Raw genomic sequence first — 72,089 nt, 5'->3', positions numbered from 1 at the left:
GACTGGAGTTTACTATTGAGATCTCAGATTTTTTTTTTGCCCAAGAGGACCAAGATTAAAGAGTCCTTAGAGCATACTCAACCTTCTAATAGGGAGCTTTAGATGAAGTATAACCCTCTAATAGGGAGCTTTAGATCATGTTCATCTAATAATGGCCACTAAATAAATATAGGTTTGGCCAAAGGTACTTCACCTAATTATGATCTGTGTTAGCAAATCGTGAAACTTTCATTATCTCTCCTATATACCATCCTTCATGCTTATACCCATGTCGTTGATGATTAGCTTCAAGAGGACTTAGAGACTGAAAATCATGACTGCTGAATAATACTAATGCTTGGACCCCGGTTAGAGCCTACCATGGTGTAACTGAAGATGTGAATATGTAAAGTAGCCCTAGCTTTCCTGCTCAATTTAGGCTTGAAAACCCCCTTATCCTAAAATAGGTTTGTCACTTTAAGCAGATTCTACGTCTTCTTTAATATTCTACTCTTAAACATCATTACTTTAAATCACCAATTTATGTCCACTATATATCAAATGTATATTCTGTATATAAGTGTCTGCTATCTGTCTTATAAGACTGGCAGTTCCTGAGATCATCTCTGGCACCCAGGTCTAAAACTCCACTTCTAGTCAAAAAGGTCCTCAGTAGCTAACCTATTTGACAAAGAATGATTCTGAACCATTCTACTTTTGGTGAAAGATGGCACAAAATTTACACTTAACTGTGTCTCATATTCAAAACTTCCTCTAGGAAGGACATCAGAATGACACCTTTTGCTCCAGTTGTTCTCAAATTCACATCTTCTGTCCAAGGGGTCTGTAAATGTCATCATTTCAAAGAAGAGATTCAGTGTCTCTCCTTTTCCCTATGGGAGTATCAACACTCCACAACTACTCAAAGTATTTCAAGTTTTTTCTCTGTATAGTGGGCAAGAACACTTTCACCAAAGGACAACATTGGCCTGAAATATCTTCTTTTGCCCAAGGGGTACTCATGCCTGCACTCTCTATTGGCCATCTTCAGCACTTCTTCTCTTGATTTTGTGAGCCTGCTACATCCCAACTGTCTAGGACTACATACAAACTTCTTCCTGCTAAAGGTATTCTGAGACATTCCTCCATGGAAGAAAGGGGTTTTGATCTTTTCTTGTCTGACAAAAGTCTTCAAAGCCCAAAGACAACTGCTGGAATGAAATGCAACCTATAGGACTGATGCAAGAATTACTACCTGGACTTTCAAATGGCATGAAAATATATGGACATTCTAAATACTGAAAAAGCATAGGAAGCTGATCAAGCAATACTGGATCTTCCTCTGCTCCACGAGGTACTTACATTTTCTCCAGCATGAAATGGTCTTTCTTATTATTTTAAAAGTAGCCAGAGATTTTACAGTTCTAACAAACAGGTATAGAATATCTCCTTTGCACATTTTCTCAGAAATCCCGGTGATGTCCACGGTGCAATAACAAATTTTTCCCATGAAGTCTTGCATATTACCTTTTTGAGGACTGACACAACAGTCCTACTTCTGTTCAAGTTCCCTACCTCCACCATCTTACCCAGTAAGATTTAGACTTATACAATTAAGAGGACTCCAGGAGGCCAAGGAATTACCACAGATTCCCCATATGCCAAATGTATTTCCTCTCTTAAATTTCTAAGTTTATTGTCCTGGGAAACACTGTTTTGACCGAAGAGATCTCAGAGAAATCTGGACTGAGTTCTCAAACAAGAGTCTAAAAGCAAGCATAAATCCGACTACTGTCTTCATTGTGTTCCCTTACACAGAGGTGTCCTTTCACATGCAGAGGAATGTGTAGATGGACATATATTTGAATAAGACACTGAACCCAACACTACTGCATTAGAGCCTTGTACAAGACTTCTAAGACTGTTGACTGCCTACCATGGACATTCAAATGTGTATTCTTTACTGTGATTTCCAGTTTGGAGTTGCTGAAGTAGTGTTTGGCTGGAATGTTCTATAATTTTCAAGGTATCAATCAACCTTCAACTTCTGCTCAGTAGTGCTCCAGACATAAGAGGAAGAGAAGCTATGCACATTCCATACAGTCTAGGGGAGATCCTTTTTCACCCTTCTACTTTAGAACATCAAAAATCTATTACATTTTCCTAGAGGGACAGCAACAATTCCTCTCCTGCACACAAGGAAATTAGATATGCTTCCACCTATTCAAAGGAATCTGAGTATCCTCTTTTCATTTATTTGATTTTTTAATTTAAATTTCAAATATACCCTTTCTTGGTTTCCTACTCATAAGACATCTATCTGCTCTCCCTCCCCTTCTTCGATAATGGAGTTCCCATCCACATCATCCACCTGTCTAGTCTTTCTGACCTTCCTTACACTGGGAGTCCAAATTTGGAAGGACTAAGAGTTTTTCCTCCCCTTTGTGCCCAAAAAGGCCATCCTGTGCTACATATACATCTACAGCCATGAGTCAATCCTTGTATATACTTTGGGTGATGCTTTACTCCCTGGGACCTATCGTTGTTGGGCATTGCTGTCCTATGAGGCTGCAAGCCCCTTCAGGTCTTTCAATCGCTTCTGTAATTCCTCCAACAGGTGTTCAAATGTCAGATTAGTATTTTGCTGCTAGCATTCAAATATGAATTTGACCTGTTCTGGCTGTGTCTCTCAGGAGACAGCTATATCCAGTTCCAGTCAGCATGCACTTCTTAACTTCAACAATCTTATATAATTTGGTGACTGTATAAATGTATATGGGCCACAGGTGGGGCATGAATTCCTTCAGTCTCTGCTTCTCCCTGTGCCTCCACATACCCTCCTGTGAATGTTTTTTGTTCCCCCTTTTAAGAAGGAGTGAAGCTTCCATACTTTGATTATTCTTCTTGAACATCATGTGGTCTGTGGATTATATCTTGCGGAATTCGAACTTTTGGGCTAAAATCCACTTATCAGAGATTGCATACTATGTGTCCTTTTCTGTGATTGGGTTACCTCACTCAGGGTGACGCTTTCTAGGTCAATCCATTTGCCTATGAGTTTCATGAATTCATTGTTTTTAATGCGGAGTAGTAGAACATTGTACAGATGTATCACATTTTATGTATCCATTCGTCAGTTGAAGACCATCTGGATTCTTTCCAGTTCCTGGCTACTACAAATAATACTGCTATGAGCATAGTGGAGCATGAGTCTTTGTTGAATGTTGCACCACCTTTTGGGTCTATGCAGAGTACAGGTAGAGCTGGGTCCTCAGTTAGGGCATTATCCAATTTTCCCAGGAAACTTCAGAATGATTTCCAGAGTTATCGTACAGGTTTGCAATCCCTCCAATAATGGAACAGTGTTTTTCTTTCTCCATAACCTCACCAACATCTGTTGTCACCTGAGTTTTTGATCTTAGCCATTCTGACTGGTGTGAGGTGGAACCTCAGGAGTGTTTTTATTTTTATTTCCTTGATGACTAAGGATGTTGAGCATTTCTTGACATACTTCTCAGCTATTTGTTATTCCTTAGTTGAGAATTCTCTGTTTAGCTCTGTACCCCATTTTTCATAGGATTGTATGGCTCTCTGGTGTCTAACTTCTTGAGTTCTTTGTATATTTTCGATATTAGCTCTGTATCAGGTGTAGGATTGAAAAAGATCTTTTCCCAATCATTTGGTTGCTGTTTTGTCCTAATAACAGTGTCCTTTGACTTACAGAAGCTTTATAGTTTTATGAAGTCTCGTTTCTGATTCTTGATCTTACAGTACAAACCAGTGGTATTTGGTTCAGGAAAATTTTCCCAGTGCCCATGTGATCAAGACTCTTCTCTACTTTTTCTTCTATAAGTTTCAGTTTATTGGGTTTGATGTAGAGGTCTTTGATCCACTCATACTTAAGCTTTGTATAGGGCAATAAAAATGAATCGATTTGCATACTTCTACATGCTGCCCTCCACTTGTTGAAAATCCTATCGTTTTTCATTGGATGGTTTTAGCCTCTTTATTAAATATCATGTGACCATTTATGTGTGTGTTTGTGTTGGTGTCTTCAATTCTATTCCACTTATCAACATTCCCAGGAATCTGTACAAATACAACTTTTTTGTCATTGTTCTTTGCTTTTTAATCACTATTGCCCTGTAATACTGCTTGAGGTAAGGAATGGTGATTCCCCCAGAAGTTCTTTTATTGTTGAGTACAGCATATGTATGTTGTGCCATCACTTGTATTAAATTCTTAAAAGTCTTTAATCTTTCTTTATTTCTTGCTTGACAAGTTATCTTTGAGTAGAGCACTGTTCAAGTTACAGTTATGTGTGGGCTCACTGATGTTTTTGTGGATATTTAAGACCAGCCTTAGTTTGTCACGGTTTGATAGGATGCATGGACTTATTTCAGTCTTCTTCGATCTGTTGAGTCCTGTTTTGTGAGTTGATATATGATCAATTTTGGAGAAAATACTATGAGATGCTGGGAAGAATATATTATTTTGTTTTAGGATTAAATATTCTATAAATATCTGTAATGTCCATTTTGTTCACAACTTCTGTTAGTTTGTCTAGATCTTGGTTTAATTTTTGTTTCCATGATCAGTCCATTGATGAGATTGTGGTGTTGAAATCTCCCACTATTATTATGTGAGGAGCAAATGGGTGCTTTGAGCTTTAGTAAGGTATCTTTTAGGAATGGAGGTGCCCATGTATATGGAGCATACATATTTAGGATTGACAGTTACTATTGGTGGGATAATCTTTTGATAAATATGAAATTTCCTTCCTCACCTGTTTCGAAAACTTTTGGTTGATAGTCGATTATATTCCATAGTAGAATGGCAAATCCAGCTTCCTTCTATCAGACCATTTGCTTCAAAATTTGTTTTCTAGCCTAATACTCTCAGGTAGTGTCTGTCTTTGTCTCTGAGTTGTGTTTTCTACATTCAACAAAATACTGGGTCCTCTTTATGTATCCATTCATTTAGTCTATGTCTTTCTATTGGGGAATTCACTCCATTTTGTTAAAAGATATTAAGGAATAGTGATTGTTGCTTCTGTCATTTTTGTTGTTAGAGGAAGAGTCATGTTTGTGTGTCTCTTTTCTTTTGGTTTCATTGCAAGATTAGTTTGTTGCTTTTTCTAGGATGTAGTTTCCCTCCTTGTGTTAGAGTTTTCTACCTATTATTTTTCGTTGGGCTGGATTTGTAGAAAGATACTGTATAAATTTCGTTCTGTCATGGAATATCTTCGTAATTCCATATGTGTTAATTGAGAATTTTCCTGGCTATAGTAGACTGGAATGGCTTTTGTGTTCTTTTATGGTCTAGAGTATTCCAGGATCTTCTGACTTTCATAGTATCTGGTGAGAAACCTTGTGTAATTCTCATAGGTCTGACTTTATATGTTACTTGACTTTGTCCCTTATTGCCTTTAAACTTCTTTCTTTATTTTGTGCATTTGGTGTTTTGACTATCATGTGATGTGAGGAATTTCTTTTCTGGTAAAATCTATTTACAGCTCTGTTGGCTTCTGGCATGTTTTTCGGCATCTCTGTCTTTAGGTTGGGGAAGATTTCTTCAATAATTTTTTGAAGATATTTACTGGCCCTTTAAGTTGGGAGTTTTCACTCTCTTTTATACTTCTAATTGTAACATTTGATCTTCTCATTGTGTCTTTGAGTCCAAATGACAGGTAACTTGGAGCATAAAAGTTGGTTTTATCTCTGCTTTCAAGTGTGTAGGCACCCTTACCAACTGGTTTTCAGCTCTCAGCACAGCCAGAAAACAAAAAAGTCCTTCAGCTGAATTCTCCTAGGTCCCTGTGTAAATATTGTGTACCTACTTCAAATGATAATCTCTGAAAGCCTATTTTATCCAAAATAGTTTTGTTGCATGTGTGTGTGTGTGTGTGTGTGTGTGTGTGTGTGTGTGTGTGACACATGTCCAGCAGACTCTGAATGGCCATTCCTTCAGTCTCCTATGAACAATCTCTCCCTACCCCTCTTATGGATATTTTATTTACCCTTTTAAGGGAGGAGTGAATAATCTGCATTTTGGTCCTCCTTCTTGAGTATCATGTGGTCTGTGCATTGGATCATAGGTAACTTGAGCATTTGCACTGATATCCAATTAAAAATGAGTGCATACTTTGTTTTTCTGTTATTGGGTAACCACCCTCAGGATGATATTTTTTTAGGTTCATCCATTTGCCTATGAATTTCATGAACTCATTATTTTTGATAAATGAGTACTAATCCATTGTGTAAATATAGGCCATTTTCTGTATCCATTCTTCTGATGAAGGACATCTGGGTTAATTCCAGCTTCTGGATATTATGAATAAGGCTGCTATGAACATAGTGTAACATGTGTCTTTGTTCTATGTTGGAGCATCTTTTGGGTATAAGCTCAGGGGAGGTATAGCTGGGTCTTCAGCAACTGCAATGACCAATTTTTGAGGAAACTCAGGACTGATTTTCAGGGAGGTTGTACCAGTTTGCAATCCCAACAACAATGGAGGAGTGTTTCTCTTTCACCATATCCTTGCCAGCATCTGCTGTCACCTGAGTTTTTGATCTTAGCAATTCTGACTGATGTGAGGTGGAAACTCAGGGTTGTTTTGATTTGCATTTCCTTTATGACTAAGTAGGTTATACATAACACAAATCGTTCTAAGAAATGATGTTACCCTAACTGTTGGTCTGTATATAGCTCTGTGCCAATTGAACAACTTCTATCTCCTTCTTCAAAGTTCAAGTCCAAGGATATCCTATACCCAGTATTGCTTCTGGAAGTGAGTAATTAGCTCACAATTTCTGTAGGAAATTTAGACCAGGGTATCACAGGGGCCTCAACCGCTGAGTTGAGTTTCTTTGTTTGGATCCCAGTTGAATGACTCAGGTGACACTCTTGGAAGAAATCTCCACACATCAGGGTCACAGTCCATGATGAAATGTATAAGTTGCTCAAACTGGTTAGGATTTCAAATAGATGATGCTGTGGCTTAACAATATTATAGGGTAAAAATTGAAAGACCATTCAATATGATCAAGGCTTGGAGAGAAACATTTTCAATAGACTAACTCTAATTGCAAATTACCAGATTTCATTGTAAAGACAATGTATACAAGAAAAAAAAAACACATCCTGTTTGACTGATGCAAGGGAAAACAAGAATGCAGTTTAATAAGAGTAAAGAATATGCAGTCAGCTAGGTCATTTTGACTCTCATTTTCTAGAAGAGAGTTGTGTGCTCTCCCACAAAACTTTTCAGGACAAGAGGTAGAAACCAGAGACAGATGCATGTGGGAAAAGATGGAGAAATATTTGCCCACATACTCAATGTACAAAGAAAATAGCTAAACCCATGCGGAATGACAAAGGGTGCAAATCTTTCAGGAATGTAGATTGTTATCTAATGAGGTGCTTCTTATGGGTGAAGCAAATAAGACAGGGTAGTGAAGAAGGTATTTACACATGGTTGTCTTTATAACCATAACCAGTTGTAGAAAAATGATTAATAATTGAAATCAATAATTCCTTTGTATTTTGTTAACAAAGTTTTTCTATAGATTTTTGTGTTTTCTTTCATCAATTTCTTCATCATGCAATATAATACCAATTAAGACGATACCAATGGTTTTCATATTCGTTTCAAATTTGAGATACTGAAAGAATGTGCCGTAGAACACATTTCCATCGATTCTAAATATGTATCGTGTTTTAGATTGTAGAATTGATGATTATATCACATCAGTATATCTATGATATTGTAAAATATATATTGCATTTCTATTTGGATGTAGGATCATTCTATTTTATCAAGGCACCATTATAATCTGGTTATTATTTTCATTTACAAATTATTCACAACATAAGGATATATGATGTAATTTTAAGTTGACAAGAAATAGACTTTTGATGGCTATTTTTGGTTGCCTACTTGACTAAAGCTGGAATTATCTAAAACCATAAAATAATGGCCCTACCTCTGAGGTAATCCACTTTCATTCAAAGTGGGAAGATCTACTTCTATTCTGAATACTTGAAATACAAAAACACTCCTTGAATCCAGGTATTTAATCCAGCTACAATGTTGGCAATTCCTCCTAAAGGAAGCCTATATAATGACATGGAAGTTGCTCTTATCCTGGTTGCTCTGTCTTGCTAGCAAGTCTATTTCATTACTGGCATTAAATCTTTTTTTTAAATCCTTATTAACTTGAGTATTTCTTATTTACATTTCGATTATTATTCCCGTTCTCAGTTTCAGAGCCAACATCCCCCTAACGCCTCACCCTCCCCTTCTATATGGTCTTCCCTTACCAAACCTTCCCCCATTATCACCTTCACCCCCAACAGTCATCTTCACTGGGGGTTCAGTCTTAGCAGGACCAAAGGCTTCCCCTTCCACTGGTGCTCTTACTAGGATAGTAATTGCTACCTATGAGGATGGAGCCCAGGGTCAGTCCATGTATAGTCTTTGGGTAGTGGCTTAGTCCCTGGAAGCTCTGGTTGCTTGTCATTGTTGTTCATATGACGTCTCGAACCCTTCATTCTCTTCTACATCTTTCTCCAATCCCTTCAAAAAGGGTCCCATTCTCAGTTCAGTGGTTTATTGCTGACATTTGCATATGAATTTTGTGAATTGTGGCTGTGTCTCTCAGGACAGATCAGCATCCGGATCCTGTTTGGATGCACTTCTTTGCTTCATCTATCTTGTCTATTTGGGTGGCTGTATACATATGGGCCACATGTGGGTCAGGCTCTGAATGGGTGTTCCTTCTCACTTTGATATAAATTTTGCCTCCCTATTCCCTGCCAAGGGCATTCTTGTTCTCCTTTTAAAGAAGGAGTGAAGCATTCACATTTTGATCATCTCTCTTGAGTTTCATGTGTTCTGTCCATCTAGGGTAATTCAAGCATTTGGGCTAATAGCCACTTATCAATGAGTGCATACCATGTGTGTTTTTCTGTGATTGGGTTAGCTCACTCAGGATGATATTTTCCAGTTCCAACCATTTGCCTACGAATTTCATAAAGTCATTGTTTTTGATAGCTGAGTAGTATTCAATTGTGTAGATGTACCATATTTTCTGTATCCATTCCTCTGTTGAAGGGCATCTGGGTTCTTTCCTGCTTCTGCCTATTATAAAGAAGGCTGCTATGAACATAGTGGAGAACATGTCTTTTTTATATGTTGTGGCATCTTTTTTGTATATGCCGAAAAGAGGTATAGCTGGAACCTCAGGTAGTTCAATGTCTGATTTTCTGAGGAACCTCCAGACTGATTTCCAGAATGGTTGTACCAGTCTGCACTCCCACCAACAATGGAGGAGTGTTCCTCTTTTACCACATCCTCACCAACATCTTATATCACCCGAGTTTTCATCTTAGTCATTATGACAGGTGTTAGGTGGAATCTCAGGGTTGTTTTGATTTGCATTTCCCTTATGACTAAAGATGTTGGACATTTCTTATGTGTTTCTCAGCCATTCGGCATTCCTCAGCTGTGAATTCTTTGTTTTGCTCTGAACCCCATTTTTCAATAGGGTTATTTGTCTCATGCAGTCTAACTTCATGAGTTCTTTGTATATCTTGGATAAAAGCTCTCTATCTGTTGTAGGATTGGTAAAGATCTTTTCCCAATCTGTTGGTTGCCATTTTTCCGAAACAAGTGTTCTTTGCTTTATAGAAGCTTTGCAGTTTCATGAGATCCTTTTTGTCGATTCTTGATCTTAGCACATAAGTCAATGGTTTTTTCTTCAGGAAAAATTCTTCAGTGCTCATGTGTTCGAAATGCTTCCCCATTTTCTTCTCTTAGTTTAGTGTATCTGGTTTGATGTTGAGGTCCATGGTACAGTTGGACTAAAGGTTTCTACAAGGCAGTAAGAATGGATCAATTTGCCTTTTTATACATGCTGACTTCCAGTTGAACCAGCACCATATGCTGAAAACGCAATCTTATTTTCAATTGGATGGTTTTGGCTTCTTTCTCAAAAATTAAGTGACCATGGTGTATGGGTTCATTTCTGGGTCTTCAGTTCTATTCCACCAGTTTATTTGGCTGCCTCTGTCTCAATGCCATACAGTTTTTATCACTGTTGCTCTGGAATACTGCTTGAGTTCAGTGATAGTGATTCCCAAGGAAGTCCTTTTATTGTTGATGGTAGTTTTAATTGTTCTGTGTTTTTTTGTTATTCCAGATGAATTTATAAATTGTTCTGTCTAACTCCATGAAGAAATGATTGAAATTTTGATGTGGATTGGAATAAATCTGTAGATCTCTTTTGGTATAAAGGCCATTCTTACTATATTAATCCTGCCAGTCCATGAGCATGGGAGATCTTTCCATCTTCTGAAATCTCCTACAGATTCTTCAGAGACTTGATGTTCTGGTCATATGCTTATATTTTTTACTTGCTTGGATAAAGTCACCCTGAGATATTTTATATTATTTGTTGCTATTGTGAAGGGTTTCATATCCCTAGTTTCTTTCTCCGCTTGTTTAACTTATGTGCAGACTTATTATTATATCCGACAACTTTGCTGAAATTATTTATCAGGCTTTGCAATTCTTTGCTGGTACTTTTGAGGTCACTAAGTATACTATCTTATCATCTACAAACAGTGCTATTTTGACTTCTTCCTTTCCAATCTATATCCCTTTGACCTCCTTCAGTGTCTGCTTGCTCTGACTAAGATGTCTAGAACTATAATGAATAATTTCTGAGAGACTGGGTAGCCTTGTCTAGGACCTGATGTCAGTGTGATTGCTTTAAGTTTCTGTCCACTTAGTTTAATGTTAGCTATGTATTTGTTTTATAGGTTTAGGTATGGGCCTTAAGTTCATGTACTTTCCAGTACTTTTATTATGAAGGGGTATTGAATTTTGCCAAATGTTTTATCAGCATATAATGAAAGGATCATTGGGTTTTTATATTTGAGTGTGATTATATAATGGATTACATTGATTGTTTCCATATACAACACCATCCCTGCATGCCCGGGATAAAACCTACTTGATCATGATGGATGATTGTTTTGATATGTTCTTGGACTCGGTATTTTTGCAAGGATATTCATAAGGGAAATTGGTCTGAAATTCTCTTTTTTGTTGGGTCTTTGTGTGTTTTAGGTATGAGAGAAATTGTGGCTTCATAAAAGCAATTAGGTTGTGCTCCATCTGTTTCAATATTGTGGAATAGTTTGCAGAGTACTAGTATGAAATTTTCTTTGAATTTTGGATAGATTTCTGCACTAAACCCATCTTATCCTGGACTCTTTTTGGTTCAGAGGCTTGTAATAACTGCTTGTATTTTTTTTAGCAGTTATTGGTTGTTTAAACGGTTTTTCTGTTTTTTTTTTTTTTTCTGTTTTTCTGTTAAATCGCTTTGGTACCTGGCATTTGTCTAGAAAATTGTCATTTTTCTCCAAATTTACAAGTTTTGTTGAATATAGTGTTTTGTAAGACGATCTGATGACTTTTTTAATTTGCTCTGATTCTGCTGTCATGTCTCCCTTTTCATTTCTTATTTTGTTAATTTGGACACACACTGTGGGCCTTCAGGTTTGTCTGGCTATGGGTTAATGTATCCTGTTGATTTTTTAAAAGAACCAGCTTTTGGTTCTGTTCATTCTTTGTATGGTCCCCTTTTATCTACTTGGTTGATTTCAGCTCTGAGTTTGATTATCTCCTGACTTCTACTACTCCTGTACATATTTACTTCTTTTTCATTTAGAGTTTTATGTGTGCTGTCAAGTTCCTGATGTATGCTCTCTCCTGTCTTTATGCAGGCACTCAGAGATATTTTTCCTTTTAGCACAGCTTTCATTTGTCCAAAAAGTTTGGGTATATTGAACGTTAATTTTCATGAAATTCTAAGAAGTCTTTAATTTCTTTCTTCATTTCTTCCTTGACCAAGTTATCATTGAGTAGAGCATTGTTCAACTTCCATGTATATGTGGGTGTTCTTTCCTAATTGTTATTGAAGAACAACCTTAGCTCATTGTGGTCTGATAGGATGAATTGGAATATTTCTATCTATCTGTATACTTTGAGACCTGGTTTTTGATTGATTATATGATCAATTTTGGAGAAAGTGCCAAGAAGTGGTGAGAAGAAGTTATATCCTTTTGTTTTATGATATTCTATTTATGATAGTATGTTCTAAAATATCTGTTAAGTCCATTTTGTTTATAACTTCTGTTAGTCTGTCTATGTCTCTGTTTAATTTCTGTTTCTGTGATCTGTCCAGTGATGAGAATGGGATATTGAAATTTCCTAATATTATTGTTTGCAATGCAATACTTTCTTAGAGCTTTAATAAGGTTTCTCTTATGTATGTAGGGGTCCTTGTATTTGCGGCATAGATTTTTAGGATTTCGAGTTCATTTTGGTGTATTTTTCCTTTGATGAATATGTAGTGTACTTCCTTATGGATTTTTATGACTTTTGGTTGAAAGTCGATTTTATATGATATTAGATCTTCAGACCATTTGCTTGGAAAGTTGTTTTCCAGTCTTTTACTCTGAGTTAGTGTCTGTCATTATCTCTGGTGTGTTTCCTGTATTGCAAAACGATGGGTCCTCATTACGTATTCAGTTTGTCAATCTGTGTCTTTTTAGTGGGGAATTGAGTCCATTGAAGTTGATGGATATTAAGGAATAGTGATGATCACTTTCTCTTATTTTCATAATTGGACGTGAGTTTATGTTTGTGTGCTTCTGTTTATTTTGTTGTGAAAAGAATAATTTCTTGCTTTATCTATGATTTTACTTGCCTCCTTGTATTGGGGTTTGCCACTTAGAGTTCTTTGTATTACTGGATATGTAGAAAGATATTGTGTAACTTTGGTTTTGTCATGGAATATCTTGGTTTCTCCATCTATGTTAATTGACAGTTTTGCTGGATACAGTAGCCTTGGGTGGCGTTTTTGTTCTCTTAGTGTCTGTATGCCATCTGTCCAGGATCTTCTGGCGTTCAAAGTCTATGGTGAGAATTATGGTGTAATTCTGATAGGTTTGACATTATATGTCATTTAACCTTTCCCTTACTGCTTTTAATTTTTATTTGTTTTGTGCATTTGGTGATTTGACTATTATGTGATGAGAGGATTTCCTTTTCTGGTCCAATCTATTTGGAGTTATGTAGGCTTTGTGTATGTTTATGGACATCTCTTTCTTCAGATTAGGGAAGTTTTATTCTATAAATTTGTTGAAGCTATTACTGTCCCTTGATGTTGGCAGTCTTCACTCTCTTCTATACCTGTTATTATTATGTTTGATTTTCTTATTGTGTCCTTGATTTCCTGTATGTTTTGGGCTAGGAGATTTTTCTGTTTTACATTATCTTTGACAGTTGTGTCAATGTTTTCTGAGGAATCTTCTGCTCCTTAGATTATATCTTCCATATCTTTTATCCTGTTGGTGACGCTCACATCTATGACTCCTGGTCTCTTTCCTAGGTTTTCCATCTCCAGGGTTGTCTTCCTTTGTGCTTACTTTATTGTTTCTATTTCCATTTTTAAATACTGGATGGTTTTGTTCATTTCCTTTTCCTCTTTTGTTGTTTTTTCAGTAGTTCTTTAAGGTACCTTTTTGTTCCCTCTCTATGGGATTCTACGTGTTTACTTCTGTATTTTCTATTGCCCTGTATTTTCTTAAGGGAGTTATTTATGACCTTATTAACATCCTCCATCGTCATGATAAAATGTGAACTTAAATCTAGATCTTTCTTTTCTGGTGTCTTTAGATATCCAGTTTTTGCTTTGGTGGGAGATTTGGGCTCTGATGAACCCAAGTAGTCTTGATTTATGTAGTTTGATTTCCTGTGCTTCCCTCTAGCCATCATCAGGTTGCTCCTGAATTTAGCTTGTCTTGCTCTTTCTGACAGTGGCTTGACTTCCTGCTTTATTGTTTTTTTTCTTTTTATTTTTACCCTGTTATGGGAACAGAGTGTTCTGCTCTCATGTGTGCAGTTACTCCTCTCCACTGGCTTTAAGCTGTCCTTGTGGGCAGGAAGCAGAAGGAACTTCCCATATTTCTCCTAGGACCTTCTGTTTGGTGAGGTGGCATGGAAGGAACAAGGTGTTTTCCTCTTGAGTCAGGAACTTGGCAGAGTGTAGACTCCTCTCTTTTCCCAGGAGTGTCTGCTTTACTGAAGGTCTAGTTCCCTACTCTCAGGATTTGGGGGCAGGGAGTTGTTTGACCAGTTCCTTTCAGATCCAGGCACAGTCTGGCACATGATACTCCTGCAGTTTTACTCCTCTTATATTCCTGTGTCCAGAGGCACTGCTCTTTTGTCTTGGGCCAGAGATGTGGGAAATGGAGGGCAGAAGTGGCAGTCTCTGTGCCTTGTAGGCTCATTATTGCCCCCACCCCTGGGTGATCAGCTCTCTCTCCCACAGCATCTGGGAGCAGGGAGCTCTGGGTCAGGAGTAGTAAAGCTCAGGAGCCAGCTAGAAACTGGAAATGCCTTCTCCCAGAGGAGTTCTGTTTTTTCGTGTCCTGAGTCCACCAATCAGGTCACTTAGAGTAGAAAATTTTGATTCACCTCTGGTCTCAGGCCTGAAGACGCTCCTCGGGCTGACTTTCAGCTCTCTATGAGAGCTGCAACCAGAAATGTTCTGCCCCTACTGCTCCTAGGTCCCTATGCACAGGAGGCCGAGATGGAGCTAGGTGTTTGTTTTTTTTTTTTCTTAAGTCAAAAATGTGAACAGAGTTCTCAGGGGTTTCTGCCCCTCTGATGGTCTATGTATTCCCCACCCCACACGAAATTTGGGTGTAGGATGCGGTTTGGACAAGTTCAGATCCAGGTGCAGTTTGGACTGCAGGGCTCCTGCAGCTTGACTACTCCTATATTCATGTGTCCAGAGGCACTCTGCAGTTTCCTCTTGGGCTAGGGATGTGTGCACCGGTGGTCAGAAGTGGCAATCTTTCCTTCCCTATGGTCTCAGTATTGCCCACTCTTCTGGGTGATCAGCTCTCTGTCCCACAGAGTTTCCAAAGCTGTTTCAAATGTTAATTCCCTATCCTACAGTTCTCCAGTCTTTCCAATTCTACTCCAAAGTGTGTTGGAGAAGACCCCTCTGGTCAAGGGGATGTAAAACAGGCCCCATCAGACAAAGAGGGCTGCAAAAGTTCTTGTCTTAAAGGTAATCTCAGTGATTTCTCATGTTCTACAAAAGGATTAAGTCCTGCCCCCTCTCCATATGAGACTTTACTACCTTTGATAGCTGTCAAAGCAGGGCAGAGAGTTATGTCCACTCACAAAGATAGTCAAAGATATCCTCCATCTGCACCAAAGTCCCTTCTGCAATCTGCTTCGGGTATAATGAGTTTGAAACCTGATTCTGCTGACTAAGGGGAATTCAGAGCTTCCCTATTAAACCAAGAGGAGCTTCAGAGTCCTCCAATATTAAAAATGGGCTTAATTCATCACTTATGGTCCAAGGGGTACAAAATACAGTCACAAATCCCCACGTGAACCTCATAAGACACGTACAAGACCAAGCAGAGACAAAACTTTCTGCATGTACACCATTAGATCAAGGACCATTTCCAGTTTCAGAAGGGGCTCTTGAGAGTTCCACACCCACTCAAGATGTGGAACAAAATTCTGAGTTCACTCAAGAGACTCTTCTTCCTTCTGCACATAAAAATGTGATTTAGCACCCTCAACATCTCACCCAGTACTTCTAATGTCCCTATAAAACAGGGATTTATTCACATATCCTCTACCACCGAAAAGGATCCTCCCGACTTGTCATAAGGGCCAAAATAGTCAAGTTTATCACAAAACACAGTCAATGAACCATGCAGACTCCATATTTATACAATGTAGAGAGAAGATAAACCATTCCCTACCTCCTCAGTGGACTGGAGTCATTCTTTCCTAAAAGGAGAGGCTCCAAAATGTTCCACATATACATCAGAGATGCTAGAATTTCCCAAAGTTGACCAGTATTCCCTGAGTAATACGCTATCTTATAAAGAGACTGTGGGACAAGAAACATCTACAAAAGGAATTCTACCCACAGTCACATCTTTAGAAATGGCTTGTGGTTGTGACACATGTACAAAAGATGTTCTAGGACATATTCCATCTGAAGAGAAGGTTACGGATCCAACCATATGTGAACGAGAGTCGGGAAACATGGTAAGCAAACACCAGTGTCTGTAGGATCCTCGACATCTGAAGAAATGGAATCCTTGGATTCCATTTGTGCAAAAGAATGCATAAAACCACCGCAAATTTCACAGTAGGCTATAGGAACTTCCTTATCTCCTCAAGATCTTCCCCAACTAAAGAAGATGTTTCACACTCTTCCAAATGTGCACAACGGGTTGTCAGTCCTCCTTTATACCCACAAGCAGACTCAGAACATCTGCCAAATACCCAAAAGGTTCTGGATTTTACCTAATCTTCTGAAGGTTCCTTGGAACCTGTTTTGTCTATCAAGAAGCCTAGGGATCCTGACACTTCTATACAAAAGTCTGTTTCCTCTTCTCCAGTAGAAGAAAATTTTCATGGAACTTCCTCAATTACACAACAATATCTAGAATCATCCTTATCTGCTGCATGAAGCTCTCAGACATCTCACATATGTCCATGATGCTTTAGGAGAAGTCACATCTTCAGAAGTAGCTCTAATACCTAACCCCCATTCTGACATCACAGTCAGGATTTCTACACATATACACAGCACATTAAGACCTTCCTCATCTGAGAAGGATGTCTTAGGATCTACTGCATCTAAACACCATGCTTTACAACTATGCCCATCTACCCAAGTAGATTTATTTCACATGTCCACTCTGGGAAGAAATAGTCGACTATCTCCCTCTACCAAAGTGGACCACAGGCCTCCAGTTTCTAGAAACAAAGGGTTAAGATTTGATCCTACTGAAGGAGTCTTGAGAAATTTCTCCTCTAAGGAAGACAGTTTCAACTTTCTCCCTTCTGCTAAAAGGGAACTTGTGCCATCTTCTGTTCTCAAAGATACACCAAAAGCTACAACTACTCCTCAGTTTTGTCCCACACCTTCTCAACCTATCCAAAGGGCCTTGAAATTTTCCAAAAATGATGAAGTAATTTTGGAAAGTTTCCAATCCTTACAAGAGTATGCTGGACATTCCATATTTTCCCAAGATGCTCTCGTAATTCCTCCTCCAACCAAAAAGGTATGTTCACTGTCTGCCCTAGAGTTTCAGGGAATTTCTTCACCACTCTCGAGGGCTCCAGAAAGTGTTCTACATCCTCAAAGTAATTTGTCAATGTGGAAATTAGATTTCAAAAATACAAAAACTTTTTTATATATCCAATGGTCTGAGGGAAAGCCCACACTGAAAAAAAATCAATTAGACATTGTGCCATTAACCAAAGTATATCAGAAAAATTCCATGTCTTCTAAAGCATCTAAAAAACAATCTGGTTCTAGCATTTTTCCTGGGAAACATTTACCATCAGCCAAAAAATCCCCAGGAACATCAAAATCTAAAAAGGGGTATCTAGAAACTTTTCCATCTGCCCAAAGGTCTTTAGGATGTTCAGCAACTACTCCAAGAGCTCGGTTAACCTAGAGAACAAAAGAACTAAAGCCATCCTACCAGGGTGTTTTCCCAAGAAACACATATTTCTACTTTTCTATTATACCATGACAGAAGGCCATCTTCCTTCTCCCCATCTCTGATCTCTTCATCCTATTTGTCCTCCCTCCCAAATGGCTCTTTACTCTGAATTAGAGGCCAATTAGTAAACCATAGAAATATGGAAGGAATATCTGAGAGGCAGTGGCTGACATGACAACACTTGTGACATCACAGATGAAGCTAGGGCTCCCCATGATACCAGAGATTTTTCAGGCAGGGCCTAATGATGAAGTCACTGAGAACTGCCATGGCCTACCTGCTGAACAGCTTTCCTTACATTGACCAGATTTGGAGGTGGCCTCTCCAGGAGTGTCTCCTGTGACACAGTAGAAACCTTTACATGCTACATCTCTCTAAAGCTAGAGACTTCTCTCTGCTTCATTAGTGGTTACATGTTCTGAATGAAGAAAGTTAGTCAGGGGCTCGTCATGGTTAGAAATGATCTAGGATAACGTAAGGAAGGAGATTCTTCTGTATATTAAATTTTTCTCAAGTCCAATCCTGTGACAATAAGTTCAATTACCTAGGTTTTCTCTGTTCCCCAGGTGCCAGTATTTTCCCTACAGACCTTTAATGAGTGAATATTGTGCTACATTTTCTGATTGTACATTAATTGACAGTGCACATTATATATATTCCTGCATGTGTACTCAAAAATTTCATTTTTTCCAATTCCATTTTTGCAATGAATTTAGCAACAAACATGGCCCAGCTATAGAGTGAATATAACAGTGTAAATATTGTGTACCTCTTTCAAATGATAAACTCCCAAATCCTTATTTTACCCAAAAATTACCAGACATTACTAAACATGGACTATAGAATGTGGTTCTGTAGTTCTATTAGATATCAGTTCTCTAATATTTACCTTCCTGTGGTCCCAGGGCAATACTTGAAGGTTTTGGATGTTTTACCATGATTCTTTCTTCAGACATTATATATATTCCTGAATATGTACTCAAAAATTCTGTTTTCCAATTGATTTTTTGCAATAATTTTGTCAACAAAGGGGGCACAGCTATAGAGTAAATATAAAAGTGTAAATATTGTGTACCTTCTTCAAATCATAATCTTCCAAATTCTTATTTTATCCAAAAATTACAAGACATCATTAAAGCAAAGGACAGCATGGGCTATAGAATGTTTTTTTTTAGTCCCAGTATATATCAGTTCTCAAATATCTACCTTCATGAGTTCCCAGGAAGAGACTTGAAAGATTTGGATGTTTTAGTATGATTCTTTCTTCAGGCCAAACAAGATTCAGGAACATGTGCAGGATTAGGAATGGCTTGAGGTACAGTGAAACCTCAGCTTCATTAGATTCATAAGGACAGAAGAGAGTCTATTTGGCACTGCCACTTGTGGATTCTACTTTCTTGACCATGTTTCCAGGAATCCAGATAAAATTCCATCTAACCTCATATATATATATATATATATATATATATATATATATATATATATATATGTATGTATATGTGTGTATGTATATGTATATGTGTGTATGTATATGTATATGTGTGTATGTATATGTATATGTATATGTATATGTATATGTATATGTATATGTATATGTATATGTATATGTATATGTATATGTATATGTATATGTATATGTATATGTATATGCATATGCATATGCATATGCATATGTATATGTATATGATGTATATGTATATGATGTATAGATATAGATATAGATAGATACAGATACAGATACAGATACAGATATATATATATATATATATATATATATATATCCACCAAAACTAGATAAGATTGATGAAGCTTATAATTGCATGACTTGAAAAAACGGATATAGGTCTTTCCTGAGAGACACAGCTAAAGCATATCAAATACAGAAGTGAATGGTAGTGGCAAACCAGTGAAATGAAAACACATCTCTGGTTGGTAGGTTTTGAGAAAGGATTACAAGAGCTGAAGGTGCTTTCAATCCGATAAGAAAATCAATGCCGACACCCGCGGATTCCAGCCCGCAGCTGCTTTCTGCCCCCAGACCCTGTGAGAGAGAGACCCAACCACCTGGTCAGGTGGGCACTCCTGAGGCTGCAGAGCGGAAGAGACCACCAACACTGCTCACCCCTGCCCACATCCCTGGCCCAAGAGGAAACTGTATGAGGCCTCTGGGCTCCCGTGGGGGAGGGCCCAGGAGCGGCAAGACCCCTGTGCCTGAGACACCACCAGAACCAGAAGGAAACAGACCGGATAAACAGTTCTCTGCACCCAAATCCCGTGGGAGGGAGAGTTGAACCTTCAGAGAGGCAGACAAGCCTGGGAAACCAGAAGAGACTGCTTTCTGCACACACATCTCGGACGCCAGAGGAAAAAGCCAAAGACCATCTGGAACCCTGGTGCACTGAAGCTCCTGGAAATGGCGGCACAGGTCTTCCTGGTTGCTGCCGCTGCAGAGAGCCCGTGGGTAGCACCCCAGGAGCGAACTTGAGCCTCGGGACCACAGGTAAGACCAACATTTCTGCTGCAAGAAAGCTGCCTGGTGAACTCAAGACACAGGCCCACAGGAACAGCTGAAGACCTGTAGAGAGGAAAAACTACACGCCCGAAAGCAGAACACTCTGTCCCCATAACTGACTGAAAGAGAGGAAAACAGGTCTACAGCACTCCTGACACACAGGCTTATAGGACAGTCTAGCCACTGTCAGAAATAGCAGAACAAAGTAACACTAGAGATAATCTGATGGCGAGAGGCAAGCGCAGGAACCCAAGCAACAGAAACCAAGACTACATGCCATCATCGGAGCCCAATTCTCCCACCAAAACAAACATGGAATATCCAAACACACCAGAAAAGCAAGATCTAGTTTCAAAATCATATTTGATCATGATGCTGGAGGACTTCAGGAAAGACCTGAACACACTTAGGGAAGCACAGGAAAACATTAATAAACAAGTAAAAGCCTACAGAGAGGAATCGCAAAAATCCCTGAAAGAATTCCAGGAAAACACAATCAAACAGTTGAAGGAATTAAAAATGGAAATAGAAGCAATCAAGAAAGAACACATGGAAACAACCCTGGATATAGAAAACCAAAAGAAGAGACAAGGAGCTGTAGATACAAGCTTCACCAACAGAATACAAGAGATGGAAGAGAGAATCTCAGGAGCAGAAGATTCCATAGAAATCATTGACTCAACTGTCAAAGATAATGTAAAGCGGAAAAAGCTACTGGTCCAAAACATACAGGAAATCCAGGACTCAATGAGAAGATCAAACCTAAGGATAATAGGTATAGAAGAGAGTGAAGACTCCCAGCTCAAAGGACCAGTAAATATCTTCAACAAAATCATAGAAGAAAACTTCCCTAACCTAAAAAAAGAGATACCCATAGACATACAGGAAGCCTACAGAACTCCAAATAGATTGGACCAGAAAAGAAACACCTCCCGTCACATAATTGTCAAAACACCAAACGCACAAAATAAAGAAAGAATATTAAAAGCAGTAAGGGAAAAAGGTCAAGTAACATATAAAGGGAGACCTATCAGAATCACACCAGACTTCTCGCCAGAAACTATGAAGGCCAGAAGATCCTGGACTGATGTTATACAGACCCTAAGAGAACACAAATGCCAGCCCAGATTACTGTATCCAGCAAAACTCTCAATTAACATTGATGGAGAAACCAAGATATTCCATGACAAAACCAAATTTACACAATATCTTTCTACAAATCCAGCACTACAAAGGATAATAAATGGTAAAGCCCAACATAAGGAGGCAAGCTATACCCTAGAAGAAGCAAGAAACTAATCGTCTTGGCAACAAAACAAAGAGAATGAAAGCACACAAACATAACCTCACATCAAATATGAATATAACGGGAAGCAATAATCACTATTCCTTAATATCTCTCAATATCAATGGCCTCAACTCCCCAATAAAAAGACATAGATTAACAAACTGGATACGCAACGAGGACCCTGCATTCTGCTGCCTACAGGAAACACACCTCAGAGACAAAGACAGACACTACCTCAGAGTGAAAGGCTGGAAAACAACTTTCCAAGCAAATGGTCAGAAGAAGCAAGCTGGAGTAGCCATTCTAATATCAAATAAAATCAATTTCCAACTAAAAGTCATCAAAAAAGATAAGGAAGGACACTTCATATTCATCAAAGGAAAAATCAACCAAGATGAACTCTCAATCCTAAATATCTATGCCCCAAATACAAGGGCACCTACATATGTAAAAGAAACCTTACTAAAGCTCAAAACACACATTGCACCTCACACAATAATAGTGGGAGATTTCAACACCCCACTCTCATCAATGGACAGATCATGGAAACAGAAATTAAACAGTGATGTAGACAGACTAAGAGAAGTCATGAGCCAAATGGACTTAACGGATATTTATAGAACATTCTATCCTAAAGCAAAAGGATATACCTTCTTCTCAGCTCCTCATGGTACTTTCTCCAAAATTGACCATATAATTGGTCAAAAAACGGGCCTCAACAGGTACAGAAAGATAGAAATAATCCCATGCGTGTTATCGGACCACCACGGCCTAAAACTGGTCTTCAATAACAATAAGGGAAGAATGCCCACATATACGTGGAAATTGAACAATGCTCTACTCAATGATAACCTGGTCAAGGAAGAAATAAAGAAAGAAATTAAAAACTTTTTAGAATTTAATGAAAATGAAGATACAACATACTCAAACTTATGGGACACAATGAAAGCTGTGCTAAGAGGAAAACTCATAGCGCTGAGTGCCTGCAGAAAGAAACAGGAAAGAGCATATGTCAGCAGCTTGACAGCACACCTAAAAGCTCTAGAACAAAAAGAAGCAAATACACCCAGGAGGAGTAGAAGGCAGGAAATAATCAAACTCAGAGCTGAAATCAACCAAGTAGAAACAAAAAGGACCATAGAAAGAATCAACAGAACCAAAAGTTGGTTCTTTGAGAAAATCAACAAGATAGATAAACCCTTAGCCAGACTAACGAGAGGACACAGAGAGTGTGTCCAAATTAACAAAATCAGAAATGAAAAGGGAGACATAACTACAGATTCAGAGGAAATTCAAAAAATCATCAGATCTTACTTTAAAAACCTATATTCAACAAAACTTGAAAATCTTCAGGAAATGGACAATTTCCTAGACAGATACCAGGTATCGAAGTTAAATCAGGAACAGATAAACCAGTTAAACAACCCAATAACTCCTAAGGAAATAGAAGCAGCCATTAAAGGTCTCCCAACCAAAAAGAGCCCAGGTCCAGACGGGTTTAGTGCAGAATTCTATCAAACCTTCATAGAAGACCTCATACCAATATTATCCAAACTATTCCACAAAATTGAAACAGATGGAGCCCTACCGAATTCCTTCTACGAAGCCACAATTACTCTTATACCTAAACCACACAAAGTCACAACAAAAAGAGAGAACTTCAGACCAATTTCCCTTATGAATATCGACGCAAAATATTCAATAAAATTCTGGCAAACCGAATTCAAGAGCACATCAAAACAATGATCCACCATGATCAAGTAGGCTTCATCCCAGGCATGCAGGGATGGTTTAATATACGGAAAACCATCAATGTGATCCATTATATAAACTAACTGAAAGAACAGAACCACATGATTATTTCATTAGATGCTGAGAAAGCATTTGACAAAATTTAACACCCCTTCATGATAAAAGTCCTGGAAAGAATAGGAATTCAAGGCCCATACCTAAACATAGTAAAAGCCATATACAGCAAACCAGTTGCTAACATTAAACTAAATGGAGAGAAACTTGAAGCAATCCCACTAAAATCAGGGACTAGACAAGGCTGCCCACTCTCTCCCTACTTATTCAATATAGTTCTTGAAGTTCTAGCCAGAGCAATCAGACAACAAAAGGAGATCAAAGGGATACAGATCGGAAAAGAAGAGGTCAAAATATCACTATTTGCAGATGACATGATAGTATTTGGGGCAGATCTTTGACTGTCTTTGTGAGTGGACATAGCTCTCTGCCCTGCTTTGGCAGCTGCGAATTTTATACAGTATGACAGCTACCAACTCCATGTGACTTTTAATCATTTAAAAGGAGTTAAGATTATATTGTTAAATGATATTTCCATAACATCAAGTAAATAGATTTTTTTGCTTCAATTAATTAAACGTGCTACAGCAGGAAAAAATTTTATTTCCTTTGATATGTTAAAATGAAATTTATCTTTACCATTCTCCTGCCTATCAGAAAGCCAATATTCTTATACAGGAAGATTTGCCAAGCACATGGCAGGATAGCCACAAAGGCAGTGCAGTGGCATGAATAGCTTGGTGATAGCCAACAGCTCTCTAATTTTGCTTAAGTCCTGTTCAGTGAACATGGATGGTACTGGTAGTTGATCCACATATATAAGGTTATTGAAGCTGTGGTTATGGGGGAGAATGTACAGCCCCTTACATACTAAAGCCAGTATCATACCTAACAACAATCATAGCCATGTGTCCTTATATACAGAATTAATTACAGTCTCTGCAGCAAAGATCACAGTAAAAATCCCAGCCAATCATATACCCAAAAGATGCCTCAACATATAAAAGAGACACGTGCTCCACTATGTTCATCGCAGCCTTATTTATAATAGCCAGAAAATGGAAAGAACCCAGATGCCCTTCAACAGAGGAATGGATACAGAAAATGTGGTACATCTACACAATGGAATATTACTCAGCTATCAAAAACAACGAGTTTATGAAATTCGTAGGCAAATGGTTGGAACTGGAAAATATCATCCTGAGTGAGCTAACCCAATCACAGAAAGACATACATGGTATGCACTCATTGATAAGTGGCTATTAGCCCAAATGCTTGAATTACCCTAGATCCCTAGAACAAACGAAACTCAAGACGGATGATCAAAATGTGAATGCTTCACTCCTTCTTTAAATGAGGAAAAAGAATACCCTTGGCAGGGAAGGGAGAGGCAATGATTAAAACAGAGACTGAAGGAACACCCATTCAGAGCCTGCCCCACATGTGGCCCATACATATACAGCCACCCAATTAGACAAGATGGATGAAGCAAAGAAGTGCAGACCAACAGGAGCCGGATGTAGATCGCTCCTGAGAGACACAGCCAGAATACAGCAAATACAGAGGCGAATGCCAGCAGCAAACCACTGACCTGAGAATAGGACCCCTATTGAAGGAATCAGAGAAAGAACTGGAAGAGCTTGAAGGGGCTCAAGACCCCAAAAGTACAACAATGCCAAGCAACCAGAGCTTCCAGGGACTAAGCCACTAACTAAAGACTATACATGGACTGACCCTGGACTCTGACCCCATAGGTAGCAATGAATATCCTAGTAAGAGCACCAGTGGAAGGGGAAGCCCTGGGTCCTGCTAAGACTGAACCCCCAGTGAACTAGACTATGGGGGGAGGGTGGCAATGGGGGGACGGTTGGGAGGGGAACACCCATAAGGAAGAGGAGGGGGGAGGTGGTTGTTTGCCCGGAAACCGGGAAAGGGAATAACACTCGAAATGTATATAAGAAATACTCAAGTTAATAAAAAAGAAAAAAATAATGTAATTGTGAGATTGCATGAAATTTGGGCCCAGCTGAATTTCAGTTGAAATGTATCAATGCACATTTATTGAATCCAGGTGTGAAATTATATGTTTATGCATATTTGTCTATGTAAAAGTTTTTAATTCTGTAATTGCTATGCACTTCTCATGGTTTAATAGATGTTGATGGCTCCAAGCTTCTCCCTAGCCTGTCAAGCAAAAAGCATAAGGACAAAATGGAAAAGGCTCCAGCAAGTAATCCTCTACTTTATCTCCTGCTGTTTCAGAATGAGGTGGTAAGTGCCAGAGACTGCAGTTTCTGGTCTCAGAAGGCAGACCAGTTATACTAGCACAGCATAGTGACTTGGACATAGATAAGTAAATCAGGTACAGAAACTTAGTAACTTAAACTTAGATAAGTAAACTTATTATTATACAGCAACCCAAAATATCTTGTTAGACAAAATCTTACCACATATTTCGTAAGACAAAGTCTTACCCTCAGCTAACACCCTTCATCCTCAGCTTCCTCAAGAAGAAAGAACAGGAGAAAGAAGATCAATATTAGGGCTGGCCCATGGCAAGGAGGTGTATTATTTGTTTTAGGATGAAAGGTAGTATTGGTATTTGTTAAAAATATTTGGTTCATACCTTGTTAGTTTCTCTGTGTCCTTGCTTAGTTTCTCTTTCCATGATCTGTGCATTTATGACAGTGTGGTATTGTATATGGAATTATGTATGCTTTGAGCTTAGTAAAGTTTAATTGATGAATGAGTATGCCCTTCATTTTGTAGCATAATTATTCAGTATTGATTTTTTCTTGGTATATTTTTCATTTGATGAGTATGAAATGTCCTTCATTACCATTTTTCATAACTTTTCCTTGAAAGTCTCTTTCATTTGATATTAGAGTGGTTACGCCAGGTTCTTTCTTGGGAACATTGGCTGGAAAATTTTTTTCCCACCTTTCATTCTGAGCATATATTTGTCTTTGTCATTGGATTGTGTTGTTTAAGCAGCAAAATGCTGGGATATATATATATATATATATATATATATATATATATATATATATATATGCATACACACACACACACACACACACACACACTCTTTATGTAGAATTGAGTCCTTTGGTGTTTTGTTTTATTTGGGACCAATATTTGCTTTTTTCTGTTAATTTTTTTGTTAGATATCAAATTATGTTTCTGTGGCTATCTCCTTTAACTCTTTAGTGTTTTTTCAAAGTAGATTATTTTCTTGCTTTGTGTGGGGGTGTAGTTTCCCTCCTTGTTCTGGAACATTAGATATATTATCTTTTGAAGGACTGGATTTGTGGAAATATGTTTTCTAAATTTGCTATTGTGTGGCATATCTCGAAATCTCCATCTATGTTGTTAAGAGTTTTTATGGTAGCATGGGTTGACATTTTTGTTCTTTTAGAATCTGTGTGATATATGCCCAGGATCTGTGTCTTTTATAAAGTCTGGTGGAATTCTGATAGGTTTGCCTTTTTATGTTAGTCGACCTTTTTGCCTTACTGCTTTTAATATTTTTTCTTTGATTTGTGGACTTTATACTTTGACTATTATATGATGGGAGAAAATTCTTTTCTGGTCTAATTTTTTGGAGTACTATTTACTTCTCATATATTGTCTCTTTCTTTAGGTTAGGGAACATTTGTAGTATAATTTTGTTGAAGATATTTACTGGCCCTTCAAAGTGGGAGTCTTCATTCTCTTCTATACCTATAATCCTTAGGTTTTATCGACTCATTTTGTCTGAAATTTTTTGGATGTTTTGGGTTAGGAGTTTTTGTGTTTTGCATTTTTTGACAGTAGTGTCAATGTTTTCTATGGTACCTTCTGTCTCTGATAATCTTTTCATCTTTTATGTTCTGTTGTTTGATGCTTGCATTCTTGAATCCTAATTTCTTTCCCAGGTTTTCCATATCCAGAGTGACTCTTTTTGTGTGTTTTTGTTGTTGTTGTTGTTGCTGTTTAAATATTTTTTTTCGTGATGGGTTGTTCAATTCCTCCACCTGTTTGATTATGGTCTCCTGTAATTCTTTAAGGGAGTTTTGTGTTTCCTCTACAAGGGCTTCTATCTCTTTACATCTGTTGTCCTGTATTTCTTTGATGGAGTTATTTATGTCTTTCTTAAAATCCTTTAACATCATCATGTTAAGTGATTTGAAGTACAAACATTTCTTTTTCTTTTCTGCTCTGTTGAGGGTATCCTAGCCTTGCGTTGGTGTGAGAACTGAGTTCTGATTATGTCATGTAGCCTTGGTTTATGTTGCTTAGGCTATTATACTTCCCTCTTGCCATCTCGTTATCTCTGGGGTTAGCTGGTTTTACTGTCTCTGACAATGGATTGATCCTCCTGTAAGCCTGTGTGTCATCACTCCATGGAGACTAGGTCTTTCCTGAAGCATCTTGTGTACCAAAGCTGTGGAACAGGTTCAGCTACAAGGAATTGATAGAAATCAAAAGTATCCTGTAGCAGACTGCCCCTCTGTTCCTGGGTTCTGAGGACTCTGAGAAGTGGTAGTCTCTAATGTGATCTTGAGTGTGTCAGTACTCCTGGAAATCCCGCCATTTCCTGGTGGTGTCTGGGCACAGAGAGGTGAGTTACAGGTTCAGCTCTGGAAACATAGCTTTGGGTCCTCTTGATTTTTAATCTTTCACTGGAACAGCTCACAAATGAAATTTGACTCTGTGACCAGTGAGCCCCTAGGAATGATCATCCCTTTGTATCTTCAGAGACTGGACAACACATGAGTGGCGCCTGACATTTTTACATGGGCGCTATGAATTAAAATAAGGTATCATATTCTTACATGTCAAATGTATTCCTAACTGAGATAATTGCTCAGTCAACAAAGCATTGCTGTTGAATATGAAATAGACTATCGTTGAAAAATAAAATGTTTAGACAATGTCATCTAGGTAATTGAATTTTAATATATTTATCAACTCACTTAATTACTTCATGATGGTTTAACCAACGCATGGAATTCATATTCATTAAAACGAAGAAAAGCATAAAGTTTATTTTTACAACTTTCTGAATCATGTAATAAATAATAAGTATCCATTAATGTACCGGGATCCATAATAGTGGTATAGATTATGAATGAATAAAAAGTATTATGAGCTTTCTTTTATAAAAATTGCATAAAGATATAAGAAAAAAGAAAGAAGTGAATGCATAAATCAGTGTGTTGTAGGTGATTGTATGCAAATAATTCAAGAATCTATTTTAGAAATAAGTTCATTGAGACTGTCCTAAGAAAGTGACAGTTAAGTTAAATAAGATGAAAACTATTGAACTATATTTTGGGCAATATTACAATAAATATAAGGTAAATAAAAGGAAAAAGAGCTTGACATATACAAAAAGTAAATGTGAAAGAAGGTTGTATAGATTAAGTGATGGAAGAGAGGACGAAATAAATCTGAAGCTTAGGCAAATAAAGCATATGGGCTTACAGAAACAATATAAGAGATATAAATTTTTATTTATGGAAAATATCTTAGAAATAATTGAATAGTTTTAAATAAGTTTGTTTAACTCACTATGTATATAGGAAGGGACTCTGGTTACTTATGTATTATGAAATGATACAGAGAATGATTTGAAGGCTGTTTTTGAAGTCTATCTGGAAGTAGTGTCAGTGATAATGAAAAAGATTCATATCAGAGAGCTATGTTGGAAATTGATGTTTTTGGTAGAAAAATGAGGGTGGGGAGGGCAGGAATCAAATAAAGCTAATGTCTTTTTTCTGAGCAAATGAAAAGTTGTTGGGATTATTTACTCTGATTTGAAATATTTCATGATAAGTGGGTTTAGAAGAATTTTAAAGGAATTTATTTTAGATCGATTTACTTCAAGATGCTTGAAAGAACCTGTAACTCACTAGACATTTCTACTTACTGTTCATGGTTTTGTGATTTAAGCCATTACTCAGAGCATTATTAGCTGTTATATAAGAAAAAACTTAATTCATTATCTGTATTTACCAAGTTATATCTGGGAGTTCTTATTTAATAAAGAGCAAACCTATGATTATACTACATGCTTATTTAGTATATTCAGCAAGTTATTTGCCCATTTACTTACTACAAACATTTTGGATTGCAATTAGAATTTAATCCAAGTTTATGGGGGTTGACACGGCTGTTTGATTAGTATTTAATAGCTCATGAATGTGAATTTCACAGAAAGAAGTCATTTGCTTAGTTTTTGTAAATTTACAAACCCTAGAAGAGAAAAAAATATGTAATAAATTCTAGTTCTTCTAGTTTTTTTTTTTTTTTTGGTTTTTTTTTTTTTTTTTTTTTTTTTTTTTTTTTTTTTGGAGCTGGGGACCGAACCCAGGGCCTTGCACTTTTTAGGCAAGCGCTGTACTACTGAGCTAAATCACCAACCCCTCTAGTTTTTATATTTAGTATTTTAGTGTGTTATGCAGAAATTCTGAATCCAGATGATTTTAACTATAATATCCAGTACTATTAAACATACGCACAGCATTTTACAACTATGAATAATATATGCTTTCAGAAATTTTTCATTAAAAGAGCCAGAAATTCTTCATGAGTTCTACCGAACATGGCCATTGGGAACAGAATAAACCGCAAATAAGGAAATGCAGAAAGTGATTGACACATGCAAAATTCTTGGTTTTAAATTTAACAATCATGATAGTTATCGGATAGAGCTTTGAAAATAGAGTCAATGACAGGATGAAAAATACTGAAGAAGAGTATTTAAATTTTTACTAAATAAAAGAAAACAGTGGATCTGAAGGTAAGCTACATTTAACAAATTGACCCTGATCTTCTGCCACTATTTATTTAATGCTTTGGTTTTTGTTCTTATATTAGATTTAGAAACATATCAATGATTCTCATTATTCTTAAATAAATGATATGCAGTTCAGCTGATTAAATATTCCACATTATCTTAATGTTCTTCTGTATCATTAGATATTAAAATTATAGAGATTATTTTGTCTAGAACAAAATTTTATTGTTTCCTTATCATATGAGAGAAGCAATTATTTACAGAGAATGGATACCTGATATTTTCTAAATACTGTCAATAGAGGTTTAAACCATATATATATTAGCTCAATCATTTATACCTCCAAATGAAAGTCATTAAATGTTACTACACATATAGTACGTAAAGGAAGTGATATATAGGGATAAAACCAACACGTATGCTGCCACAATCATCTATTATTCCCATGATGAAAGCCAATCCTAGGAAGAGAAAATGGTAAAGACACATTGCAGGATAAATCAGCTTCATTCAAAATGAGGATTGAGCTGAAAAGGGATTTGAACTAAGAATAGTTAATAATAATATAAATAAGTTTAATGTTATGAGACCTGGTTTACCTGATATGGTTTCCTTATCCCTTTAACTTGGGCAGTCACATTTCTGCTCTGTGGAATGAGACGTCTCCACCTTCTCTGCCCTCACATATTTCAGTTTGTCACATGGTCCTCAGGACGTCCTTATACCTGGGGAGGTTTTTTTCTTTTTGGAAATACAAAATGCTCATATTTCCTGACTTCGGAGACAGGGTTAAAAGGAAATAGGAAGTGAGTGACATACATACCACAACTCTTCTGTATTATTCCCTAAATGGGGGTTTTTCGAGGATGGGCTACTTGAGGTGAGCAGAAAGGAAAGATGCTGCTTTATTTGAAATATTTTCTTACCTCATTCTGTGCCCCTGTAAAGGGCCCAGCCTTATCTCTCAGGCCTGGCCATGTTCCTGTCACTGCTCCCCTCCCTATTTCTTGCAGCTCTTAATTCTAGTTCCTGCTTGCCACTCTAGGTTTCTTCTTGACCAGATTCAGCTCATTTTCCTGTGATCCTGCTCTGAAACATACAGAAGTTTTTTTTTTTCTTTTGTTTCATTTTCAATCATTTAATGTTTATGTTGGCTTTTGTTTTACCTCTTTTATGGAAGTCTTAGAGGAGAATCATTCAGGGATGTCTGTTTTGATTGGAATGAGAAAATAAAGAAAAGATCCCTTTTTAATTTTACAAGACATTTTCATATCTAAGTTTTTCACTAACATTTCCCACCATGCTAGTTTATCTCCCTGTCTTGTCCTGAGTTCTTTCCTCTCATTGCTACTTGGATACTGCCTCGTAGGACTTACTGCAGAACCATGAATGCTGGCATACACGAGGAAGGAGTTGATTCTTCACCACTTTTCTAACCCTTTTTTAGATGTATCTTCCTTCTCTCTTGAGCTATTTGAATTAATTTGGATTACTGTACTCAATTGTATAGTACTATAGTGCTTGCGCCTTGAAAATATCTGTTATTATCGTCTTGTCATAGTTCTATAGCTCAGGGTTGGGCCTAGTTACATTTTGGAACATTATTCCAAGAAGTTTGTGAACTTGAAAAAAAACCTAGGCAGCAGCTATCAATACTTTCAAATGGTACTTTAATACATGAGGGCTTAAAAACCTTTAATAAATCATGGAAAAAGCAGTATGAGATTCCTGTTTCTGTAAGGTACTTGAAAAACAAAAAAGGGAAAAAAGACCATGCCCCACTCACTTTTGTCTTCACGTAGGGTGCACAAATGTGACTTTAGTTTTGATGCCTTTTCTGGTTAGAACATAAAATTGTTTGTGCTAGTTTGCGGTAATGGTTTGCTTCTATTAGTTTACGCTTTTGTGATATTTTTTTATTTTTTTGTCTTCATTATTCCCATTAGGTCCATGCTTCCCCATTTTGTATAGATAAAAGGTGGATTCAGTCCAGCTATTATCGTCCTGGGGAACAACCCACAATTTTGGGAACAAATGTCCACAATTATGTAGTTGACTATGGTTTGAAATCCTTCCTTGCCATCACTTTCTCCACAAAAAATGACATATAATCTTAAACTAATAGAAGAAAAAGTGGGTAAGTTTCCTGTACAGAACACCAATGGCTTTTACTCCAAGATCAAGAATCTACAAATGGGACTTCATAAAGCTCTTGTAGGGCTAGGGCTGTGGCATTTGGAAAAAGGTACAATCAACAAATTACGAAAAGATCTTTACCAATCTTCCATATGATAGAGGGCTAAAATCAATCTATACAAAGACTCAAATAGTCCTTTCAAAAATGCTGTATAGCACTAAACAAAGAATTCTCTACTGAGGAATATCAACATCCTTAGCCATCAGGATAATGCAAATCACAAAATTCTAAGGTTACGTGCACTCCAGTTAGAATGGCTAAAGTAAAAAAAATGAGAAGACAACAGATGCTGGCAAGGAGGTGGAGAAAGACAAACTCTCCTCCATGTTTGGTCAGATTGCAAGCTTGTACAACCACTCTGGAAATCAGTCTGGAGTTTTCTCACAAAGTTGGATATAGGACTACCTGAGGATACCACAAACCCACTTCTTGGATATATATCCAAAAGATCTCCAACATATAAGAAGGACACGCGATGCTACAGGTTGAGAGCACCTTTCTTTTTTATAATAGCCAGAAGCTGAAAAGAAACCAGATGTCTCTCCACATAGTAATGGATAAAGGAAATGTGGTACATTTACACACCTGTGTTCTTCTAAGTTATCAAAAACAAAGTTTGTATAAAATTCTTAAGATGGAAGTAGAAATTATCATTCTGTGTGAGGTAACCCAGTCTCAAAAGAACGCAAATGGTAAACATTTATTAGAAGTGTGTATCAGCCCAAAAGTGTGGAATACACAAGGAAGAATTCTCAGGTCATATGAAGCCCAAGCAGAAAGAAGACCAAAATGCAGATGTTACATTCCTTCTTAGAAGGGGAAAAATATTCATGGTAGGAAATACAAGGATAAAGAGTTAACCAGGGACTGAAGAAAGGGTCAACCAGAGACTGCCTCTTGTTGGGATCTGTCCCATATGCAGTCACACAAACCAGTCACTATTGCTGATGCAAACATGCCCTTGTTGAGAGGACTCAGATAAGGATGTCTCCTGAGAGACTCTGACTGAACCCTACTGACACTGGTGAGGATGATTGTAGCTAAACATTGGACAGAACAAGGGGGTTCAATGGAGTTGTTAGAGAGCGGAAGGGGTTTGCAAAACCCCAGGAAGAACAATAATATCAACCAACCAGACCCCACTAGAAATTTGAGGGATCAAACCACCCACTAGTGAGTAAAGATTGAGGGACCCATGAGTGCAGCCACATATGTGGCAGAGGATTGCACTGTCTAACATCGTTGAAAGGAAAAGCCCTTAATCCTGTGAAGACTTGTTTCCCAATGTAGGGTAATGCCGGGGCATTGAAGTTGAAGTGGATTGGTGGGAATGGGAACATCCTCAGCGATGCCATGTATCTGGTGGGGGTTATGGGAGAGGGAGGAAAAGAGATAACATTTGAAATGTAAATACATAAAATAGTCAGGAAAATTATTAGATAAAAATGACATTTTGTCTCATTAAATTAATCATACAGTAAAATATCATTTCCCATTTCTGATATTGGCACAAATGTTAGAGTTTGGCATTAACTTCCTTTGGTCTCTTTTGCTGTCTATACCCAACATGTCCCTTTTTGTTATGAGTTATATAAACAAAAATCTATTTTTCAATTTAAAGGAATATAGATTGAAAAAATACTGATATCATTTGAGAAAGAAAGATACTAACAATTTTACTATACTTCCCTTTATTAAAAGTTAGACAACTCCTTGAAAAAACTTCAATGGATAATGTCAAATATGTTTGTAGTAATGGTACATCAAATAATTTTTGTTAATAGCCACAAACAAGAAATGTTTCTGATATTTATGCATTATGGTATTTGATTATGGAAGAAACTGAATGATCTTAGATTTTGAAAATAATGTATATAAATCATTTATTTTTAATTTTTGTTGACAGAAGTAAATTATCAACGAATACATATAAACAATTAGGCACAAACTTATAATATACATAGAGCAAATTAAATATATACTTAATGAACCAAAGGTGAGCAATCATGTATAAAAGCAAGATATATCATGGGGTTGGGGATTTAGCACAGTGGTAGAGCGCTTGCCAAGGAAGTTCAAGGCCCTGGGTTCGGTCCCCAGCTCCGAAAAAAAAAAAAAACAACAAAAAAAAAAGATATATCACTGAGTCTACTTACAGTTGGAGTTAAGAGATGATTCATGATTCCATGTATTTCTTTCTAGACACCTAATAAGATAAAATTAATGTTGGAAAATGCTAAAACTGCAATTAGTAGGTTAGATCGAATATACACATTTAAACATTGCATTTGAAGAAATATACATAATGTATTTTCAAGTTTATTTACAGCATATACTAAAATACACTATCTCCATAAATTATCAATATGACTCAAGCAATTTCTATGCTCATATTAAAGTTGAAGTAGCAAGCATACATATACATGTATGTGTGTATGTACACACACACAGGCACACACACACACACACAATACTCCTAAAAATTTAAAACAAATTAGCAAATAATAAATTCATTCAGAGAAAACCATGTAAAGTGATGAACTAAATTTCCAGAATAATGCTCTCGCAAAAGAATACTTTCAGGCATATAAAACATTGCCTCAGGATTTTTAAGAAAAATACGTATGTGGCCAATATATGTAGTCAGATCCCAGTTAGACTTATCACTCAGAATTGAAGTAGAAATTGAAGTGGACCAGGAAAAATATTAAATAACAGGGTTAACTATATTTTTTTCAATTATAAAAAAGAAACATTGGAGAAACAGGTGAAAGGACAGAACAGGTAAGATTGCTTTCTATTAAGCATTGATATCTAAATTTAGTCTTTATAGTCTATATAATAGACAGAGAAAAGTAAATCTTACAAGTTGTTTCTTGACTTAAACACATTTTTCTTGGCTTGTGAATATACCCGGAAACATTCAAGACAATGTAAAGGGATAGATGCAGTGTTTAAACTAGTAAAAGACCTTTTGTTTATTTACTAGTTATGAATGTATTTTTGTAGCATTTCTTCTCAGGTTTCTGTTTGATACTTTATAAACCTGGTCTTTGGTGTGGTCGGTGCTTAAATTTAACTGAACATGGCTGAATATGACAATATAATAGAAATGGATCCTTGGTGCAGAGAATACCTTTGGTTTCAACCTGGTTGTAATGAAATTGTGGCCAGAGTGTGCACAATGAAACAGAAGGTAAAAACTGTGGACTCGGGTACAGGGCTCTTTATGAGATTTCCCTTTTTAGTGTTGGCAGAATTGTTCCATGATATCAAGTGATTGTGCAGTGAGCTGGCCTTTTCTTTATTCCTGTAATGAAAGCAAATATTTGTTATTTTCAGTTCCTTCAGAGAGCTTGCTATGTGACTAGATCATTCAGCAACTCGGTATTAGGGTCTTAGATGTGCAATTTAATTTTAGTGTAATTGCATTTAGGTGAAGCTGTGGGTCGTTTGAGTTTATTAAACAGGAATGGGTCACATGAGATTAGAAAGTAGGGTTAAAACAGTGTGGTTTGGAATATATCGAGCATGTGGGATATGAATGTAGAAGTAAGAATGATGCAGACAGTATAGTATAAGTAGGAGAGGCATAGAAGCGGTGTGGAAAAAGAACTGAGGGAGGGAGGATGAAGTTCAATGTCTGCAAACATGACATAAGGCAACCTGTCACTTTATAGGTTAGGTTAAAATAAATACTAAAATTGAAAACTGATACCTTATTTTTCTTTCTTTTTTTTGGAGCTGGGATAAGACCTTAATTTTTAATGCAATATACATCATGTTTGAGATAAAATGCCAGCAAGTGATATCAAAATAATATATTTATCTTATTTGATCTTAGTCATACTCTGCATAATTATTTGTTAAAAACATCACTTATCTTCCAATTGTGGTATCATTTAAAAAATCGCCTGTGAGGTAATAATTATTTATGGTAGAAGAGTATTATTATTATAAGAATATCAGCTGGAAAAAAATGTGATTTGATTTATATTTTAAGTTGCTTTTTGCTTAATTTTTGCCCCTCTTGACATTCACTCATACTGAAATATAATTTTCAATGTTGATATACTACTATAAAAATATGTTTCTGCAGGGTTTTTGAAATTGCTCAATTATAAGTTCATATTATCCATAAACTTCAGGATACCCTCCACAAACCTCATAGATCCAAAGAGGATAAACAAGAAGAAAGGCTTAAATGCAGGTACTTGACTCTCACTTAGAATGGGGAATAAAATAGTCTTGGAGGGAGATTGAGGGAAGGAACTGGTTGGAAGAAGGAAGGGAGAAGAGAATGGATTATGTGTGGGAAGGGACAGGAGATATGGCCAGATAGTCATGAGAAGGAAAGGAAATCTTGAACTTATGGTGATGAGGACGTAGGGGAAATATCCAGGGTGAGAAAGAGTCCTGGGATAGGGTAGGTACCCACGAATCAATGGGGGTTTCTTAGGCTGTGACTTACATTGGTGATATGGAACATGAAGAGGTCAACTCCTGTGGCAAGGAAGTACCACCAGTGGAGGGTTAAAGACACCAGTACACCCACAGAGCATTCAACGTAAAATTCGTCAAGTCTAAAAGAAAATCAGCGACTGAGTGACTTGCCAGTGAAATTGAGATCCATCCCATAGTCAAGCAACAATTCATGGCATTATTAATGTTGTTCTATTACACTCGCAGATAGGCGCATGTTGTACTGAGAGACCCCACCCAGCAGCAGACTCAGGCACATACAGACACCTACAGCCAAACAGTGGATGGAGCTTGAGGACAGTTTGGTGGCCCAAAAGGCAATAGAAACTGCACAGGAAGAACAACAGTGTCAACTAACTTAGACCCCGGGGTACTCTTAGAGCCTGAGCCCTAACCAAAGATGATGCACAGGGTGTAGCTAGGCCCCTGGTGCATATGTGGCAGACATGTAGATCAATCTTCATGTGGCTTCCACAAAAACTTGAGTGGGGGAAGTCCTGAAAGTTGTAGCCTGACCGAGGAATCTGTTCCCAGACAGGGTTCCGTTGTCTAACTGCAGTTGGAGAGGATGTGCCTAATTCTGAAGAGATTTGATGTTTCAGAGTTGGGGCCATAACTAGGTGTGTCATCATCTTAGGAGAGAAGAGGAGTGGGACAGAGACTCTGTGAGGAAGTGACAAGGGAGGGGCAGCGTTTGGTATGGAAATTAAAAAAAAAATAATTACTAAATTTGCTACATCTTTTTCAGTATTCTCCTAGATTATAGTCTCACTGTAGATAAATACTGTGTTGAAATCCAATCTCTATTTGTGGACTTCTATTAGGATAGCTGTTTAGTTTCTCTTTCCTTATCACAAGAGGTCATAAATAAGGGTCTAGCACTGCAATTTTCTTCAGAAGGCAGGCATAGATGTACCACAAACGAGGAGAGTAGGCAAACGAAATATAACTGAAAATTGAAGATTGAGCTAGAGTAGTGAACAGAAAAGTTATTTCCCATTTAATAACATGCCTTTTTATCATGAACAAATACAGGAACAGAAGATTCCATATATATATAACATATAACATATTTTTGGTCTTACATTTTCCTTTCCTTCAACTTCCCATAGATATTTCTATATATATATATATATATATATATATATATATATATATATATATATATATGCATGAACAGCACTTGAAACTCAGCAGAAGATTCAGTGCAATGACCATGCGATTTACCTTATCATTAAAGAAGGTGTTTTCCAACTCTTTATCTGACATAGGGATCATATCCATTGAATAAGACCCAAAAATTATTCTTCAAAAATATATTACATACTAGAACAAATGCTTAAAATAATAGCACAAAAATTATCAAAATGTACAGGAAAAATACTAAACCCACAAATCATTGGTTAAGTATAAATACAAATGACAATGTTTATACTGTGTTGCTGAAAAATGTACCCTAGAATACAGATGCTCGGACTAAATTTTAATATAGCTACTATAGAAATCGATATAGAAACTAAAAACTGAAATCACTTGTGATTCAATAGTACCACTGAAAGAATATGTACCTGAAAGTATCTACCTATATATTTCTATTATACCTTTATTAAATGAGTTTATCTTCTCACTGTTCACAATATCCATGTTACAAAATTGGATAAATGACATATATAGACACTAGACCTTTATGTAACCAGAAAAAGAGAAAAATTACATAATTGGAATGGATATTGATGAAGCTAGATATCATTGTCCCAATTGAAAAGAATAGAACTGTGAGGACAAATGCCTTAATCTTATGAAAGTAGACAACTACAGTTTGTTTGACTTTGAATCCTCTTCTATAGAAGGGAAGTCAGATCTCATGTTGTAAACATGGTCAAAGTTTCCCATGTCTCAAATGGTTGTAGAGAGGATCCTACTACTCCTGTTTTGCTAAATGACCATGTTGTCAAACTGTCTTCCAATTCTTATTGTTTTTGTCCATAGATTGCAGCTTTCATGAGCTGTGGTCAGAGAAATGTGTATGTGTACTGTGCAACAATTACTGCTGATATGTGTATCTGGTATAATTGCTAAGACTGTGAGAAGATGAAAGCTGATCATACGGCTGGGGAAACATTGCAGAAAATGAGAAGAAAGAATGTGAGGATTGGGAGGATGCAATCGTGACCTCTGGACATGACACAGTTATTGGACCTATGGACTCACTGCATCTACCCTCGTATTCACAAGTCCAGCACATGATTAAGACAAGATTAGGCAACATCCCAGCACACAGTACTCAGTAAAGCAATGGATTACAAAGAAAAGAAAAAAATATAAAGAACATGAAACTGGAATGAGAATGTTCTGGAAAGAGTAGAACCAAGTTTAGGATAGGTGTGATCAAGGTACATTGTATATATGTATGAAGAATAAGTAAAAATTCCAAAATAAAAAATTCTGAAAATCTATTAAGACTTGTTGTAACCTCTGCAAGTCACTTTTTTCCCCTAAAAGTATCCTCACTTTTGGTAAGTTGCAGGAAAGTCAATGTTACATTAGTTCAGTGCATGGTGTCTGCATTATGGAAATATCAAACTGAGGGTCATTAATCTGTACAGATAAATTCTATCACCTGTTCAAATAAAATAAAATTAAACACTGTAATGATCCACCAAAACCAAACTGCACACTGGAGAGGTCAATGCAACCTGAAAAATGCCCTCTTCTTAACCTCAACCATTTTAATCTTTGAAACTCTGAATACATGTGAAGAAAAAAGGTCTATCCTGATACACAGCATTTACTATGGTGTCTTTGTGACTTATATGGCAAGACATTCAGGGTTGCACATTGCCTTCATTATGTCATTCATTTTAAAAATCCTAGGAGACCAAGATCTAAAATCCATGGGCTTTTGTCCTGACAGCTATGGATTGCACTCTGTCCATGATAACTTTATGTATATTGGTTAAACTCTGAAAGTCAATTTGCTCCCTCACAAAATTAAATTGATTCATTTCTATGGTTATGATAATGATTTTTTGTAGAATAGTTATAAATTTCTCATGACAAAATGTGCTTCCTCTTCTGTTGTTTTGTCGGCTATTGATGAGCTTAACCCTCTTCCTTCCCAACATAGCACTTACTATAGATTATTTTTCACTGTCGATCTTATATACACTAAAGATAGGAAAAACACTGAAAATAGTATGGGCTTTGTTTTCTGTCCCAAAAGTTCTTTTTTTGAATTCTTCTTCATCATTTTCATCACCACCACCACCAACAACAACAATGACATCATCACCATCATCATCTAATTTACATGAAACTGAATTTGAAATTTTATTACACAATGAAATGAGGAGTATTCCCTTTGAAGCAGAGATATTGATGAAGACTAACTCCTGTGCAGTCATTTTAGTGTTATAAAGACATTGCCAAAATTGCTTCAGATGATTTATTGAAATGCTAGCGCTCTTTGCAACTGGTTTTGAGAGTCCCTTAGTGAAAGAATGGTCTTCTACAGCAAGACCTTCATTAACAGAAGTTTGATTTAACCCATGTACCAACGAAGTGAAATTGTGCCAGAAATAAAATAGTGCCTCTCCAGAAACAGCTTTTATCCAATAATTCACATCTACTTCTATTTCTTAATTGCCATATTGATATGGGCTTAGGATACAATATATTCTGATTTATTAATGGTATTTTAGTTTTATTTGGTAAATTGTGAAAATTTCAAAGGAACATACCTATATCCCATACAACTTTTAATTTGAACTTGAAGAGTTTCATGAAAACTGAAGTATCAAAAATGTATATCTTCCCATTGAAAATGTGTAACATCCATCATGTGAAATACCCACTATACCCCAATGGATTGATGTCTCTGAAAGCATTTAAAGACTGCATTACTTTAAGCGTGCAGAAGCTTCACTCATATAGTTGCAGTTCCAGATTGGCTGTAAACAAATCACTTTCTGTGAGTTGGAAAGTGACTAAAACTTTTGATATGAAACTAGTTAGGACTTTGAGAAAAGGGAGCAGACAGGCCATATAAAGTATGTTTTTAAAATTCTTTTCTTTAAAATAGACTTTTTTATGCAATATATTTTTTACGGTTCCTCTACCCTCTATTTCTCCCCCTTCTTCTATACCTCTCCTGTCACCTGTATCTACATTCCTTCTGACTCGCAGTAGATAACAAAAAATCATCTAAGGGACAAAATTAGGGTAAAGGTTAATGAACTGGAGTAGAACAAAACAAGCAGATAGCAAAGAGCCAATAAAAGGCACAAGAATCAGGTACAGACACAGGGACCCAGACTTCCATTCACATACTGGATAATTCTAAGGAAACATAAAACCAGGAAACAATATATACAAAATCATACAGAGTAGCAATTAATAGATAATTAAACAAATTAAAAAGAGGTAAAAGAAATTGTGAAGGAAATGTCCTGGTGGATTATGAGACAACGATTCTCCAAAGATAATTTTGAGTTCCATTAGTGCTTTTTATGCAGTCTACCCTTAAAATTGAATTGTGTACCCAGTGAGAGTCCCTTGGAGAAAAGTATGCTTTCATTTCAAATTATTACCCATTGGAGATAATTTCTGGTTGAGAGATAAGGTGATGTTCAGGGCTTGGCTTCTTTAAAGGGCTAATTAACAGGTAACGAGTTCTGTGAGGTGTTGTCTTCTGAGCAATATTCAGTTGTGACACTCAGGAATTCGCAATAATTACATCTATCTGAACAGACCCTAAATTATGTTGACCCTGCCTATTCAAAGTTACTAAGGGCAGTGCTGGAAAATAAAAGATGATGTAGCCACTGGTGTCTTACTAGGGGTTAAATGTTTAGCTTCATGTCCTTGTTCACCAAAAAGGCTCACGTTATATCCAGGGGTTCATGAAGGAAAATATAAAGATATTCACGCGCTATCAGGATTTAGTCCAAAGAGATTATGTTGGTTGGGGAGGATGAGGTTGAGAGTATAGAGGGCTTACATTCATGTTTTGTCCATGTATGGAATTGTCAAAGAATAACTTCCTTTCTTAAAACTTCTAAATGTAACCACAAAGAAAATTTGGGAGATATTCTTTCAAATCTGCTCTATTTGTTTTAAAAATTGTGTCTCATTGTGTAGCTCAAATTACCCTAGAACTGCCAGTGTTCTGTCTCCTGCATCCCCTGCTCTTTTATCAGGTTTACTCAATATTGACAAAATTATAGAATATATGTAAATATTCTGTTTTTCAAGTTTCATTAAATAATGCATTATTCTGTCATTTGTTTTTCAATTAACAATATATCTTGAATACATGTGCATGGGGAATTTCTTCATGGAATATCATGCATTTAATAAATGGTAGTATACTCATTTGTTTAAATAATAATCTAATTGTGCCATTCAGATCATTTTCATTTTCATTAACTAAAGTTCGCTACAGAAAGTACACTGACTCAGGCACTCTACTCAATGGTGATTATTTACATTATATTTTGTATAAATTACAAAACACATTGTTGGAATGATGTCAAGACTGTTAAGTAATGTAATACTTGTATAAATACTGCCAAGTTTCCATTTCAGAAGACTCTAATAAATATATATTGCCATCAATTTTATATGAGAAACCATACTATACCATTCAAAATTAAATGGTACACATATTTTAAAAAGGTATCAATCTCTAACTTCTGTCAGTTCTTTAATTAGTGGAAGGGTTGAACATGTTGAAGAGGAGGGCATCCTCTATAGGAAGACAAGCAGTCACAACTAATCTGAATCGCTGAGATCTCCCAGACACTGATCCACCAAACAGGCAGGTCACCTAAGGTGATCGGAGGCCGTGACACATGTATAGCAGAGGACTGCTTGGTCTGGCGTAATCCTTGAGAAACTTGAGGCCACAGGGATTATGGTGCCTGGCAGGATCTGGGGAGAATCCTCCTCGAGTCAGGGGAGGAAGAGGTGGAATGGGATGAGGAACTGTGGGAAGGACATAGCACAATGGCAGGAATGTAAATAAATAAAATAATTTTTAAAATAGTTTCACTCATAAATTCAAATGCTAGTTTCTTTTTATCATCTACATTGCAATTCAATTGTGAAGTTTAGCGTTTTCGCTTACTGAACTGTGTAAGCATTAATCCTTAATTTACTCTTCATACTATTTGCGATTTTTTCCATTCTTACTACTTTGCATCAATTGTGTTTTCATATGTCGTATGCTTACTATATATTATTTGTGCAGAAAATATATTTAGGAATCTTTTATTTTAATGATCTGTTATGTGTGAATGTCTATGTATAGATTTGTGCACATGAACACAGGCACTTGGGGAGATCAGTTATCAGATCCCCTGGAGATGCTTTTACAGCTGGTTGCAAGTGTCTTCATGGGTGTCGTCAACTTAACAAGTTTGCTCTAAAGAGTAATAAGTGCTCTTAACCACTAAGGCAATACTACAATACTTATTCCATAATAAAATCAACCTATTTATCATTTTCTCATGTATTTCAGTGTATCTTTGTATTTGAGACATCTTGCCTCCTTCTCGGTGCTGAGACTACATTCAGGCATTTTTTTTCAGTTTTCTTTCCTTTATCTTTTAAGATGTTTTAGATTAAATATGTCAATATTATGCAGTAAATCTTTCAAATTTTTACTTATATAACCTTGGTTCAGTATCTTTTTCTTTCCTCTGCAATGACTATATTAATTTTACAGTTTGCTGTTCTCTCTTCCTTTACACAATCCATCTCATGTGTTTTTATTTCATATAGAATGAAGTAAAAGACTTCTAGTTTTTCTTTGAAGAGTTAATCTACTAAGAAAATGTGTTGAATTTCCTTTTTTAAGGCCAATACAATACATTATTGTATTAAAATATTCATAGGGTTTTGTTTTTTTTCTTTTTCTTATTATTATTGTTCTTATTAGTCTCATTACTAATATTCTGTTTAAGCTTTTATGTGCTCAGGTCATGTAGTAAATATGAAAATCTTCAAAACATATATGTGTGGGTATCAAATTTAGATTCTTGGTATTTCATGGCATGAAAATTTATCTGCTCGGCCACCTCTCTAGAACACACTATAAAACTTTAAGGTGACATATACCTCCAGGGTGCTTGTATATATACAATGTTTTCATCATTTGGATTTTAATAAATATATTTTGTTTACTCTAATTTATTTTATTTTCCATTTCCACTTGGTAACTCTAGTATGCTTATTTTAATATATAATTAATAATTTAATCATAATTATTATGCATTTGATACCTAGCTAATATGATATTATCTTAGATACAATTGAATACATGCAATTAGATACCTAAAGCATGAAACTTGGTACATAATTTTTTTCATTATTACTATGCATTTGCATAAAACAGAGAATATATCATCGTCACAATCATTACACAGTATGACAGCTACCAACTATCTGTGACTTTTAATCATTTAAAAGGAGTTAGAAGGAAACAGACCAGATAAACAGTTCTCTGCACCCAAGTCCTGTGGGAGGGAGAGTTAAACCTTCAGAGAGGCAGACACGCCTGGGAAACCAGAAGAGACTGCACTTTGCACACACATCTCCGACGCCAGAGGAAAACACCAAATGCCATCTGGAACCCTGGTGCACTGAAGCTCCCAGAAACGGCGGCACAGATCTTCCTGGTTGCTGTCGCCCTAGAAAGCTTGTGGGCAGCACACCGAGAGCAAACTTGAGCCTCGGGACCACAGGTAAAACCAACTTCTCTACTGCAAGAGACCTGCCTGGTGAACTCAAGACACAGGCCCACAGGAACAGCTGAAGACCTGTAGAGAGGAAAAACTACACGCCCGAAAGCAGAACACTCTGTCCCCATAACAGGCTGAAAGAAAACAGGGAAACAGGTCTACAGCACTCCTGACACACAGGCTTGTAGGGCAGTCTAGCCACTGTCAGGAATAGCAGAACAATGTAACACTAGAGATAATCTGATGCCGAGAGGCAAGCGCAGGAACCCAAGCAACAGAAACCAAGACTACATGGCAACATCGGAGCCCAATTCTCCCATCAAAACAAATATGGAATATCCAAACACACCAGAAAAGCAAGATCTAGTTTCAAAATCATATTTGATCATGATGTTGGAGGACTTCAAGAAAGACATGAAGAACTCCTTTAGAGAACAAGTAGAAGCCCATAGAGAGGAGACACAAAAATCCCTGAAAGAATTCCAGGAAAACGCAATCAAACAGTTGAAGGAATTAAAAAATGGAAATAGAAGCAATCAAGAAAGAACACATGGAAACAACCCTGGATATAGAAAACAAAAAGAAGAGACAAGGAGCTGTAGATACAAGCTTCACCAACAGAATACAAAAGATGGAAGAGAGAATCTCAAGAGCAGAAGATTCCATAGAAATCATTGACTCAACTGTCAAAGATAACGTAAAGCGGAAAAAGCTACTGGTTCAAAACATACAGGAAATCCAGGACTCAATGTGAAGATGAAACATAAGGATAATAGGTATAGAAGAGAGGGAAGACTCCCAGTTCAAAGGACCAGTAAATATCTTCAACAAAATCATAGAAGAAAACTTCCCTAAGCTAAAAAAAGAGATACCCAAAGGCATACAAGAAGCCTACAGAACTCCAAATAGATTGGACCAGAAAAGGAACACCTCCCTTCACATAATAGTCAAAACACCAAAAGCAAAAAAAAAGAATATTAAAAGCAGTAAGAGAAAAAGCTGAAGTAACATATAAAGGCAGACCTATTAGAATCACACCAGACTTTTCGCCAGAAACCATGAAGGCCAGACGATCCTGAACTGATGTCATACAGACCCTAAGAGAACACAAATGCCAGCCCAGGTTACTGTATCCTGCAAAACTATCAATTAACATAGATAGAGAAACCAAGATATTCCATGACAAAACCAATTTACACAATATCATTCTACAAATCCAGCACTACAAAGGAAAATAAATGGTAAAACCCAACATAAGGAGGCAAGGTATACTCTAGAAGAAGCAAGAAACTAATCGTCTTGGCAACAAAACAAAGAGAATGAAAGCACACAAACATAACCTCACATCCAAATATGAATAAAACAGGAAGCAATAATCACTATTCCTTAATATCTCTCAACATCAATGGCCTCAACTCCCCAATAAAAAGACATAGATTAACAAACTGGATACACAACGAGGACCCTGCATTCTGCTGCCTACAGGAAACACACTTCAGAGACAAAGACAGACACAACCTCAGAGTGAAAGGCTGGAAAACAACTTTCCAAGCAAATGGTCAGAAGAAGCAAGCTGGAGTAGCCATTCTAATATCAAATAAAATCAATTTCCAACTAAAAGTCATCAAAAAAGATAAGGAAGGACACTTCATATTCATAAAAGGAAAAATCCACCAAGATGAACTCTCAATCCTAAATATCTATGCCCCAAATACAAGGGCACCTACATACGTAAAAGAAACCTTACTAAAGCTCAAAGCACACATTGCACCTCACACAATAATAGTGGGAGATTTCAACACACCACTCTCATCAATGGACAGATCATGGAAACAGAAATTAAACAGTGATGTCGACAGACTAAGAGAAGTCATGAGCCAAATGGACTTAACGGATATTTATAGAACATTCTATCCTAAAGCAAAAGGATATACCTTCTTCTCAGCTCCTCATGGTACTTTCTCCAAAATTGACCATATAATTGGTCAAAAAACGGGCCTCAACAGGTACAGAAAGATAGAAATAATCCCATGCGTGCTATTGGACCACCACGGCCTAAAACTGGTGTTCAATGACAATAAGGGAAGAATGCCCACATATACGTGGAAATTGAACAATGCTCTACTCAATGATAACCTGGTCAAGGAAGAAATAAAGAAAGAAATTAAAAACTTTTTAGAATTTAATGAAAATGAAGGTACAACATACCCAAAATTATGGGACACAATGAAAGCTGTGCGAAGAGGAAAACTCATAGGGCTGAGTGCCTGCAGAAAGAAACAGGAAAGAGCATATGTCAGCAGCTTTACAGCACACCTAAAAGCAGAACAAAAAGAAGCAAATAAACCCAGGAGGAGTAGAAGGCAGGAAATAATCAAACTCAGAGCTGAAATCAACCAAGTAGAAACAAAAAGGACCATAGAAAGAATCAACAGAACCAAAAGTTGGTTCTTTGAGAAAATCAACAAGATAGATAAACCCTTAGCCAGACTAACAAGAGGACACAGAGAGTGCGTCCAAATTAACAAAATCAGAAATGAAAAGGGAGACATAACTACAGATTCAGAGGAAATTCAAAAAATCATCAGATCTTACTATTAAAAACCTATATTCAACAAAACTTGAAAATCTTCAGGAAAAGGACAATTTCCTAGACAGATACCAGGTATCGAAGTTAAATCAGGAACAGATAAACCAGTTAAACAACCCCATAACTCCTAAGGAAATAGAAGCAGTCATTAAAGGTCTCCCAACCAAAAAGAGCCCAGGTCCAGAGGGGTTTAGTGCAGAATTCTATCAAACCTTCATAGAAGACCTCATACCAATATTATCCAAACTATTGCACAAAATTGAAACAGATGGAGCACTACCGAATTCCTTCTATGAAGCCACAATTACTCTTGTACCTAAACCACACAAAGACACAACAAAGAAAGAGAACTTCAGACCAATTTCCCTTATGAATATCGATGCAAAAATATTCAATAAAATTCTGGCAAAGCGAATTCAAGAGCACATCAAAATAATCATCCACCATGATCAAGTAGGCTTCATCCCAGGCATGCAGGGATGGTTTAATATACGGAAAACCATCAACGTGATCCATTATATAAACAAACTGAAAGAACAGAACCACATGATCATTTCATTAGATGCTGAGAAAGCATTTGACAAAATTCAACACCCCTTCATGATAAAAGTCCTGGAAAGAATATGAATTCAAGGCCCATACCTAAACATAGTAAAAGCCATATACAGCAAACCAGTTGCTAACATTAAACTAAATGGAGAGAAACTTGAAGCAATCCAATTAAAATCAGGGACTAGACAAGGCTGCCCACTCTCTCCCTACTTATTCAATATAGTTCTTGAAGTTCTAGCCAGAGCAATCAGACAACAAAAGGAGATCAAGGGGATACAGATCGGAAAAGAAGAGGTCAAAATATCACTATTTGCAGATGACATGATAGTATATTTAAGTGATCACAAAAGTTCCACCAGAGAACTACTAAAGCTGATAAACAACTTCAGCAAAGTGGCTGGGTATAAAATTAACTCAAATAAATCAGTTGCCTTCCTCTATACAAAAGAGAAACAAGCCGAGAAAGTAATTAGGGAAATGACACCCTTCATAATAGACCCAAATAATATAAAGTACCTCGGTGTGACTTTAACCAAGCAAGTAAAAGATCTGTACAATAAGAACTTCAAGACACTGAGGAAAGAAATTGAAGAAGACCTCAGAAGATGGAAAGATCTCCCATGCTCATGGATTGGCAGGATTAATTTAGTAAAAATGGCCATTTTACCAAAAGCAATCTACAGATTCAATGCAATCCCCATCAAAATACCAATCCAATTCTTTAAAGACTTAGACAGAACAATTTGCAAATTCATCTGGAATAACAAAAAACCCAGGATAGCTAAAGCTATCCTCAACAATAAAAGGACTTCATGGGGAATCACTATCCCTGAACTCAAGCAGTATTACAGAGCAATAGTGATAAAAACTTCATGGTATTGGTACAGAGACAGACAGATAGGCCAATGGAATAGAATTGAAGACCCAGAAATGAACCCACACACCTATGGTCACTTGATTTTTGACAAAGGAGCCAAAACCATCCAATGGAAAAAGATAGCATTTTCAGCAAATGGTGCTGGTTCAACTGGAGAGCAACATGTAGAAGAATGCAGATCGAACCATCCTTATCACCCTGTACAAAGCTTAAGTCCAAGTGGATGAAGGACCTCCACATCAAACCAGACACACTCAAACTAATAGAAGAAAAAATAGGGAAGCATCTGGAACACATGAGCACTGGAAAAAATTTCCTGAACAAAACACCAATGGCTTATGCTCTAAGATCAAGAATCGACAAATAGGATCTAATAAAACGGCAAAGCTTCTGTAAGGCAAAGGACACTGTGGTTAGGACAAAACGGCAAACAACAGATTGGGAAAAGATCTTTAACAATCCTACAACAGATAGAGGCCTTATATCCAAAATATACAAAGAACTCAAGAAGTTAGACCGCAGGGAAACAAATAACCCTACTAAAAAATGGGGTTCAGAGCTAAACAAAGAATTCGCAGCTGAGGAATGCCGAATGGCTGAGAAACACCTAAAGAAATGTTCAACATCTTTAGTCATAAGGGAAATGCAAATCAAAACAACCCTGAGATTTGACCTCACACCAGTGAGAATGGCTAAGATCAAAAACTCAGATGACAGCAGATGCTGGCGAGGATGTGGAGAAAGAGGAACACTCCTCCATTTTTGGTGGGATTGCAGACTGGTAAAACCATTCTGGAAATCAGTCTGGAGGTTCCTCAGAAAATTGGACATTGAACTGCCTGAGGATCCAGCTATACCTCTCTTGGGCATATACCCAAATGATGCCTCAACATATAAAAGAGACACGTGCTCCACTATGTTCATCGCAGCCTTATTTATAATAGCCAGAAAATGGAAAGAACCCAGATGCCCTTCAACAGAGGAATGGATACAGAAAATGTGGTACATCTACACAATGGAATATTACTCAGCTATCAAAATCAACGAGTTTATGAAATTCGTAGGCAAATGGTTGGAACTGGAAAATATCATCCTGAGTGAGCTAACCCAATCACAGAAAGACATACATGGTGTGTACTCATTGATAAGTGGCTATTAGCCCAAATGCTTGAATTACCCTAGATCCCTAGAACAAACAAAACTCAAGACAGATGATCAAAATGTGAATGCTTCACTCATTCTTTAAATGAGGAAAAAGAATACCCTTGGCAGGGAAGGGAGAGGCAAAGATTAAAACAGACACAGAAGGAATACCCATTCAGAGCCTGCCCCACATGTGGCCCATACATATACAGCCACCCAAATGGACAAGATGGATGAAGCAAAGAAGTGCAGACCGACAGGAGCCGGATGTAGATCGCTCCTGAGAGACACAGCCAGAATACAGCCAATACAGAGGCGAATGCCAGCAGCAAACCACTGAACTGAGAATAGGTCCTCCATTGAAGGAATCAGAGAAAGAACTGGAAGAGCTTGAAGGGGCTCGAGACCCCAAAAGTACAACAATGTCAAGCAACCAGAGCTTCCAGGGACTAAGCCACTACCTAAAGACTATACATGGACTGACCCTAGACTCTGACCCCATAGGTAGCAATGAATATCCTAGTAAGAGCACTAGTGGAAGGGGAAGCCCTGGGTCCTGCTAAGACTGAACCCCCAGTGAACTAGACTATGGGAGGAGGGCGGCAAAGGGGGGAGGGTAGGGAGGGGGGCCCCCATAAGGAAGGGGAGGGGGGGAGGGGGACTTTTGCCCGGAAACCGCGAAAGGGAATAACACTTGAAATGTATATAAGAAATACTCAAGTTAATAAAAAAAAAGAAAGAAAAGTAGGGAAATAAATACCACAAAACAAACAAACAAACAAACAAAAAAAAATAAAGAAAATCAATGCCAACGAAACAGAGTCTTCTGGTACTATATGGATATTGAAAGATTGTACATGGATAGCCCTATGGCTCGAACTGCATATGTAGCAGAGACTGGTTTTGTTCGGCCCCAATGGAAGGAGATGCCCTTGGTCTAAATGAGGTTTTATTACCAATTCAAGGGAATGTCAAAATGCAGTAAGAGTGATTATACAAAAAAGGTAGGGGGACCGGTTAGGGATCTTATGGGCAGGAAACAGGGAAAGGCAAAAATATTTGAAATGTAAATATGGACAAATCAAATTAATAAAGCAAAAAAATGCTAAAAAATAAAAAAATAAATAAGTTAAAGATAAGAAAACTGCCATTTAAACACATATTGACTGAGAAATCTAAGGGGTCACGATCAGGAGTCAGAGAAATATTATTGAAAAGACTGATATGATGAACTAGAAACATGTCTCACTCCCAAATACCAGTATCAGACACAAACTGAACTAAGGTTATCCAAATAATCGAGGAGTTTATTCTGAGTAAGGACATAATACTTGTCTTTCACTTCTTCCTTAGGACTTTTTTCTTTTGGGCAAAAAAATAAAAGCCATGAGCTCTAAGGAAAAGGACAGCCCCCTTCCCAACAAATGGCTTTTGTTATAAAGATATTAATGATATAAACTCCCTGACTTACAGGAATCACTAGAAGCAGGGAAGTCCAGATTCTTCTGACCGAGTCTGAACACCTGATCCCATATGTGGAAGGCTCAGATCAATTCTATCTCTTACCTACTCAACTCCTACCAAAGACTCAGTGAAATTTTCCAGGGTCGACATATTTCTTCATTTTTTTTCTACCAAGACAGAAGGCCATCTTTGTTCTCCCCATCGCTGAGCTCTTCACCCTCTTTGTTCTCATTCCCAAATTGCTGTTTGCTCTGAACTAGAGGCCAATTAGTTAACCCTATAGGTATTGAAAGAATATCTGAGAGGTATTTTCAGACACAACAAAACTTGTGACATCACAGGAGAAGGTAGGGCTCTCCAGGACACAAGTGATTTTTCAGGGAGGGCCTAATTATGATGTAACTGAGAATTGCCATGGCCTACTGCTGAGCAGCTTTCCTTACATTGCCAAGATTAGAGGGTGTCTTTTCCAGGAGTGTGTCGTTTGAAACAGTGGAAATCTTTACATACTCCATCTCCATAAAGAAAGAGACCTCTCTTTGCATCATTAGTGGTTACATGCTCTGAATGGTGAAAATTAGTTAGGGGCTTGGCATGGGTAGAAAAGAACTAGGAACTTGGAGTGGAGGAGAATCTTCTGGATAATAATTTTATTCACTGGACCATTCCTGTGAAAGACAATTCAATTTCCTAGGGGTTTTCTGTTTCTCAAAGGGCAGTATTCTCCCAACAGACCTTTAATTCAAAGAATATTGTATTACATTTTCTTACTGTACATTCCTTGATAGTGGACTTTACATATATTCCTGAATGTGTATTCAAAAATTCTGTTTTCCAGTTCAATTTTTTGCAATGATTTTGGCTTCAAAGAAGGCCCACCTTTAGAGTGAATATAAGTTTAAAATTGTGTATCTACTTCAAATGATAAACTCCCAAATCCTCATTTTATCCAAAATTTTTCAGACATCAGTAAAGCAAAGGAAAACATGGACTACAGAATGTGGTTCTGAAGTCCCATTAGATATCAGTTCTCAAAAATGTATCTTCCTGTGTTCCCATGGCCAGACTTGAGGGTTTTGGATGTTCTACCATGATCTTACTTCAGGCCAAACATAAGATACAGGAGGATGTACAGGGAGAGGAATGGCTTGAGGTCCAGTGAAACCTCAAGTTCAATAGGTTCATAAGAACAGGAGGTAGTCTATTTGGCATTGTCATTTGTGGATTCTACATTCTTGACAAAGTTATGCAGAATCCATGTTAACATTCCACCTACCCTCATAGTTGTAGGAGAAACCAAAAGTGTGTTTGTGTATATGTATATGTATATGTATATGTATATATATATATATATATATATATATATATATATATATATATATATATATATATATATGCCACCAAAAATAGAGAAGATTAATGAAGCTAAGAAGTGCATTCTGCCAGGAACCAGATGTAGATATTTCCTGAAAGACATATCTAGAGCCGGTCAACTATATACAAGAATGCTAGTGGCAAACAGTGTACTGAAAACAGACCTCTTGTTGGAAGATTTTGAAAAAGGATTACAAGAGCTGAAGGTGCTTTCAACACCATGAAAACAACAATGCCAAAAAACTAGATCTTTCTGGTACTAGACCAATATTCAAAGAATGTGCATTGACAGATCTATGGTTACAACTGCATATGTGGCTGAGGATGGCCTTGTTGTGCACCAATGGAAGGAGAAGCCCTTGGTCCTCCCTAGGATTCTCTCCTAGTTCAAGGGCATGCCAAGTGGAGTTAAGGGGGATTAAAGGAAGGACTTAAGGGGGATTAGGGGAAGGGAACGGGTAGGGATCTTATGGGCAGGAAACTGGGAAAGGGAAAAAACATTTTAAATGTAAATATAGAAACATCCAGTTAAAAAAGCAATAAAATTTGCTAAAAAATAAAAAAAAATGGAAGAAATTGAAGAAAAGAGAACTGCCAGATAATCACATCCATTAACTCGTAAATCTAGAGGATCACTATCAGGGAAGGGTAGTAGAGTAATACTAGTGAAAGACTGAGATGGTGAAGTCTCAACTAGAAGCACTTCTCTCTCCCAGATATCAGTGTCAGACACAAACTGTACTATAGGAATCCAAAGCATGGAGCACTTTATACCGAGCTTAGGACACAATGCTTATATTTCCATTATTCCTTAGGACATTTTCTTCTGGGCAAAAAGAACAAAAGCCATGAGTTCTCAAGAAAACTATTGTACCCTTCCCAACACTCAGATTTGGGATAAACAAGTTAATGTTATAAACTCTCTGACATCCAGGAACCATAACAAGCAGGGAAGTCCAGCTGCTGAGAGGCTCCCAGCTCCTGATTCCCATATGAGGAAGGCTCTGATCAATGTTATCTTTTCATCAAACCAACTAAACCCTACACAAGATTCACTGAGCTTTACCATGGACAAGATATTTCTTCATTTTTTTTATACCAAGGTAGAAGGCCAGCTTCTTCTCCCCATCTCTGATATCTTCATCCTCTTTCTTCTCCCTCCCAAATGGCTGTTTGCTCTGAATCAAAGGCCATTTAGTAAACCCTAGAGGTAATGAATGAATATCTGAGAGGCAGTTGCTTTCACGACAACACCTGTAACATCACAGGAGAAGCTAGGGCTCTCCAGGATACAAGAGATTTTTCCAGGAGGTCCTAATGATGATGTCACTGAGACCTGCCATGGCCTACCTGCAAAACATCTTGAGCAGGTATGTTGACTGAAGGCAGCCGAAAAAAAAATACTAAATGTATGACATCGCAGTTGTGATGATCATTCATTAATTAGACCATAGAGATGTCTTATTCAGGGGAATGTATGGATGGTAAAGCAGTAAATGGCCCTGAATTAAGAACCAGATGCCTGGTAAAGTTTCACGTTATTCACCCCCATGTTGTATGGGCCCTGAGCGAGAAGAGGGGGACTAGTGGGCAGGTTGTTGATTTTGCAGAGAATGGTAGAAATAGAAACCAATTGGGGTAGGTAATAGTATTATTGAAGAGAAAGGTTTATGACTTTTATGGTGTATGTCTGATAACACAAATATGTCCATAAATCATTATTTTAATGTATTTGAGAATATTCATGTTAATATGCAATGAAGTTAAAGTTGGGTTTTATGTCTTAATTCATTAATTTAAATTACATTTTTATATGATAGGGGAATATATATTAATGTATGATATACATTAATTTTGTAATGTTCTAGATTATTTAATGTACAATATAAACCTGACGTCTGTCTTTGACATATCCTGCCATGCCGTTCAATGTAGGTAGTTATAATATACATTGTTACTGGCAATTCATAGAGTTCTGTGGACCCAAGACAGGTAGCCTGGTCAAGCTGAATTACCAGAAAACTGCCAATTGTTTCTGAAAGAATGATCTTTCCTTCTCCTGTTCACTACCAACCTGTGATTCAAGGTAGCCATTTGATTCTTTTGCATGCTCACATCTTATTTATACTGTGAAGTCTCAGGTAGCAGGTCAGTATGATCATGGGTTTTAGGGACACTTGTTGGGAATCCAGGTCAGTGATCTTGTTACCTTTAGTCACAAGGCAGACATCTCTTTGATGTCCATAGTAGTAAGCCTAGCAGATCATAGGGGAATCCAAATATTCTCTTGGAGAGCCAAGACCTTCTCTAAATTCTTAATGTCCTTTACTCAGCAAAAAGGACAATTTTGTCTCTGTATTATAAAAGACATGTGGAGTATCCAAAGCATAATGTCTGTGGATGTACAAGATGACAGGTTTCCCCTTTCCTTATTTGACATCCTGAGTCAGAGTGATAAATCAGTTCTCTTCTCTGGGCCTAAGTACCTGGCCCTAAGGCTTCCATGAAATAATTTCAATAACAGTAACTATTGAAGCTACTCGATACCTTGCTCAATGTTTAATGAAAATACTACCAACTGTGCTGACTATTGCATTAGTATCTTTCTTGGGATGGGGTTTTGCAGTAATCCATTAGGTCTGTCTAGATAAATTGGACCATTGTTGTTACCTGGGACAGTCAGTGATGAGCATCTGTGGGTCTACACCACACAACAGGGTAACAGGATTTATGTCAAGTGGGTCTTCTTAACTACACTCCAGGATGGTGCAGGAATAGTATCTGTAAGTGTGCAACAGGGACATATAGAAGCCAGGGTCTCATGAATACACTTGGGAGAAAATAGGGAGGCAAATTTTAAAACAGGGGCAGAAGGAACATCCATTCAGTGCCTGCCCCACATGTGGCCCATATATATACAGCCACCAAACTAGATAAGATGGATGAAGCAGCAAAGAAGTGCAGGCTGACAGGAACTGGATATAGATCTCTCCTGAGAGACACAGCCAGAATACAGGAAATGCATAGGCGACTGCCAGCAGCAAACCACTGAACTGAAAACGGGGCCCCAGTTGAAGGAATCAGAGAAAGCACTGAAAGAGCTGGAATGGGCTCAAGACCCCATATGAACAACAATGCCAAACAACTAGAGCTCCCAGGGACTAAGCCAATACCTAAAGACTATACTTGGACTGACCCTGGCTTCAAACTCATAGGGACAATGAATAGCCTAGTAAGAGCACCAGTGGAAGGGAAAGCCCTTGATCCTGCCAAGACTGAACCCCCAGTGAGTGTTATTATTGGGGGGAGGGTGGTAATGGGGGTCGGTTGGCAAGGGGAACACAAATATAGAAAGGGAGGGGGAGGGGTTGGGGGATGTTAGCCCGGAAACCAGGAAGGGGAATAGCAATCGAAATGTAAATAAGGAATAATCCAGTTAATATAGATGAGAAAAATAATAGAAGCCAGATTGTGGTGTTCCTTGTAGAAAGGCTTCAACTCTCTTGTCTGATAGGAGTATAAAATGCTGACACAGAATTAACTACCTTGCTTCTTTCACAGAAGAGGGGCAGCTAATATAGCCTTTAGACAAGTGATCATTCCTGAGGCTACAAGGTCCAGTTGTTTAGAGAGATGCACACAAGGTGTTTTCACGGCCCTAAAATGTTCATGTAAATCCTTCATGCAGTGTCTTTTCATGTGTTTCGTGAAAAAAAAAAGATGGAAACATTCTGAGGAACCTTGAAATTCTAGGAGTTAAACCACAATGAACTATCAAGTATCAAACTCCATACCATCTGTCTCCACGCAGATTAGGTTCTAGTATCCCCATGTGTTCTGGGGTATCTAGGATTTGCTGTTTCTCCAAAACCCTGGTATCCAGGCAGAGCAATACCCACACACACAAATAATCTCTCAAACCTGTCTAGTACCTCCAGAGTTGAGAACAGTGGGATTACAGCAACCATTCTATGATACAGGTTCCTTTTGCCTCCCCCAGATTTTTGCCAATATTGTTGTCCTCCTAATATAGAAATGTGAACATTCCTAGCTCACCCTTGCTAGCTAAGTGATTATAACTCTTGGACCAGTGCTTCAGTGTCCCTTGTTCAATTATTTTGAGCTTCAGGAGAGAGGAGGAGGTTATCTCTCTGTTGTAAGGGTGTCAACCTGTGAAACTTCTGAGGCCATCAACAGACAGGACTGAAGAATTTTGAAATCCATGAAAGAATAGGGTCTAAGGTATTTGCCCACTTTAACTCATTCTGAAATGGTCATTCAAATGTTAATTTTATCTCCTTTGCAAAAAGCACCTGAAGAATACATCTTCCAAGAACAAGAAAATCTACATACTTTACTGGAGATTCAGACTTCTGAGTGTATATGAGATCGGAACTATGGGGTTGGTAGTCTCTACCCTCTATTGCCAGTCCCTCATATCTTGGATAGTTCATATGATAAATAGCCCAGTTTCTTCTCAAGTAATGACAACAACTCCAGTGAGACTGTGAGGATATCAGAATGCCCATCTTTTTCAGTTGGTAATATAGACTGTATCTCTCCCTTTGCTTCCAGAGTGTGCATTATTTAATCTACATATGCACAAATGATCTGGTTAGTTGAATAAATATGGGATTATGTTTTAGGGACAGGTATGGGAAGATAGATACTCCCAATATACCTAGGATTCTTCACTACTAATCTGAAACTACAAGTGTGAGTTTTAGTCCAACTATCTTTTTAATACGGTTCAGGACTTTCACAAAGAAGATATTCTTTTGGTAAACAGAAAAAAGGTTAACTTTGTTAGTATATGTAAGTCGAACTGTGTCTAATTTTTCAAAAAGATGATGGTTGCTTTCTGTTTATGCAAGAGGCCTCTTGCCAGAAGGAAACAGGAAGAAGGGGGGCAATGAGACATGATTAATAACAGGTGAGTTATTATCCCCTTGCCTATGTCAATGGCATGTTTGCTGCTTCAGAGACATTAAGGGAGTTTTCCTTTTGCTACCGTGAATGGTACCTTTTGATCAGGTAATTGTCACAGTACATTATTGAAGACTGAATATGTAGATCCAGTGACCATTATGAAATCAATTGCTTTGTCACAATTTTAAGTTTTACTATAGATTCTTGGAGTACAGTAGCCTGGGTGCCATCACTATCCTAACTGTAGGACTTGCTGTACCTTTTACTTCCAATTACAGCACTTATTTTCCAATGTTCACTTTATTTTCAAGAGGTATATTGGTCTTTCTCCATGGGTTGCTTGCTCTCTTCTAGCCCTTTTCATGTTTGTTTTAACGGATTTTATTATTATTCAGATTTACACTTCCGCTTACCGCTGATGGCTTTCTTCTTTTTTTTTTTTTTTTGAGTACATTTAGTTTATTGTAAAAAGTGATGGAGGGGGAGAAAATAAATGATATGAAATATTCATAATATTAACATATACATGTTCTATTATTATTTCACTTTTGGTACATCCACATTGTTTATGTTGTCTACAATGACAACAAAGAAGCAAATTCACAAATCTAATAGCATTAGATATCAGCATTCAGCTTTCATATTCTACATGATCTTTGAAGAATCTGCTCCCATGCTCCTCAAAATCATTTTGTTCACTCCAGTCCCCTGAATGATGAGATCATTCATGGCAATTGTAACAACAGAAGAGTGAGACAAGAAGGAAAAAAAATGCATGACCCCTGTGTTATCCCTTACATCATTGTCCTGGACTCAACAACCTATCACATCCTTCAGCATTTACCATCCATATCAAGTCACACAACTACATTTGAAAGCTGAGGCTATACTTCCCATGTATAAGCAATGATGGCATATGACACAGCCCATCCTTCCATGTGAAAAACATGCAGGTTTACTCCTTTTCTGCATAAAATCACACTCAACAGTTCTTTCCTTAGCTTTTATTTGCCTATGAATTCTTGCTAGGAAAAGACATTAAACTACCACATTCAGCATGCTCCTTTGAGAATTTTGTCTTCCTCTGCAGAATGTTTAAGAAACCTTTTCTATCTTAAAAGTTTGGTCAATAAAATTGCCATTATTCCTTTCATTAAAAATCCCAGTCACCTATTCTTATTATTGTTTATTGCTATTTTTACTATTTTTATTAATACTTATTAGTATATACTTTAGAAGTAAGTCCTACCAAGCTCTTGAAGACTTTTATCCTAACAAGACTTAAAGCTATATGTTATACAACAAGCCATTCCAGGACTTAGCACCTTAAACTACTGAACACTTTCTGACAGCCTCGGGTACAAAGCAGGACAACAACTGTAATGTCTCTACCCCCGTTAGCTTCATCTGTTCTGAGGTCTGTTGCTAAAAGCAATCGGAAGGTCAGACAGGATGCAAGCAGAAGAAAAATAAACTTATTTATTTGACAAAGGAGATTCAGTGACAGTTATCAAAATAAAAACAAAGAAAAACCTGCTTATTCTGCTTCCCAACATAGAGTGGATGGAAAAAAAAATGGCTTTTTAAAAATATCATATATGTTTTTAACTTCTTTTTTTTTAGCATGCCATTTCTTTTCTTTTCTTTTTTTTATTAACTTGAGTATTTCTTATTTACATTTCCAGTGTCATTCCCTTTCCTGGTTTCTGGGCCAACATTCACCTAACTCCTCCCCTCCCCTTCTATATGGGTGTTCCACTCTCCATCCTCACCCCATTGCCGCCCTCCCCACAACAATCATATTCACTGGGGGTTCAGTCTTAGCAGGACCCAGGACTTCCCCTTACACTGGTGATCTTACTAGGATATTCATTGCTACCTATGGGGTCAGAGTCCAGGGTCAGTCCATGTATAGTCTTTAGGTAGTGGCTTAGTCCCTGGAAGCTCTGGTTGCTTGGCATTGTTGTACATATGGGGTCTCGAGCCCCTTCAAGCTCTTCCAGTTCTTTCTCTGATTCCTTCAACGGGTGTCCTATTCTCAGTTCAGTGGTTTGCTGCTGACATTCTCCTCTGTATTTGCTGTATTCTGGCTGTGTCTCTCAGGAGCGATCTACATCCGCCTCCTGTCGGCCTGCACTTCTTTGCTTCATCCATCTTGTATAATTGGGTAGCTGTATATGTAAGGGCCACATGTAGGGCAGGCTCTGAATGGGTGTTCCTCCTGTGTCTGTTTTAATCTTTTCCTCTCTATTCCCTGCCAAGGGTATTCTTATTCACCTTTTAAAGAAGGAGTGTAGCATTCGCATTTTGATCATCCATCTTGCGTTCCATGTGTTCTATGCATCTAGGGTAATTCAAGCAGTTGTGCTAATAGCCACTTATCATGTGCATGCTATGTGTGTTTTTATGTGATTGGGTTACCTCACTCAGGATGATGTTTTCAAGCTCCAACCATTTGTCTATGAATTTCATAAAGGCATTGTTTTTGACATCTGAGTAATACTCCATTGAGTAAATGTACCACATTTTCTGTATCCATTCCTCTGTTGAAGGGCATCTGGGTTCTCTCCAGCTTCTGGCTATTATAAATAAGGGGGTGATGAACATAGTGGAGCATGTGTCTTTTTTATATGTTGGGGCATCTTTTCGGTATATGCCGAAGAGTGGTACAGCTGGATCCTCAGGTAGTTCAATGTGAAATTTTCCTAGGAATCTCCAGACTGATTTCCAGAATGGTTGTACCAGTTTGCACTCCCACCAATAGTGGAGGAGTGTTCCTCTTTCTCCACATCCTCGCCAGCATCTATTTTTACCTGAGTTTTTGATCTTAGCTATTCTCACTGGTGTGAGGTGAAATCTCATGGTTGTTTGGATTTGCATTTCCCTTATGACTTAAGATGTTGAACATTTCTTTAGGTGTTTCTCAGCCATTCGGCATTCCTCAGCTGTGAATTCTTTGTTTAGTTCTGAACCCCATTTTTTAATAGGGTTATTTGTCTAACTTCTTGGGTTTTTTGCATCTTTTTAATATAAGCCCTCTATCTGTTGTTGGATTGGTAAATATCTTTTCCCAATCTGTTGGTTGCCGTTTTGTCCTAACCACAGTGTCCTTTCCCTTCCAGAAGCTTTGCAGTTTTATGAGACCCCATTTGTCAATTCTTGATCTTAGAGCATAAACCATTGGTGTTTTGTTCAGGAAATTTTTTCCAGTGCCCATGTGTTTGAGATGCTGGCCTAGTTTTTCTTCTATTAGTTTGACTGTATCTGGTTTGATTTGGAGGTCCTTAATCCACTTGGACTTAAGCGTTGCACACGGTGATAAGCATGGAACGATTTGCACTCTTCTACATGCTGACCTCCAGTTGAACCAGCACCATTTCCTGAAAATGCTCTTTTTTCCATTGAATGGTTTTGGCTCCTTTGTCAAAAGTAAAGTGCCCATAGGTGTGTGGGTTCATTTCTGGGAGCTGCCTTATGTATAATACCCAAGAGCTAGAAGAATCCGTAATGGCATTCATCAGAGGAATGAATACAGAAAATGTAGTACATCTAAACAATTGTGTACTAGTCAACTCTTAAAACCAATTATCTCAAGAAAGCCAAAGACAAATGGGATGATCTAGAAGATACCATAATGATTGAGGTTACCCAATCACAAAATGGTATGAAATCACACATTTTATGAAATCACCAAAAGTGGATATTGGCACAAAAGCTAAAATTACCAAAGATGCAGTTCACAGACAACTGGAAGCTCAATAAAATGATACACAAAATGTGCATGCTTTAATCCTTTTCAAAAGGTGGACACAATAATATCTATGAATTTCGAGCAGAGACTGAGGAAATCCCATTCAGAGCAGGCCGTACATGTGGCAAAAATATATACACATCAGTCACCAAAACTAGATAAGATTGATGGAGCTAAGAAGTGCATTGTGCCAGGGACTGTATAGAGATCTTTCCTGTGAGACACAGCTAGAGCATATCAAATAAAGAAGTGAATTCTAGAGGCAAATCAGTGAATTGAAAACGGACAGTAGGGGAGTTATAGAAAAAGAGGAGTGGGGCCGGTTAGGGATCATATGTGCAGGTAATAGGGAAAGGAAATAACATTTCAAATGTAAATATAGAAATACCCAATTAAAACAGGAATAAAATTTGCTAAAAAAATAAAAAGAAATAAAGAAATTTAAGAAAAGAACACTGCGAAGTATTCACAGCTATTGACTCAGAAATGTAAAAGTCATTTTCATGGAATGATAGTCAGAGTAATACTAATGGAAAGACTGAGATGATGAAGACTCAACTAGAAACACTTCTCTCTCCCAGATATCAGTATCAGACAAAAACTGCACTATAGGCATCCAGAGCATGGTGGAATTTACTCTGAGGCGAGGACTCAATACTTGTCTTTCCATTCTTCCTTAGGACCATTTTCTTCTTGACAAAAAGAATAAGGCTATGAGATCTCAGCAAAACAACTGTGCCCTGCCCATCACTTGGCTTTGGAATAAAAAAAAAATAATGATATAAACTCTTTGACTTCCAGGAATGATATGAACAGGTAAGTCCAGATGCTTCTGAAAGGCTCCCAGCTCCTGATTCCCATATGTGGAAGATTCACATCAAGCCTAACTCTTCAGAGATCCCACTCAATCCCTACTAAGGACTCTGAGCTATCCCAAGGATGATGTACATCTTCCTTTTTTTATACAAAGATAGAAGGCCAGCTTCCTTCTCCACATCACTGAAATCTTTATCCTCTTTGTTCTCCCTCCCATATGGCTGTTTACCGTGAATTAGAGGTCAATTATTAAACCCTAGAGGTACTGCAAGAATATCAGAGAGGCAGTTGCAGCCACAACAACACTTGTGATGTCACAGAAGCAGCTAGGGAGTCCAGGTTACAAGAGATACTTGCAGTAGGGCCAAATCATGATGTCACTGTGAACTGCCATGTCCTACCTGCTAAACAGATTTCCCTACATTGACCAGATTTTGAGTGCCCTTTCCAGGTACGTCTCCTGTGACACAGTGGAAACCTTTACATAGTCCATCATTCTAAAACTGTTGAAATCTCTTTTCTTCATTAGTGGTTACATGCTTTGAATGGGGAAAGTTAGCCATGGGTTTGGCATATGTATAAACGATTTAAGAAAATGGAGTGCTGGAGATTCTTCTAGATAATAATTTTTTCCCAGGTTCATTCCTGTGAAATACATAAAAATTTTGTAGGTTTTCTCTGTTTCCCAAAGGCCAGTATTCTCCCTACAGACCTTTAATTGAATGAATATTTTGTTTCAATTTCTTATTGTACATTCCTTGATAGGGAACTTTATAAATATTCCTGAATGTTTACTCAAAAATTCTGTTTTAAAATTCCATTTTTTGCAATGATTTTGGCCCAATGATAAAGTGAATATAACAGTGTAAATATTGTGTACCTACTTCAAATGATAAACTCCCAAATCCTTATTTTATCCAATAATCACAGACATCAGTAAAGCAAAGGACAATATCAACTCTAGAATGTGGTTCTGTAGTCCCAAAAGATAATCAGATCTCTAATATCTCCCTTCCTTATTTCCAAGGTTCTGACATGAGGGTTGAGGGTTTTTTAACCTGATTCTTTGTTCAGGCCAAACATAAGGTTCAGGAGGATGGACAGTGAGAGGAATGTCTTGAGGTCCAGGGAAAACTTAACTTCAATAGTTTCATAAGTAGAGAATGGCATCTATTTGGCATTGTCATTTGTGGATTCTACATTCTTGACCCAGTTGTGCATAATCCATGTTAAAATTCCACCAAACCTCATAGGTGTAGGAGACACCAAAATTACATAAGATTGATGAAGGTAAGAGGTGCATGCTGCCAAGAACTGGAGAAAGATCTTTCCAGAGAGTCATAGTTAGAGCATGTTAAATACAGAAGTGAATGTTAGTGGTAAACTGGTGAACAGAAAGCATGTCTCTTCTTGGCAGATATTTAGAAAGGATTACAAGAGCTGAAGGGACTTTCAACCCCATAAAAACAACTATTCCAACAAACCAGAGCTTTCTGACACTAAACCAATATTCAAAATCTGCCCATGGAAAGTCCTATGGCTCCAACAGCATATGTGGCAGAGGATGGATTCCTTGGGCACCAATGGATGTAGAAGCCCTTGGTCCTTCTCAGGTTTGGTTCCCAGTTCAAGGAAATGTCAAGGTGCAGTAAGGAGGGTTGTAAAAGAAGGGGAGTCGGTCCAGTTACGACCTTATGGAGAGGAAATTTGGAAAGAAAATAGCATTTGAAATGTAAATATAGAAATAGCCAATAAAATAAGCAAAAATTTACTAAAAAAATGGAAGAAATGAAAAAAGAAACTGCTAGCCATTCTCACCTATTGTTTCAGAAATATAATGAGTAACTGTCAGGGAATGGTAATCAGAATAATAATGGTGAAAAGACTGATATGATTAAGAGTCGACTAGAAGCACTTCTCTCTCCCAGATATCAGTGTCAGACACAAACTGAACTATAGGAATCCAAAGCGTGGAGGAGTTTACCCTGAGATGAGGACATAGTACTTGTCTTTCACTTCTTCCTTAGGACATTTTTCTTCTGGGCAAAAAGAATAAAAGCCATGAGCTGTCAGGAAAACAACTGTGACCTTCCCAAACTTGGGTTTTGGGATAAAGAAATTAATGATATAAACTCTCTGATTTCCAGGAACTGTAAGAGCAGGAAGTCCACATGCTTCTGAGAGGACCCCAGCTCCTAATTCCCATTTGTAGACGGCTCAGATCAAGACAATCTCTTCATGAAACAACTCAACACCTACTAAGGACTCAGAGAGCTTTCCCAAGGACCTTTTTTGTACCAAGACAGAAGGTCAGCTTTCTTCTCCCCATCTCTGATATCTTCATCCTATTTGTCCTCCCTCCCAAATGGCTCTTTACACTGAATTATAGGCCAATTAGTAAACCATAGATATATGGAATGAATATCTGAGAGGCAGTTGCTGTCAGGACAACACTTGTGACAACACAGAAGAAGATAGGGCTCTCAAGGATACAAGAGATATATTACGGGGGTACTAAGGATGATGTCACTGAGAACTGCCATGGACTACCTGCTAAACAGATTTCCTTACATTGACCAGATTTGACGGTGCCCTTTCTAGGAGAGTCTCCTATGACACAGTGGAAATCTTTTGTACTCCATCTCTCTAACGCTAGAGACTTCTCTTTGCTGCATTAGTGTTTACATGGTCTTAATGGACAAAATTAATCGGGACTTGGCATGGGTAGAAAAGATCTAGGAAGATGGAGTGGAGGAGATTCTTCTTGATAATAATTTTGCTCCCTGGGCCATTCCTGTGACATACAGTTCAATTTCCTAGTTTTTCTCTGTTTCCCAAAGGCCATTATTTTCCATACAGACCTTTAATTGAGTGAATATTGTATTTCATTTTCTAATTCTTCATTCCTAGATAGGGCACTTTGTATTCATTCCTGAAAGTGTACTCAAAAATTCTCCTTTACAATTGCATTTTTGTAATGATTTTGGCAAAAAAGAGGGCCGAAGTATAGAGTGCAGAGAACAGTGTAAATATTTTGTACCTACTTCAAATGATAAACTCCAAATTCTTATTTTATCCAAAAATTATCATACATCAGTAAATCAAAGACAACATGTACTATACAATTCGTTTCTCTATTCCCATTTGATATCATTTCTGCAATATCTTCCTTCTTGTGTTCCCATGGCCACACTTGAGGTTTTTGGATATTTTACAATGATTCTTTTTTCAGGCCAAACATAAGACTTAGGTGGATGGGCAGGGAAAGAAATGTTTTGAGTTCAACTGAAACCTCAATTTCAATAAGTTCATAAGGACAGGAGGGACCTTTGCATCTGTAGATTCTACATTCTTGTTCTAGATGCGCAGAATCAATGGTAAATTCCATCTAACCTCACATAGGAGCCAATATATATATGATAGATAGATAGATAGATAGATAGATAGATAGATAGATAGATAGATAGATAGATAGACAGATAGATAGATCTGCCACCAAAATAAGATAAGATTGTTGAAGTTAAGAAGTGCATTCTGCCAGGAAGAGGATATAGACATTTCCTGAGAAACACAGCTAGAATATGTCAATTACATAAGTGAATGCTTGTGGCAAACCAGTTACTTGTAAATGGAACTCTTGTTGATAACTTTTGAGAAAGGATTACAAGAGGTAAAGGGGTTTGCAAACCCATAAGAAAAGCAATGTCAATGAACCAGAGCTTTCTAGTACTAGACCAATATTCAACGAATGTACATGGACATACCTATGGCTCCCACTGCATATTTAGTACCAGATGGCCTTCTTGGGAACCAACAGAAGTAGAAGCTCTTGGTCCTCCCTATATTTGATTCACAGTTCATGGGAATGCAAAGGGGTAGTAAGGGGATTATAGTAGAATGGGAGGTGGACTGGTTAGGGATCTTAGAGACAGGAAATTGGAAAAGGAATAACATTTGTAATGTAAATATAGAAATATCAAATTTAAAAAAGCTATATATTTTGCTAAAAAAGAAAAAAAGGAAAGAAATAAAAGAAAAGAAAACTGCCAATTAATTACACCCTTTGACTCAGAAATCTAAAGGGTCACTGTCAGGGAATGGTAGTCAGAGTAATACTAGTTCAAAGACGAAGATGGTGAAATCTCAAATAGAAGCAATTTTCTCTCCCAGATATCAGTGTCAGACACAATCTGCACTCTAGGAATCCAAAGCACAGAGTAATTTACTCTGAGCTGAGGACACAATACTTGTCTTTCCCTTCTTCCTTAGGACCAAAACCATCAGCTTTAAAGAAAACTGTGCCCTTTCCAACACTTGGCTTTGGAAAAAAGACATGAATGATATAAATTCTCCGACTTCCAGGAACCATAACTAGCAGGGAAGTCCAGATGCATCTGAGAGGCTCCCATCTCCTGATTACCATATTTGGAAGGCTCCAATCAATACTATCTTTTCAGCAAACCTTCTCAACCACTACCCAGAAATGACTGAGATTTCCCATGGACCACATATTTCTTTTTTTTTATAACAAAGCAGAAGGCCAGCTTCCTTCTTCCCATCTTTGATCACTTCATCCTCTTTTTTCTCCTTCCCAAAGGCTGTTTATGCTGAATTAGAGGCCAAATAGTAAACCCTAGAGGTACTGAAGGACTACTGGAGAGGCAACTTCTGTCAGGACAACACTTGTTACATCACAGAAGAAACTAGGGATCTCCAGGATACAACAGATTTTTTTAGATAGGCCTAATGGTGATGTCACTGAGAATTGCCATGGCCTACCTGCTAAAGTGTTTTCCTTTCAATGACCAGATTCGAGGGTGCCCTTGCAAGGTTTGTCTCCTGTGAAACAATGGAAACCTTTTCATTCTACATGTCTTTAAAGCTAGAAACTTCTCTTTATTTCCTTAGTGGTTACATGCTCTGAAAGGAAAAGATAATCAGGAGCTTTGCATGGGTAGAAAAGATCTCGGAACATGGAGTGGAAGAGATTCCTCTGGATAATAATTTTATTACCAGGTCCATTACTGTGACATACAGTTCAATATCCTAGGTTATCTCTGTTTCCCAAAGGCCAGCATTTTCCCTACAATCCTTTAATTGAATTCATATTTCATTACAGTTTCTCATTGTACATTCCTTGATAGGTGACTTTATATATTCCTGAATGTGAAGTGAAAAATTCTGTTTTCCAATTTCATGTTTTTTTGCAATGATTTTGGCAACCCAAGGGTCCCACCTAAGGTTGAATATAAAAATGTAAATATTATGTACCTACTTCCAATGATGAACTTCCAAATCCTTAGTTTATCCAAAAATTTCGAGACATCAGAAAAGCTAAGGAAAACATGAAATATAGAATATGTTTCAGTAGTCTCATTAGACATCAGTTCTTTAAGATCTAATTTCCTGTTCCTCTAGGGCCAGACGTGAAGGTTTTCGAGGTTTTACCATGGTTGTTACTTCAGGACAAACATAAAATTCAGGAGGATGTGCAGGGAGATGAATGGCTTGATGTCCAGGGAAACTTCAACTTCAATAGGTTCATAAGAACAAGAGGGAGGTGTTTGGAATTGCCATTTGTGGATTCTACATTCTTGACCTAGGTGTACATAATCCATGTGAAAATTCCACCTAACCTCATAGCTGTAGGAGCCACCAAATGTATAGTTGGAACGAGATGTACATCTTTCCTGAGAGACACAGCTTGAGCAAGTCAAATACAGAAGAGAATGCTACTGGCACCAGTGAACCAAAAATGGATCTCTTGTTGGTAGTTTTTGAGAAAGAATTACAAGAGCTTAAGGGGATTTCAAATCCATAAGAACAACAATGCCAGTGAACCAGAGCTTTCTGGTACTAAACCAATATTCAAAGACTGTACTTGGACAGACCTATGTGTCCAACTGCATATTTAGCAGTGGATGGCCTTGTTGGGAACCAATGGAAGGAGAAGTTCGTGGTCCAACCTAGGTTTAACTCTCAGTTCAAGGTAATATCAAGGTTCACTAAGGTAGGTTATAGAAGAATGTTAGGAGGACTAGTTACGGGTCTTATGGACATGAAACTGGGAAAGAAAATCAAATTTGAAATTCAAATATAGAAATATCCAAATAAAAAAAGCAATAAAATTTGCTAAAAATTAAAAAAAAAATGAAATAAATTAAAGAAAAGACATCTGTCAGCTAATTACACATATTGACTCAGAAATCTAAAGGTTAACTATCAGGAAATGGTAATCAGAGTAATACTAGTGGAAAGACTGAGATGATGAAGTCTCAACTAGAAGCTCTTCTCTCCCAAATATCAGTGTCAGACACAAACTGCACTATAGGTATCCAAAGCATGGAGGCGTTTACACTGAGCTGAGGAGACAATACTTGTCTATCCTTTGTTTCTTCGGACCTTTTTCTTCAGGGCAAAAATAGTGAAAGCCATGAGCTCTCACTAGAACAACTGTGCCCTTCCCAACAACTGACTTTTGGAATGAAGAAAATGATTATATAAACTCTCTGAATTCCAGAAACCATATCAAGCAGGGAAGTCCAGATGATAATGAGAGAATCCCAGCTCTGGATTCCCATGTGTGTAAGGCTCAGATCAAGGCTATCTCTTCAGATACAACACTCAACGCCTACCCAAGACTCACTGAGCTTTCCCATGGACCATTTATTTCTTCCTTTTTTTATACAAAGAGAGAAGGCCAGCTTCCTTCTCTTTTATCTCCCTAACAAATGGCTGTTTAGCCAGAATAAGAGGTCAATGAGTTAACCCTAGAGGTCCTCAAAGAATATCCAAGAGGCAGTTGCTGTCACCATGACACTTGTGACATCACAGAAAAGCTAGAGCTCTTCAGGATACAAGAGATATTTCAGGGAGGACCTAATGATGATGTCACTGAGAACTGCCATGATCTAACTGTTGAACAGCTTTCTTTACATTGACCAGATTTGAGGGTTCCCTTTCCAAGAGTGTCTCTTGTGACACACTGGAAACCTTTAAATACTATATATCTCTAATGCTGGAGACTTCTCTTTGCTTCATTCGTACGTACATGTTCGGAATAGAGAATGTTGGTCAGGGGCTTGGCATGGGTATAAAGATCTAGGAACATGGGGTGAAGGAGATTATTCTGGATAATAATTCCACTCCCAATTCCATTCCTGTGACATACAGTTCAAGTTCCTAGGTTTTCTCTGTTTCCCAAAGTCCAATATTTTCCTTCCAGACATTTAGGTGACTGAATATTGTATTACATTTTTTTATTGTACATTCTTTGAAAGGAGACTTTATATATATTACTGAATGTGTACTCAAATATTCTGTTTTCCAATTTTAAATTTTGCAATAATATTGGCAACAAAGTTGGCCCAGCTAAAGCATGAATATAACAGTATAAATATTGTATACCTACTTCAAATGATAATCTCTCAAATCCTTAATTTAAGCAAAAATTACCAGCCATCAGTAAAGCAAAGGACAATATGGACTTTAGAATGCGGTTCAGATTTTCTTTTAGGCTTGAAAAATTTTGCGAAGAAGGTTTTGTGGGTGTATTTGTGTCTTTATCCCTCCATTGCTGGTCTTTCCAGTCAATGGGATTTGGCCTCTTAATGTTTCATATCACCAATGTAAGTCACAGCTTAAGTCACCCCATTGATTCCTGGGTACCTCCATTATACCAGGTCTCTTTCTCTTCCTGGAAGTTTCTCCCACCTCCTCATCTCTTAAAGTTCAAGATTTCCTTTCTTTCTCATGACTATCGGGTCATATCTCCTGTCCCTTCACACACAGGATCCATTCTCCTCTTCCTTCCATCTCTCATCTAGTTCCTTTCCTCAATCGGCCTCCTAAACTATTTTATTCCCCATTCTAAGTGAGAGTCAATCTTATGCACTTGGGCCATTCTTCTTGTTTATCTTCTTTGTACCTTTGAGCTTTGTGTTGGATGTCCTGTAGTTTATGGGTTATATTACTTATAATTAAGCAATTTCAACAACCCTGCTTGATCATATTTTAAAGTAGTATGTTAAAATTAAAAATTATAATTTAGTATGAGTGAATGTCATGAGGACCAAATTTAAGTAAAAAGAAACTTAAAACAAGATCAAATCACAGATTTTAAAAATTGACCAAATAATAAAAATTCTCTACTATGATAAGGAATTATTATATCACAGGCAATTTTTAAGTGGTACCATAAATTTGGCAGACAAATGATGTTTTTAACAAGTAATTATGGATAATATGACTAAGATCAAATAAGATAAATATATTGTTTTCATTCTGATATCACTTGCTGGCATTTTTCCTCAAACATGATGTTTATAGCATTAAACATTATGGTATTAGTTTTAAATTTTAATATTTATTTTAACATAACCTATAAAGTAACAGGTTGCCATATGTTATGTTTGTAGACATTCACCCTCATCCTCGCTTCCTCAGTTCTTTGTTTCCGCCTGCCCTATGTCCCTCACCACTTATACTAGTCTCTCTTCATTATTCTTACTTCTAGATTCATATCCCACAGGCTCAATATCTTCCATACCACACTGTTTAAAACCCTACTCTCTAATCTCTGCGACGTATACCAGTTAAATGAACTCAAACCACCCACAGCTTCACATAAATACAAGTATATTAAAAGGAGATTCTTTCATCTCTATGAAAAAGAACACATGGTATTTGCCTTTCTGAGTCTTTGTTACCTTACTCGGTTTAGTTTTCCTAGGGGAGAATGAAGTACCATTGTGTATATTGTCACATTCTTATGTATCTATGTATCAATGAACATTCATTATGATTCTCAATAAAACAGCAATAGATTTATTTTTGAAAAACGATGAGAAAGCTCAGATAGAAAAGTCAAGATTAATTACTGACAAACTAAGAAAAAATTTTCAAAGATAAAAATGACGAACATATTTGTGTTTATATTAACTGGAGCAGTGTGTGTTAAAGTTAATAAAGGATGTGGTATTTATAATATTTTAATATTATATATAGTATATAATATAATAAAATGTAGAATATTCAATAATTTAGAGAATGCTTATAAAATTGTTCATCACCAAGTTATATTTCCACTAAAACTGTAATCTTTTTATAAACTATTTTGAATATATATATGTATATATATATATATTACCTTCAAAATAAAGAATATTAAGAAATTACTGTCATAAAATTGAATAACAACAACAAAGACGAATTATATGAATAACCAACAGACTAGGAGATATTGCAAACCTCTCCAGTTAAATTAAGAGACTTAGAAAAAGTGATAGCATTTTAATAGAAAGGCACATGGCAAACAAGGTACAATAAAAAACTGAAACTATACTAAGATTGTTACTATTCATTCCTATGTGCTAAGGTTTCATCAACAATCATGGTATATGAAGAGAACGTATATGTCAGAAAAATTAATTCATGTTTAACATAGTAACTTTCTTCATAAAACCCAAGCAGACACTTCACTTTTTTGTTGCTTAAAAAGTATGTACAAAGCACGGCTTTTGATTATAACACTAATATTTCAAAACTATCATTAAATATGCAAAGATCTTAACACAAAACCCATAGTTTTCATAGCAACCATACAAACTTAAGAAGGAAAAGAAAACATTTTTAAGTACATAGATATGCGTAATGAAGTCCCCACCTTACCAGTAACAGATGGGTCAAATTTATTGTTCTATGTATTACATAGAATACTCTATCCCAGTTCATTGTTCCTTAGCATATGTTTTTCCTCATCTTTCTCTGTTACTTATCTTCTGAAAGCAGGTGGTATTTCTCACAAAATTAGTTCAAATCATCCAATCTTCACTCCAACAAAAAGAAGGTGTTGACATTAGAGGAAAACCAATTAAAGGGTATCATTCTTTATTGTGCAAAATTTTATATATGATTTTGTATGATTAATATGCTTCTACACCTTAGTGATGACAATTCAAGATTGGCATGAAATCCATCATTCTTAATTCACAATGTAAAAGCCCTTTAGCTAATCACAGAAAAGCCTTCAAAGTGTATTTACATAGGTTTATTTAGTAAAAATTCAACTTATAGTTTAAGGGGAATAGTGATGTAAAACATCTTTTCTTACATTTTCGTTGCCTTCACATTATTTTATAGCTAAGAGATTTCATTAGAATCAAGAAAGAATTATT

The 72,089-nt window shown here is 37.2% G+C and overlaps 1 long non-coding RNA gene across 1 annotated transcript; it reads left to right on the top strand.

The window, feature by feature from the left end:
• The first annotated feature begins 16,700 nt into the window (after positions 1-16,700).
• On the top strand, positions 16,701-68,088 carry LOC147997922 (uncharacterized). The gene is made up of 5 exons (XR_015647491.1): positions 16,701-17,160; positions 25,369-25,484; positions 61,779-61,914; positions 64,062-64,223; positions 66,184-68,088. It is a non-coding gene; the product is annotated as an uncharacterized LOC147997922 (long non-coding RNA).
• Positions 68,089-72,089: the final 4,001 nt, after the last annotated feature.

This window comes from Rattus norvegicus, unplaced genomic scaffold, assembly GCF_021556685.1.
Source record: "Rattus norvegicus strain SHRSP/BbbUtx unplaced genomic scaffold, alternate assembly SHRSP_T2T haplotype1-0000012, whole genome shotgun sequence".
NCBI classification, from domain to species: domain Eukaryota; kingdom Metazoa; phylum Chordata; class Mammalia; order Rodentia; family Muridae; genus Rattus; species Rattus norvegicus.
The sequence above is the reverse complement of the archived record's forward strand: the minus strand, read 5'-3'. Positions and strand labels throughout refer to the sequence as shown.